Source organism: Chenopodium quinoa, unplaced genomic scaffold (genome assembly GCF_001683475.1).
Source record: "Chenopodium quinoa cultivar QQ74 unplaced genomic scaffold, ASM168347v1, whole genome shotgun sequence".
In the NCBI taxonomy this organism is placed as follows: domain Eukaryota; kingdom Viridiplantae; phylum Streptophyta; class Magnoliopsida; order Caryophyllales; family Amaranthaceae; genus Chenopodium; species Chenopodium quinoa.
In genome coordinates this window covers 859,703-930,188 of record NW_018744151.1, presented here as the reverse complement: position 1 = coordinate 930,188, position 70,486 = coordinate 859,703, and the positions used below count along the sequence as shown (strand labels likewise).

General features: G+C 33.7%; 9 protein-coding genes across 11 annotated transcripts in view; 8 read left to right on the top strand and 1 right to left on the bottom strand.

The window, feature by feature from the left end:
* The window catches only part of LOC110693367, an 8,713-nt gene extending 2,783 nt beyond the window's left edge, over positions 1–5,930 (top strand). Inside the window, exons 3-14 of the mRNA XM_021870500.1 lie at positions 117–271; positions 356–566; positions 655–886; positions 983–1,133; positions 1,216–1,506; positions 2,574–3,912; positions 4,006–4,113; positions 4,218–4,396; positions 4,486–4,696; positions 4,811–5,048; positions 5,157–5,307; positions 5,412–5,930. Of these exons, the coding sequence (XP_021726192.1) occupies positions 117–271; positions 356–566; positions 655–886; positions 983–1,133; positions 1,216–1,506; positions 2,574–3,912; positions 4,006–4,113; positions 4,218–4,396; positions 4,486–4,696; positions 4,811–5,048; positions 5,157–5,307; positions 5,412–5,723 (3,578 nt within the window). The 3' untranslated portion in view covers positions 5,724–5,930. The remainder of the gene's footprint in view (positions 1–116; positions 272–355; positions 567–654; positions 887–982; positions 1,134–1,215; positions 1,507–2,573; positions 3,913–4,005; positions 4,114–4,217; positions 4,397–4,485; positions 4,697–4,810; positions 5,049–5,156; positions 5,308–5,411) is intronic.
* Positions 406–19,770, bottom strand: LOC110693497. Of its 3 annotated transcripts, XR_002505609.1 has the most exons (9): positions 19,499–19,770; positions 18,374–18,622; positions 18,227–18,277; positions 18,061–18,112; positions 17,862–17,920; positions 14,817–14,862; positions 14,362–14,583; positions 12,951–13,012; positions 406–494 (listed from the first exon to the last, which is right to left on the bottom strand). XR_002505609.1 is itself a non-coding variant. In XM_021870611.1 (7 exons), the coding sequence occupies exons 2-7, from the start codon at positions 18,452–18,454 to the stop codon at positions 14,462–14,464; spliced, it is 411 nt and encodes a 136-aa protein (XP_021726303.1). In that variant the 5' UTR covers positions 18,455–18,622; positions 19,499–19,770; the 3' UTR covers positions 13,923–14,461. The 3 variants fall into 3 exon arrangements, 2 of the variants coding, with proteins under 2 accessions (XP_021726303.1, XP_021726304.1); XM_021870611.1 differs by lacking the exons at positions 406–494; positions 12,951–13,012 and having other exon boundaries at positions 13,923–14,583; XM_021870612.1 differs by lacking the exons at positions 406–494; positions 12,951–13,012 and having other exon boundaries at positions 13,923–14,583; positions 18,374–18,549.
* LOC110693492 (G-type lectin S-receptor-like serine/threonine-protein kinase At1g11330) lies at positions 6,023–12,943 on the top strand. Its single transcript, XM_021870604.1, has 7 exons — positions 6,023–8,181; positions 8,258–8,371; positions 8,642–8,808; positions 8,933–9,143; positions 9,239–9,476; positions 9,561–9,711; positions 9,808–12,943. The coding sequence occupies exons 1-7, from the start codon at positions 6,927–6,929 to the stop codon at positions 10,108–10,110; spliced, it is 2,439 nt and encodes an 812-aa protein (XP_021726296.1). The 5' UTR covers positions 6,023–6,926; the 3' UTR covers positions 10,111–12,943.
* Positions 19,771–22,107: 2,337 nt separating the features above from the next.
* Positions 22,108–26,421, top strand: LOC110693487 (G-type lectin S-receptor-like serine/threonine-protein kinase B120). Its single transcript, XM_021870602.1, has 6 exons — positions 22,108–23,472; positions 23,893–24,003; positions 24,098–24,309; positions 24,638–24,848; positions 24,985–25,370; positions 25,524–26,421. Exons 1-6 carry the CDS (start codon positions 22,155–22,157, stop codon positions 25,836–25,838), a joined length of 2,553 nt encoding a protein of 850 aa, XP_021726294.1. The 5' UTR covers positions 22,108–22,154; the 3' UTR covers positions 25,839–26,421.
* A 5,754-nt stretch (positions 26,422–32,175) lies between these two features.
* Positions 32,176–41,108, top strand: LOC110693484 (receptor-like serine/threonine-protein kinase SD1-8). The gene is made up of 7 exons (XM_021870598.1): positions 32,176–33,747; positions 38,728–38,892; positions 39,017–39,222; positions 39,671–39,881; positions 39,970–40,207; positions 40,314–40,464; positions 40,562–41,108. The coding sequence occupies exons 1-7, from the start codon at positions 32,478–32,480 to the stop codon at positions 40,871–40,873; spliced, it is 2,553 nt and encodes an 850-aa protein (XP_021726290.1). The 5' UTR covers positions 32,176–32,477; the 3' UTR covers positions 40,874–41,108.
* Positions 41,109–42,192: 1,084 nt separating this feature from the next.
* Positions 42,193–43,248, top strand: LOC110693486 (non-specific lipid-transfer protein-like 1). Its single transcript, XM_021870601.1, has 3 exons — positions 42,193–42,512; positions 42,647–42,707; positions 42,820–43,248. Exons 1-3 carry the CDS (start codon positions 42,381–42,383, stop codon positions 43,002–43,004), a joined length of 378 nt encoding a protein of 125 aa, XP_021726293.1. The 5' UTR covers positions 42,193–42,380; the 3' UTR covers positions 43,005–43,248.
* A 3,560-nt stretch (positions 43,249–46,808) lies between these two features.
* On the top strand, positions 46,809–52,268 carry LOC110693485 (G-type lectin S-receptor-like serine/threonine-protein kinase At1g11410). Its single transcript, XM_021870600.1, has 8 exons — positions 46,809–48,192; positions 48,392–48,729; positions 49,495–49,626; positions 50,246–50,409; positions 50,522–50,732; positions 50,881–51,118; positions 51,230–51,380; positions 51,477–52,268. The coding sequence occupies exons 1-8, from the start codon at positions 47,261–47,263 to the stop codon at positions 51,780–51,782; spliced, it is 2,472 nt and encodes an 823-aa protein (XP_021726292.1). The 5' UTR covers positions 46,809–47,260; the 3' UTR covers positions 51,783–52,268.
* A 2,935-nt stretch (positions 52,269–55,203) lies between these two features.
* Positions 55,204–57,094, top strand: LOC110693483 (U-box domain-containing protein 8-like). Its single transcript, XM_021870597.1, has one exon. It carries the CDS (start codon positions 55,650–55,652, stop codon positions 56,850–56,852), a length of 1,203 nt encoding a protein of 400 aa, XP_021726289.1. The 5' UTR covers positions 55,204–55,649; the 3' UTR covers positions 56,853–57,094.
* A 6,756-nt stretch (positions 57,095–63,850) lies between these two features.
* LOC110693746 (agamous-like MADS-box protein AGL17) lies at positions 63,851–65,144 on the top strand. Its single transcript, XM_021870917.1, has one exon. The coding sequence runs from the start codon at positions 63,873–63,875 to the stop codon at positions 64,833–64,835; it is 963 nt and encodes a 320-aa protein (XP_021726609.1). The 5' UTR covers positions 63,851–63,872; the 3' UTR covers positions 64,836–65,144.
* The last annotated feature ends 5,342 nt before the right edge of the window (positions 65,145–70,486 follow it).

Genomic DNA, 70,486 nt, shown 5'->3' with positions numbered 1-70,486 from the left:
ACCCATATAAGAAGGTTAAAGAATTGAAAACAAATTTCTAGCGTCGAAATTGTACTTATCTCAGTCCCTAAATTCTTGGTTACTATTGAAGAATTAGCATCTATTATGGTATACAGATGCTAAGAAGAAAATGAAGGTAGACAATTACAAGAAGAACAATATGAACTTCGAAGAGATTCCCCTGTTCAAATTTGAAACGCTTGCAGCAGCTACAAACAATTTCAATGAAAGCAACAAGCTAGGACAAGGTGGTTTTGGTTCAGTCTACAAGGTCATATATTCTACAAAACTAAGATAAGTAATTATTTAGTTAGAGAATAATGCAAAACTCATAATGTGAACAATTACTTACCAGGGAAAGCTACAAGATGGACAAGAAATCGCCGTGAAACGTCTTTCAGGGTTCTCTACACAAGGCCTAGAAGAGTTCATGAATGAGGTCAAGCTTATTTCTAAACTGCAGCATCGTAACCTGGTCAAACTTCTTGGCTGTTCTGTTGAAGGAAAAGAGAAAATGTTGGTTTATGAATACATGCCAAACAAAAGCTTGGATGCGTTTCTATTTGGTAAGTTCTGTTAACTCACAAATCACCATTTAGTTCTCATTTCCATATAGCATTGTTTTGCATAAGTACCATCAGTCACCAAATGCAGGAAATCAAAAGGATTTAGACTGGGACACTAGATTCAACATTATTGAAGGGATATGCAGAGGCCTCCAGTACCTCCACAAAGATTCTAGATTAAGGATCATTCATAGAGATCTGAAGGCGAGTAATATTTTGTTGGACGAAGGACTCAATCCAAAAATTTCAGACTTTGGAATGGCAAGAATTTTTGGGGGTGACCAAGATGAAGCTGACACTCGACGAGTTGTTGGGACATAGTAAGTTTTTCATACTTTAGACTTCAGTCATCTAAACTCAGAATGAATTATGTAATCAGTTCATTCATTACTGAAATACAAGTTCTGAAACTACAGCGGCTACATGTCTCCAGAATATGCAATGGAAGGGCTATTCTCAGAAAAATCTGATGTATTTAGCTTTGGAGTATTATTGCTGGAGATTCTGAGTGGAAAAAGAAACAGTGGCTTCTCGGATGATGAGGATTCCCTCAGCCTTATAGAAAACGTAAGTTCTCATACAACTACAAGTTTACTGCTTCATATAATCTATCTCCAACATAAAGTTTGATTCTGTTGTTACATCTCAGGCATGGAAGTTATGGGAAGAAAAGAACATCATGTCATTGACTGATCCAACGATTTCGGAACCTCCACATGAACAGGTTATTATTAGGTGCGTACAAATTGGACTATTGTGCGTGCAAGAATTTGCAAAGGACAGACCAGATGTACCTACTGTCATCTCTATGCTAGACGGGGAGATTTTAGATCTTCCAAATCCAAAGAGACCAGGATACGTCCATATCAATCGGAACATCTCCTACTCTCAACAGAAATCTTCCATAAATCATATATCTATTACAGAGATTAGAGGACGGTAAGTGAGAATTGTGTAAGACAATGAAGGCAGTGCCAGAAAGTGAACTGTCAAGCTTGCGGTCGCTGAGTTTCACATCTTAGCTCAATAAAAGAACATGTATTATAGTTTTAAAGAAAATAAGAAAATTCAAATAAAAATTAATAATAATAACAGTATTTTATTGATCTCAAGTTTTTATGATAGATCAGGTTTATAAGATTCAGACAACTCACACTCGGCTTTGAATGAATAATATCTCTGTACTTGTATTTAAGACAGAAAGAAGTGTCAAATGTCCACACCTATGTAGGAATGGTGAGGTGATATTAAGAGTCTATGTAACAAGTATAGAGAAAAATGAAAATATAGAACGAACATTACTTCTATCTGTTCGAAGATGATACTGTGGTTGATGAATGTCGCACTCTAAAGAGCAATATAATCATTAAACAACACAGTTTCCAATCTACATAATCCTTAATGGTTGTACTCTAAGATACTATAACTAACTTAATCTTGCAAAAAAAAAAACCAAATTCGACATAATGCTTAGCTTAATTACGTCGTAAAAACACACACAAAATTTGACATAATAATCCTTAGTACAATCTACATCTATATTATTCAGTATAATAGAACATAACAACATATTGAATGTCACTTAATACTTTGTCCTTTTGTAATGTTTTTGTTTCCTACTGTCGACACTTTCAATTTTAAAACCTTCTCTTTTCTACTGTATTACATAAACGAAAGAGTGAAAGACCAAACATTAAAATTAAGACATAGTAACAGAGTATCAGATTTTTTTACTAGTACTGTCTAGAAGCTAATACATCAAAATTAAAGTTCCAAGAAAAATTATTTCAACTTAATTTTTGAATTATACCCATAAACAGCTGACTTGGTCACTTCAGGTAAACATCAAAGCATACAGCCAAGTTTTTTTATGCAAAAATTTTCAGCCCACATTCTTTGTTCTGGGCCCATGTGTAATCTTTTCTTCCAAAGTTTCCATGGAATTTAAAGCAAAATATCTACAACAGCTGAAGTCACAAAAAAAACTACTGCTATTAAGTTCAATAAAATGGCTACCTAAATACGAAGATTGTAATTAGTTCCACTCACCAATATCAAATGAAACCGAATCCCATGTACTGTATCTATTCAACACTGTTGTTTTCTTTCCTTCTACTGCAACAAAGCACAGCCCTTGATAAAATCACAGAGACCGAGTTTCTTAATTATCCAGAAACTATTGTTTCCAGTAATGGGGCTTTTAAACTGGGGTTCTTTAGCACCCCTAACTCAACACACCGTTATGTAGGGATCTGGTACAACAAACTCCCTATGAATAACGTTGTGTGGGTGGCCAATCGGAACAACCCTCTGAAAGATTCTTCTGGTGGAACAATCAGAATTTCCGAGGATGGTAATCTTCAAGTCCTAAATGCTCAAAATCAGACACTTTGGTCCTCAAATGTCACCATTTCCAGCCAAACTAATAGAAATATAGTCGCCGAAGCACATCTCTTAGACACCGGCAACCTAGTTCTGGTGGGACTTGAGGGCAAGAACTTATGGCAGAGTTTTAACCACCCGACTGATACAGCTTTGCCAAATATGAAAATTACTGTCACCAAGAGTTCTGACGGAAGGAAGATGTTACAGGCATGGAATGGCCCTTCAGACCCCTCTTATGGGAGGTTCTCTGTTGGCATTGATTCTTTTGCCTTCCCTCAACTTGTCATATTTGATGGTGATCAACCCTATTGGAGAAGTGGTCCGTGGAATGGACACATCTTTACTGGTATAACAAATAACGAGACTGACGATTTCAATGATGCTGGATTCAACCTAGAGAATGACAGGCAAGGTACCATTTCTTTGACATATTCTTATACTAATCAGTCAGTGCTATCTAACTATGGGTTGAGCTACCAAGGGACTTTGACTCAACGATGGTGGGATGAAAATGAGAAAAGATGGAAGGTTGCGTGGGAAGCTCCACAAACAGAGTGTGATCTTTATGGCAAGTGTGGAGCATTTGGAAGTTGTAATTTGCAGAATTCACCAATTTGCCGGTGTTTGAAAGGATTCAAACCAAAGAATAAGTTTGAATGGAATAAAGGTAAGTGGTCAAGTGGGTGCACAAGAAGAAAACCATTGCAATGTGTGAGAGGAAGTGGAAAAGAGGATGGTTTTTTCCGGGTTAAGGCAGTTAAGGTGCCAGACAACTCTGACTGGTTAATTGGATTAGATGAAGATGAATGCAGAAACCAGTGCTTGAAGAATTGTTCATGTCTAGCTTATGTATATGATTCAGGTGCTGGGTGTATGTCATGGAACAGAGATTTGATTGACACGGAAGAGTTGTCTGCAGGTGGGGTGGATCTTTACCTAAGGCTGGCGCATTCTGAGCTAGGTACTAGGCTTTTGATTGACATGTTGTCAGTGTTTTCTATACTTATCTTTTAGCAGGAACCATACTGAAGCTCCGATGCATTATGGTTTGCAGGGAACAACAGGAAAACGGTAGCAGCTATTGCAGCAACAGGGAGCTTAGCAACAATTGTAGTTGTTTCCCTTATTTTAATTCTGAGGAAGCGCCAGACCCTAAAACAAGGTAATTTTTTCGTTGTAAATAGTAATAATGCTTCAAAGATTCAATGATTCAGCAGAAGAGCATAACCTAATTTTTTGTATTTACTGAAAATTTAACATCTTAAGGAAAGAAACTTCAGAAAAAACAAAGAGTGTCAGATGCTCTCAGAATAGACAATATTCACAATAACCATGATCAGATCGAAGAGGTTCCGCTATTTGATTTTAAAAGGGTGGTAATGGCTACAAACAACTTCCAGGACACTAACAAGCTAGGAAAAGGTGGATTTGGTCCAGTTTACAAGGTAATCAATGTTCAAATGGCTGTCCTCTTAGCCGAGAAAAGTAGGAACGTAAAAGTGTAAGGAAATCACTTTAAGATTTGGTTTTGTAGGGAAAATTAGAAGATGGACAAGAAATTGCTGTCAAGAAACTTTCAAAAGCCTCAGGACAAGGAGTAGAAGAGTTTATGAATGAAGTGTTGGTAATCTCTAAACTTCAGCATCGAAATCTTGTCAGACTTCTTGGTTGCTGTGTGGAAGGAAAAGAGAAGATGTTAATATACGAGTATATGCCAAACAAAAGCTTGGATTACCTGCTTTTTGGTAAGTATTATATTTTATGTGACGTCACTTTGCATTCATTAACTAATCATATACTACTATACAAGTTTTATTAATCCACAATAAATCCTTAAATACCAAATGATTTATCTCCAGATCCGATGAAGCAAGACCTACTACCCTGGAAGAAACGCTACAACATCATTCAAGGAATATGTCAAGGACTCTTATACCTACACAGAGACTCTAGATTAAAGATCATTCATAGAGACCTCAAAGCAAGCAACATTTTGTTGGACAAAAACCTAAATCCAAAAATTTCAGACTTTGGCATGGCCAGGATTTTTGGAGGAAAACAAGAACAAGATGACACAAGAAGGATTGTTGGAACATAGTAAGTACTTACCTCCCACCCCCACCCACTACCACCTCCAAATAGGAAGCAGAAAAATGCATGCTCATCTAGTTCTGAACACTAAAAGCCATGTCTTGACTGATGTAGCGGATATATGTCTCCCGAGTATGCAATGGAAGGGCGATTCTCTGAAAAGTCAGATGTATTCAGCTTTGGAGTCTTATTATTGGAAATTGTGAGTGGCAAAAGGAACAGTCTCTTCTGGTACGAGGAGTCGTCCCTGAGCCTGCTAGGATATGTAAGTTTTTATGACATTGTATGGTCTATATCCACTTCCATCATATATACAATCTATTGAATGACCTCATGTCTAACTCCTCAATTTTTGTTCTCGTCTATCAGGCATATAAATTATGGAAGGAGAACCATGTTTTATCATTCATTGATCCAAAGATTGCAGAAACATGCTTCTTGGGAGAAGTTCAAAAGTGCATACAGGTGGGCTTATTGTGTGTGCAAGAATCTGCTAAAGATAGGCCGAACATGTCTACCGTAATCTCATTGCTACACAAGGAAGATGCAAATCTACCCCAACCTAATCAACCTGGCTTCACTCACAGTCAAAAATCTAAAAATGTTGGTTCCTCCTCCGAACAGAGCCAACAGACTTCATCTACAAACTATGTCTCTGTAACAGCTTTGAGTGCTCGATAACAAATGCATTCTGTAGACCACATTCAATGGATAGACATGTAATTAGTTAACATACTCTTATTCATTAGGGTTTTGTTTTACAAGAAGACTGCCCTAATCTGTGTATTTTTCCATACCAAAATAAGAAAAAGGTAGGCCTGTATCTGGTAGCAAAATGTGCTTTTACAGTTTTACTTTGCAATGAGCCAGAACTAGATTTACATAGATAATCCTTTCCTTGTAAGCTGCAACATAAAATTACCCATCAAGGGTTTGCTCCCATATCTTAATTATTAATTATATAAGCCGTCTAATTATAAAACCAGATAAGACAATGATAATGAACTCTGAATCCTAGAAGTTCAGAAAGAACTCCCAAAAAATTTACCCCTTAACTAGTTGATCTCCAATAATTCAATATAGACTAATTGGGTTCTGCCGACCAGAAATTCACATTCACAATTGTGCAGTCACCATCCACTCGTCCAGTATCAATTTTTTCTCCATCAACGTATCATTTACATATAGGACTATAAGGCAAGCTCAAAGTGAAAACCACACATTCCATAAACCAACATTATCTCCACACCTCTTCCTGACCCACAAGTCGACATTGTTTCAGGGACAAATTTCTGTTCACATTAGAAAGTCTTTTATCACTTGAGCCTCATTTCTAAAGGAAAATTTCTCGAGCAATCATCACAAAAAACAAAAATAAAAATATTTCACAAAAACTTCATGTCAAAGTAATGGACCAGCCCAATCAGAAATAGAAGGAAAACAAAAAAAAATGTTAAATCAATTGGATTTTGTCTACTTGTGTCTGCAGCTTCCTGTAATTTTCTAATTCTATACTCGTCGACTACACACAGACAATTAGTTCAATTAAGACATACAAATTTCCTTAGCATGATAAACAGATTTTAACTTCCATTTTGGTGTGTAGTTCAAAGTCAAGAGCTCAAGATCATCCAAGCAAGTCTTCCAACACACCAGAAATATCAAGGACAGCGACTTAATCTGTGTAGTGCACCACAAAAGAAGCATCTGGAAATACTTAACATGTTTTCTACCCATCGTAAACTTGGGGTTATGTAAATACCTTAACTTTATAAAGTTGATATAAATGTGTTATGAACGATTCAAAATTCATTGAAAGAAATTAAAACCCCAATTCCACTTTTTTACCAAGAATTAAAATATACCTAAACTAAAAAAGAGCAAATGACTGCTCTCTGTGCACTAATACTCCTTTCTTGCTTTATGCTAAAATCTTCTTGCACAACAGATACCATCAATAACACAATATTTCTCAAAGATCCTGAAACTATAATCTCAAAAAACAACAATTTTGCACTTGGATTTTTCAGTCCCGAAAATTCCACTAAGCGTTATCTGGGAATCTGGTACCATAAGCCCTCTGTAAGAGATGTCATCTGGGTAGCAAACAAGAACAAACCACTCAATGATTCTCCTGGAATTTTGAGGATATCTAAGGATGGAAATCTCGAAGTGCAGGATAATAGAAACAAAATCCTTTGGTCCTCAAATGTCTCAGGTTTAGAAGGTTTTGACTCCCCAACTGCCCAGATTCAAGATTCTGGCAACCTTGTTCTGCAAAGTGGAGGAGAGATCCTATGGCAGAGTTTTGATCACCCAACAGACTCTTTCTTACCAAACATGAAACTCTCCGTCACCAAAAGCAAGAATCAAAAGAAAGCATTACAGTCCTGGAAAAGCCCATCAGATCCATCAGATGGAAGATTCACGGCTGGCATTGACACTTTTAGCCTACCCCAGCTCGTGATCTGGGATGGGGATTATCCACGCTGGCGAAGTGGTCCATGGAATGGAAACATCCTTATTGGAGTACAATTTAATTTCGCGGACTTCATCAATGCTCAACTTGTGGTTTCTAATGATAAAGAGGGAACAATCACTGCAACATACTTTTATCCAAACAAATCTCTACTATCAACTTATATGTTGAATGCAGAAGGGATATTTACACAAATATGGTGGGATGACAAAACGCAGAAATGGGAGGTAGAGTGGCAGGTTCCTGCAACAGAGTGTGATATATACGGGAAGTGTGGAGCATTCGGGACCTGCAACTCACAACAGCCAACAATTTGCCAGTGTTTGAAGGGGTTTCAGCCGAAGAATATATCAGAATGGAGCAATGGAAATTGGAGCAATGGATGCTTAAGGACAACTAATTTGCAGTGTGAGAAAAGAAAAGGTACAGACGATGGATTTTTAAGGCTGAAGATGATGAAAGTGCCAGATAATGCTGAGTGGAGGTTAGGGTTGAATCAAGATGCATGCAGAAGCCAGTGCTTGAACAACTGTTCCTGTTTAGCATACGCATATGATAATGGTGTTGGTTGTATGACATGGAGTACAAGCTTGATTGATGTACAAGAGTTTTCAGTGGGTGGAGTGGATCTCTACCTTCGTCTAGCACATTCAGAGCTAGGTACATTTTATTTATGTGGATTCTCGTTAGTGATTGATCTAGTATTTATGATTGTGGCAATGGTTTTAAATTACAGGTATTAATAATAAGAAGAAGAAAGTACTTGCAGCAGTGATGGGAAGCATTATAGGAACGATGTTAATTGCTGTTTTATTATTCTTTCTGTGGAGACAAAGGGCGCATCAAGAAGGTAAAATGTCTTGCTTTTAATACCAATCATTTTTAGTAGGGTGTATGCCTCCTACCAGGTTACCACCCTTCTGTTTAATGATAAAACTTGATCAAAGTAGTTCATTAATGATGTCTTTTATAAAAAGATTTTCTCCTTCAGAGCACATATAAAAACATTGGTGAATTTATTATTTTTAAATAAATAAAATTAAGATATTGGCCAATTATTCCAAAGCTAATGTGTACTATGAACCATCTTTCAAAAAAAAATGTTTACTATGAACCACAGATGACAAGAAAAGGAAGGAAGACAATTTCATGACTAGTGATGATAAGAAAAGCAATGTGAAATTTGAAGAGATTCCACTGTTTAAGTTCGAAACACTCGCAGCTGCTACAAACAATTTCCATGAAAGCAACAAGCTGGGACGAGGTGGTTTTGGTTCAGTATACAAGGTAATATTTGCATGCAAATAACAAAGATACTTTTTTTTTTTTAGTGAACAATAACATAGATACTATATAGTCAATAGCTTATGATGAAGAAGCATAAAGCTCGATGTTAATGTTATAAAACTAGGGAAAGCTGGAAGATGGGCAAGAAATAGCTGTGAAACGACTTTCAAGGGCCTCTACACAAGGTCAAGAAGAGTTTATGAATGAGGTGAAGGTTATTTCTAAGCTGCAGCATCGTAATCTGGTCAGACTTCTGGGATGTTTTGTTGATGAGCAAGAGAAAATGTTGGTTTATGAATACATGCCAAACAAAAGTTTGGATGCTATTCTATTTGGTAAGTATCATCACTAACTCATCGCTGTTTTGTTCAGTTTCCCAAGTAATAGATAAGCAATTGTAGCATTTCACGTAACTATGATCAATCATCAGTGGCAAAAAAGCAAAAGAATTTGGACTGGAAAACAAGATTCAACATTATAGAAGGGATATGCAGAGGCCTCAAATATCTCCATAGAGATTCTAGATTAAGAATCATCCATCGAGATCTGAAGGCAAGTAACATTCTGCTGGATGAAGAGCTTAGTCCAAAAATATCAGACTTTGGAATGGCAAGAATTTTTGGGGGTGACCAAGACGAAGCCAACACTCGACGAGTAGTTGGGACATAGTAAGCTTCCCAAGTTTCAGATTTTGGTCATCCTTTAATCAGATTGGTTTTTTGTTCATTGAAATAGAAGTTTTGAAACTGCAGTGGTTACATGTCCCCCGAGTATGCAATGGAAGGGCTATTTTCAGAGAAATCTGATGTATTTAGCTTTGGAGTTTTATTGCTGGAGATTCTAAGTGGAAAAAGAAACAGTATCTTCTCAGATGAAGAGCATTCCTGGAGCCTTATAGGATATGTGAGTTCCTGAATATCTTTTAAAAATGTACATCTTTCCTCTACCTCAAGCAATCTCCTCATTAAACCACGACATTGTTTTAATGCTTCATCTCAGGCATGGAAGTTATGGAACGAGAAGAACATCATGTCATTGATTGATCCAGAGCTTTCTGAAGAATCTGAACCTGGCCAGGAAGAGAATATTATGAGGTGTGCACATGTTGGACTGTTGTGCGTGCAAGAATTTGCAACAGACAGACCAAACGTACCTACTGTCATATCTATGCTGAATGGAGAAATTTCAGATCTTCCATACCCAAAGAAACCAGGATTTGCTCATATCACTCAGGACATCACCTCCTCTCAACATAATTTTTCCACAAATTATGTATCTATTACAGATATAAGTGGCCGATAAGTGAGAAATGAGTAAGATGATTAAGACATTCCAAAAGAAGGGTAGCACATTTGCTCTGGCTAAGTTAATATACATTTTCACAAAAAAAAAAAAAATATATATATATATATATATATAAAATAAAAACTATACTCCGTATCATAATTTATAAATGCTGGTTTGCATCTTAAACTTGTGAATCTTTAAATAACATGGCTTTCCAGACCGAGTTTCAAGACTTACAACCTAGTTCCATAATATCTCTATATCACAAGTAAAGTTCCAACCGAATTCTACACTATTTGTGCTTTCTAGGCCTCATTTCACATTAAACCTCATTCTTGAAAATCATACGACAAAGAAAATAAAAATAAAAAAGTTTGTGTTGGTTATCGCCCAAATTTTGTAAGCCCATTATTCTGGTGGAGTATTGTGCATATTTTAGGGCTTCCAAAATAATCAAGCAAGGTCATTACTTGCCCTTGATTTCTGTAGAATAATGAGCATTATTGACATTGGAAGCTATTAGAATATTATAGCTGATTCGTGAATTTTCTAGAACATTATGGATACAAGAATAATGGAGAAATTTCTAGAATATTCCAGCCCTAGGTCATGGGCAATACAACACAACACAAGAAGCCATACCCAAAAAGCCTTCCCACATACTACACCTTGTACTATTTACCTTCTTTACGAATCCACTATTCCTACTTTGTAATACTCCATTGTGAGTTTCTTATAGTGAGATATAGTGAGAGTTCTCTTGTAATACTCACCCTTTTAAGGGTTCCTATACTCTCCTATTTTGAAATAGTGGAATAAAAGTGCATGTCATTACATATAAAATCATATGTTCATTTATATTAATTTATCTTGCCAATTATCAATTCAATTTATACTTCTCAATCAAACACATCACCCACCAACCCTAACACTTTGCTAATGAAAACTTGTAATTCAATCATGTGGAGATTTTTTTTTTTTTTTGAAGACATATAGAGAATTAAGATTACTTCATTTAATTGTCTCTTTAAAGAGGAAAAAAAAAAAGCAGTAAATATTTTATTTGTGTTCTTTCACCCACTAGCAAGAGTAGCAAGCTCAAAGCAAAACAAAACATATGGCTCAATAATGTCTACTCCAAAACAAAACAAAAATAGACCACTCAATTTGAACTTACCTTGATTTACCATATGCAATAATGTATACTCCAAAACAAAACAAAAAAATAGACCACTCAATTTGGCTCTTTCAATTGAAAAAGAAAAGTTGTATCACTAAATACTAGATTTGGAGCAAATCCATATCTTAAAGCAAGTCTATTGTACAAGATAAGTATTTCTAAAAGACAATGATCTGCTCTACCTATAATAAGATTAATCACGGATGCATGCTCACTTTAAGCAATATAAATGAACACAGTCCAGACCTCAATCACCTCATTGAACCAATGCGAGCAATATAAATTAACACAGTTCAGACCTCAATCACCTCATTTAACCAACACGTATCGTCTAGCTACTGCAAAGCATATCTTAAACTCATCACTTAATTCTTGTTTATCTATTGGCTACTATAAAGCATAATCATTTCTTTAAATATAACACATAGACCTCTTTCACATTTTCCATGTCCACAAAAAATCCATAAGGTTGCAGATGACTCATGACTGCTCTATTATGATCTAGGTATCCTCCTCCGTAACATGAGTTTTCCCCAATACCATCACAACTCACAATCATCATGACTCTGCCACCATAATCTCCAGTAAACAGCTAACACTTCTACACTTCTCTGCCAATATAATCCAATATTGACTAGTAGCATTCTGCACTTACACACTAAATTATTCAGTCACTGGATCCACCCACCAAAATTTTACCAATCACTTCATCAGGACCTGGTATAGTAAATTAGTAAGCCTTCCTGACCAATGGGAGAGACTCGGAAGGGACTGAAAAGATATCCGAAAATCTTATACACTACAATGGTTCTGAACAAATAGGGTAGCAAATAAATGTCAAAAACAATCATAATTCCTCACTAAACCAAACTTGATTCTGGGAACTCTTTAAGTCGGATAATAGGGATATCTTATGAGTTAGGCTATTGGTGTAACAGTTAGCCTTTCTAACAAACGGTGAAATGAGAATACCAACCTTAGTTACTATTTGGCTATATAAGAATATCCAAGTGATAGCCCATACCTGAGTTATGTCCGTATATGAAAAGGCAATGGTAAAGTGAATATTTCACCGACCTTTAAATGGCCAACTGTTGATCTAAGAGTTTTTCATATCATGTAGCAGTTTGGTCACCCTACTAATTCTGGATTTCTGCAGATTCTTTACAGCGAAATCCAAAACCTATAGTCTAAGACACTAAGCAAAGCGGCAGTGGCCAGAAAATTGTTTCAGATGGAAGCAAGAGTGATTTCTAGCTAGCCTGGACGCTTTCATACAACCCAGTATGTTACTCCGTATATGAAATGGCGATGCCAACACCAGCATACACACCATAAAATGTTAAACATCTACAATACAGGACAAATAAACCAGACAAGTCCCTACTACTCCATTAGACTGCACGACAATGAGCTCAGAAGGGAAGAAATACCTACAAGTGTGACTTAGACGGACTACAGCAGAAAGTAAGGGCCATTTGGAAATAGGAGCTAATATTCAGAGAGACATAATCTAGATTAAAGCGCAAGTCAAAAGCCACAAATTAAAAATGCCACTGTATGCTAAGTTAAGATTTGAATAAAATAAAGATGGCACTAGTTAACTGTTCATATTAAAAATATGCAAATGATATTGCTATTGGCTGTAAATGGAGTCCAAGCTTGATTGACATACATTCTCAATTAGCAGGAGGATCTCTGTCTTCATCAAGCAGCTTCAAAGCTAAGTAAGTATTTCTACACCAAGAAAAATTAGAACATTTAAAAAAAATTATAAAGGGGAGAAAATTGTCAAAATGTTATCAAATTTGAATTGTATGGTTGCATACCCGAGTACAAAGACTTTAAGATAAGGTCAACATAATGTTCAAATCACATTTAGTTTCAAGTTTCAACAATCGAATTGTGTGGTAGCAAACCCAAGTACTAAGAATTTAAGATGAAGTTGAACATAATGTTCAGATCACATTTAGTTTCAAGTTTCAACAATCTCAGAATGTCATTTCTCTTTTTAATATTCACAACTCAAGTCATTTGGTAATGCATTAGAAAAAATGGTAAGACTAAAATATAAGTAATGCAATAAACAGCTGGAGAATATACATTAGGGACATAACAAACCACAGCTACAATTGAAGCCTTAATACAAAAGCTGGGTTAAACTACATGAGCCAAGAATAATCAAAAATATAAATAAAGGAATAGTACACAGGTAGGAGACAGATCAGAGATCTGAAAATCATGGAGCATTCCACCATTTTAACTTAAGAGGAAACAATAGTCATTGACTACACCTAAAGCATCCAGCAGTCATTTCAACACTGTTCAGGCAAGAGAAAGGAAGTATAATTCATGCATTTCTATGGTCATGACAAATGAGGGATTTGTTCTATGTCTAAACCTAAGTTTGCTTCTGTGTCTGAGATAACCAGCGCCACATCAGCATTTTTCAACAAATAAATGTCTTAGTCAAAGAGGTAAGTGTCAGATAACAGAACAGCCAATATAAGTATGTATGATGAAGTGTATTTGATGTCGAGCAAGCAAGTGACCAACTTGTCAGCTTTTCAGCCATGTGGAAAAAAAAAATACTTAGTGAATGTAGATAGCATAGGCTATCAAAGACAAGCCAATATACTTATGTGAATTATAGTGAAGTCAAGCTTTCTGTTACTATGAAGAATAAAAGAAAGTACTGAGATTGAGCTAATTGCTAAATTCACTAAGTATAAATGTAAAATACCTATGAAAATTAAAATCCAAAACATGTATATACAAGATTTTACTTGGTATCACCCCTAAAAAAAAAGGGGTCAGAAAAAAAAGGGCAATTTATAATACCCTCTGTGATGACATGTATCGAACCCTCACAGATATTAGGTTTGGAATCCTATTATATAGCTATCAGAAATCCCCTGGTAGGTTTTGACAAGCAAACTACAAATAAAGAAATCCCCAATATGGATATACATGATGTAAGTAAGTAATAGAGGTGGCTCAAGAATACTGCAAAGAAACCGATAGAGGACACTGAAAGAAGCCCAAAACACAAAGAGAGGCTACACTCAATATAAAATGAGCATCACCTCAGAAATAAGCCCGAAGCAAGATGCAACATCCAGAATTTACTGAGCAGGTGACTGGCACAAGAAGTAATTTCATCCCTCTCCCACAATCAGCTGTATATTACAAAGTTGAGGAACCCCTAGATTTGTTAGTCTTGTCATCCTGAGAAGAATGTGATGAAGATAACATCGCAGCATGATATGATGAAGACGCAAGCTGAGCCAAGGCTGGAACTGCACCACCTGTAACGTAAAAAAATGATCATGCAAAAAGTTGACTTGTAAACAGAAAGTAAGCTAGGTAACCCTGTCCCCCATCACCACACACCTAAAATGTATTACTAATTGATAATAATCTAAGAAAAACTTCCGACAAGATTTCTTATTTACTACGTAGGTGGTATTATGTGCCTCAATTTTGAAATGGATTGATAGCTAAAAGTGGAAGGCTTCCTAGAAAGAGGAAAAGAGCATACCTGCCAGCCCAGCACAGGCCGAAGAAAAAACTATCACTGGTGGTGCCTGATAAAGTCAGAGTATTAATACTAACGTGAGGATAAATACATAAACAGAAAACAACAAATACCATAGTTACAAAGCAAGAAATAACCTAAAAACACCAGAAACAATAACACTATCAATGGGCAATTGGGCTGGACAAATTATATTGTCAACATTTAATAAAATTCAGAATAATGCAATCACAAGCATAACATGACCAACTTCTAATGGATAATGTTTTCTCAGCTTAAAAAAGAACTAGTTGATCGACTAGTAAAGGTTGGAACTAAAGGAATAACAGTTAAATAATGTTCAACATAACCTCAAACATCTAGGAAGTTTGGGTTTAAAAGGGGGGGGCAGGAGATGCACTGGGACCAATTATCATATACTTTACATACGGTGGCCTCATTGTGTAACCAATTTCTAGAGTGGAGTACTAATCTCCAGAAGAATCAAAAGATGAAAAAATGGAACTGACGGAGACCATTAACAAATATTTTTTTAAAAAAAATTAAAAGATAAATTTGATTAACAAAAGGTAGCATGGGAGTCTTGGGAAACCATTGGCTTGAATTCAAGTAGAAAATCAAATGATGGACAATTATACACATATATTAAATCATTTGACACATTCTAGTCACAATAATGTTTTTGTTTGTACACACAAGTTACCAAGCATATATTAGACATTTATTGCACATGTTTCCCTTTAGATCAAAATTGGCAACTCTTTGGTACAAAAAGAGGTAGGGGCATTACAATTCAGATGCTAAAGCTTATATACCAAAAGCTCTAAGTCTATACCAAAAAACACATTTTTAAGTCCATATACATGCAAGGGTTCCCAGCAGAAATTGGCACATTTGGCTTCTCCAGGCCACGAAAAGTAAAGACCAATAGTCTCACTCTAATTAGGGAGTACTATCTCATAATGAATAAGTTTATTGTTCATATAACTTACATTCTAAATTTTCTAGCCTAAAAATTGGCCCTGCAAGATACCTAGAAATAGAAAGATATTGTCAAACATGATACACAGAATTAAAAAACAGCAGATAGAGTGGGCCAAGAAGCAAGAAGGTAGTGAATTGGGTCCTTATTACACTATATCCCACTCTGTTCTTATCCATGGAGTGTCTACTCAGCATTGGCTAGCTAAGAAAGGTTTATGCATGGGGATCAAGTTATTACACTATATCCCACTCTCTTCTTATCCATGTAGTATAGAATCAATTGACAGAAATCTAAATAGCAATGCAAAAAGACTCTAAACTACACAATGCCACATCTGCATGGTAAAGACACAATACAGACTTTAATAATATATATATATATAAATAAAAAAAAAAATATATATATATATATATAGGGTTGAAATCCAATGAGAAGGATCTTAAAATGAGAAGGAACAGATGTGCATAAATTTTATACTAAATGTGCATTTTTTTTATATTGAATGTGCATAATTTTGTTTCAAACTGATAAAATTTTTTAATTTTCTGGAAAAAACGAAAATTATGCACATTTGTTCAAAAAATATGCACATCAAATTTGAGTCAAATTTTTTTTTTTGCACATTTAGTTCAAAAAATATGCACATTTAGTACAAATTATGCACAAAAAAATCCTTCTCATTCTTCTTATTTTAAGGAACTTCTCATTTGACCCTAAATCTAAATCTAATATATATATATATATATATATATATATATATATATATATATATATATATATATATATATATATATATATATATATATATATATATATTGAAAAAGAAAAAGAAATAAGTTCTGCATAAAAAATAAAAAAAAAAAAAAAAGTTAAGCAATCATGTCTGCTATGTACAGAGGCAGCATATCTGGGACATAGAGGTTCCTGGTCAAACCTATTAGTTGCTTAAAATGTGGATGCAGTGAGTAAAGTTGATGGTAGGTCCAAGCTTAATATGCAGGGCACTTTCTAGTTTCTTCATTCTAAAGCTATTTATCAGATGTTGAGAAGACCAATCACAAATCTTTTTTGCATGCCAAATGTGCAACTGACAAACATTTCTAGATGCAAATTTACCTTGTGCCTTAGTACCTTAACCAACAAATTATATTTAATCGACTACAAATAGGCTCAAGAACGTTAGTTCTGTTTGCAGCTTTGTGCCATCTATTCTTCAATGCAAGACACTATTTGCACCTCTTCTAAAAATGTGATTTCTCGCTGGAATCTAGGGTGTGATGTTGTACTGATTAGGGTTTTCAAGCAAAGATTATAGGAACAGCGAATGAAAATAGCAGTCAGAATAAAGCAAAAACACTACTTTGTCTTCCAGCTTGAATTTTATCTATTCCATATGGAGCGAATCATAAAGCTTAACACTAGAAGATTTCAGACCACTGGTAAGCATCTAAATTAGCGGTACTGCTCTACTGTGTTTACAATTGCAATTAGATGTGAGGCAAAGAGCTTATGAGAGAGTTTTTTGCTTAAAACCCTTCCATTTGGTTAAGCTTGAGGAGGCTAAAAAATTATTATACCACTATTGGTGCCAGTACTTAAATACTATTGAGTATTTGGCGATAAAAAGTCATTTAATCTCCATTCTTTATTTATCAGCATCTCTAAAACACTAACTCTCACACTAACAATTTTAAGATCAAAATTCTAGTGTATGATGTCTGCCTTCTCTTGGTCCAGCATATCACCATGTCAAATTTGACGGACAAAAAATTACACAATCTCCATGACAAACAAATGAAATAAATATGAAGCATCTAGTGATCATTCTTGAATTCTTGTACATTCAAGTAAATACATTGTCTTTGTATAAACTTGAAAAGCATCCAGACACAACATTAAGCAGCATCTAGTAATTAAACTTGAATTCTTTTAAATTCAAGAAAAGACATTGTCTTGGTAAAACTTGAAAAGCATCCAGATAAAACATAATGCAGCATCTAGTGATTATTCTTTTATTCTTATAAAAATAAAAATAAAAAATAAAAAAAGTAAGGTAAACTTACTCCGATAAGGAAATGAAACCACATTGGCCCTTTGACCCACTTACGAACAGTCGGCATAACTGCACGAAACAACACTCGTAAACTAAAGATCTTGCAACAAACATTCTCCTTATAAAATCAAAAAAGTTTAAGGAACATTTCATGACATTTTGAATTCACCTCACTAAGTGAAATGCAGATAGTAAAATTAGGTATTTACCAAAATTGAATGCATAAAATGCACTAGTAGTACCACCAACAGCAGAACCAATCTGCAATTATTCAAATATTTTATGCACAATTTTGAAATTTTCAATGAAATACAAAAATCAAGCTGAATGTTAATCCTATTCATTCAAAATGAAACTCAAAATAGAAATATATACCATAGAAAAGCTGTCTCTAACAAGCGGCGCAACTGTCCAACGACTAGTTTCCTGCAGTAACAACAAAATTGAAATAATAAGAAATCAAATAATTCAATCGTAGTTTGAAAGAATCGAATTTTGATTTTGAATATTGGGGAAATTTACCATTTGTTTAGAGAGAGGACCAGCGCAGTGAGGACATGTAATTGGAGTCACAACTTTGGAATTTGAAGAATTCTTAGCCATCTTCAAGCTTTAATGGACTGATTATCTGGTGGACGTGGTGGTTATGTTTGATGGGGGTGGTAGAACACGGCGGCGATATGAGAGAGAAAGTTAACCTATAATATGATCCAATGATGAGTTGATGGAAGAAATTATGTCTCCAGATCCACACAGTACGTGAGAGTGTGACTACAATCATACAGAACCATAACTGAATTAGAAAACGATCAAATTAATACACACAATGTTCAAAATTTAGGAGCATAATAAGCAAATTAATTCAAATATCAGGAGAATTAATATAAATATATCACTAATTAAGAAAATAATCTCATAAGTTATGAGCATCATTCTAATAAAATCGCAAAAATTGATGGAAAATTCGCATGAACGCAAAAAAAATCGTCAAATTCAAACAACTAATGATACATCAATACGATAGGAAATTTAAGACTCAAACATATTATTGGTTTTCATCAAGCGAAATAATGTTTATTACTTCTTTCTCAGCTTATTAAGACCATAAATAAAGCAAATTAATCAATTAATTCACAATGTAGAAGAATTCGTCCCAAAAATCAGTTTAGAAGCATAATAACCACATTGATTAAAAACTTAGGACCATTAATCCAAATAAATAAGATGAGAAAATATACAAATAAATTCACTTGTTTGGAGCATTATTAGTCTAAATAAATCGCAGAGTAGGAGCATAATTAAGCAAATTACTACGGATCAGAAGCATAATTCTAAATTCGTAAGCTAAAGTCATAATTAAGCAGTTTAATTTGCAGATTACAAGTGTTATTCCAAAACTATCGCAGCAAATCAACTCAAGAAAAATCGCATGATATGCAACAAAATTCGTCAAATCCAGACTCCGATTGATATTTCAATACAGAGAACAAATTTATTTCATAAATTGCGAATCCAATACCAGGAATTCGTCAGCCCGTGAAATCATTAGATATAGTTGAATGATTTGAACTAAAATGCACCAAAATTGTGCTACCATAATAATTCAGAATAAAAGAAATAAAACAAAATTGAGGATACCACTCATACCTGTGAATTGCGGATTGACCAAATTTCTAGAGAATTCAAGCAAATTGCCAACAAAAAAGCTTCAAATTAACGAACTGAGCACAAATTACTGAAATTAGATTCGACTATTCAACATTGAGGTAATTTAGGGTTTATCAAATAGTCTTTGAAGGAGATTTAGGAGAGTGGGAAAATTGGAGCAAATACGAGTAGGGGAGAAATTGTGAGACTACGGCGGTTTAAAACCGAACCAAAATACCAAATCACAAACCGAACCGAATTACAAATGTAGTACTTGTATTGAAGTGTAGTTTTTTTTTTTTTCTAATACTAGATTTGTGCATTTGCGATGCACGGTAGTAATAATTATTTTTCCGTAATTATTGTGATACAATAAAGAAAAAAATGAAGAACTCATGTGGAATAAAAAATGCAATGCATATTGAAAAATAATAATAATAATACCGTTACTCCATATTAAAACTACAATTGAAATAAAATATATATATTATTGTTGATTAGTTGTGTTGAAAATATTTAAAAATAGCATACATTATATTACATTAATAATGCATATTATTCCCAAATTGTTGTTGCGGGATCAAACACGATATTAGAAGAATTAGTAAGGGTTTGTTCTGATTGACTGAATTAAATTGAACTGAACTTATTGGAGCTTAACTAAACTAAATATTTTATGAGAGAAAAAAATTAAGATAAGAACTGAACTTATTAGAGCTGAACTGGACGGGAAATAAGCTAAAGAGAATAGACCCTAAGTGTGTGTAAATAATATATAATTCTAAATGTTAAAAAGAACGAAGAAAGTATACAAATTAAAATTTTAAATCATACATCGTGTGCATATAGATCTAATATCATATGAGTTATAAATGTACACACTTGATTTGACAACTTAACTTTAACAAAATGATGTCACTTAAAAAAATGAAATTAAAGAAAAATTAACTTATTTTGTTGAACTGAATTGAACTGAACTAAACTTATTCGAGCTGAATTGAACTGAATTGAATATTTTATGAGAAAAGGAAATTAAGAATTGAACTGAACTGAAGTGAAAATAAGCTAAAGAGAACAGGTCCTAAGAGTGTGTAATGCTTACTAAAGAATTGTAGACCATTAAAGTAAGAGATATCTTGTGTAGTCATGTGATTATTGCCTTCCTTCCAATTGTAGCAGATTTTGGAATTGATTCTAATCACCCGCCCTTTAGGGTTCTCTAACAAAAAAATAAATAAATCCACAAAAGATTCAGATTCCTCTGGTTTTGATTCAAATAATTGCATACCATACTTTGATGGCATACTACGAAGTAATTAACTTTTTTAGTATAGAGAACAAAGCCTAAAATTTTAAGGAAAATGCTATACATAGCCCTTAGGACTATATATAAGTATTAAATTTACACTTGAAAATCGTAAAAAGTTCAAAATTCATAAAAATATAAATACTAATTACACCACACCGATTTACTTGTGTTTTTGTCATGAATTTCTAATTTTATACAATTTTCAAGAATATTTTTAATGCTTATATATTAGCCCTTAAGGCTACATATAGCATTACCTAATATTTAAAAAGGTATGTGTATTATCCTATTGCATAGAAAAATTTATAAATATAAGTCCACCTCTTATTAGACGTATCACGTATGCTTTCATTATGTCAAAAAAACAGGTTAATTATAACTCCACCGACTATTACATGAAGATAATAAAAACTATTCTATTTTTTTAATATTAGACGTATGCACTACAAGAAAAATCACTTTTCGTAGCGATTGTACATTCGCTACAATATACAAGTATGTTTGTGAAATAACTAAGGATGTCGTATCATTTTTACAATCGCCATGGTTTTCCTATATAAAATCGATACGGAAAACATAATAATACATATCCACACTATTTTTACACATTTATATAATTTTAGAGAATTAAATGCTTTAGATTTTCTTCAACATGCATATAAAAGCAAAATTTAAGCATTACATAGAGAGAGTACTTACAATTATATACTCCGCATGTCACAACTATGATTACTAGGGATTTTTGAATTTTTTCAAAAGATTGTTTAATTGTATCGATTTTATATTACGAGTTGAAAATACAGGAAATTAAATAAATAATGTCTCAAATTTCAAACATAATATACATGGAATATATAATTAATACCTATACCTTGGGAGTAGTAGTCATACTTAATGTTTCAATGCTTAGAATTGAATTTTGTATTCCGTATACATTATGCACCAATAAAAAAAAAAAAAAAAAAAAAGCATTGTCAGCTAGATCCCAATCCACTGACGATTAATTTTATTCTAATGGTTCATACAATATTTTAGCCAATTAATTTTGTTAAGTGTATGACATGGAGATATATCAATCACTCAAAAACTTTCTATATAATGTTACTACGTACACGTTTAACTGTTTAAGCAGTCTTAGTTTACTTTTTTAAAAAGTAAAAGTCCAAACTCCAAATAAATGAAAAAAAATAAATCAAAAAAGGAATTAAAATGAATAAAATGTTAAGTACACTGTACACACTCAGGATTTAAGGCTCCACATATAAAAGAGGCGCATATTGTCATACATGTTGAAAAAAGGTAGATAATTTTTTCATAAATTTCAAGGTTACTGAATTGAATGAAGAGATGGAAAATCTTTGTCTCTGCAAAAAAATGGTACCCATTTCATATTTTTTCATAAAGATTATATCTTTAATCTTATTATTTGCATATTGTTCAAATGCTTCAAATACAATTGCGCAAGGTCAAGTCATAAAAGATGGAGAAACCCTTAAATCTGAAAATGGGTCATTTGAATTTGGGTTTTTTAGCCCTTCAAATTCATCATTAAGGTATGTTGGAATTTGGTATTCCAATATTTCAGTTGATTTTGTAGTTTGGGTTGCTAATAGAAACAATCCAATTAGCAATAAAAATGGTTCTGTAACACTTTCAAATGATGGGGTTTTGGCTGCTTTTGATGGGTTTGGGACTGTTGTTTGGTCTACTAATACTACAGCAATATCGAAAAATTATACTGGAATTTTGCATAATGATGGTAATTTTGAGATTAGGGGTAGTAATAATTATCCTGTGCCTAGTTTTTCTTGTTGGGAGAGTTTTGATCATCCTACTGATACATATTTGCCTGGTATGAGAGTACCTGTTAATCCGAATGTAGGCGAAAATCGGATTTTTACATCATGGAGGAGTGTGAATGATCCATCATCTGGGAATTTCTCAATGGGTGTGGATCCTAGAGCAGCACCACAGATTGTGATTTGGGAGGGATCGAATCGTCGTTGGAGAAGTGGTTATTGGAATGGACTGAGTTTTACTGGTGTGCCAAACATGGCTGCCTTTTATTACTATGGTTTTAAGCTTTCTAATGCTGATGCAGATGGGATAATGTATTTTACTTATTTACCTTTGGACCGCTCTAGTAAGTTCAAGTTTAGAGTATCATGGGATGGATATGAGAAGTCTATGACTTGGGCTGATGGTGGCAAAGAGTGGATTTTGATGCAGAAACAGCCTGGGAGTGAATGTGATGTGTTCAATAAGTGTGGGGTTAACGGTTATTGTAGGAACGCGACAGGTGATTTCATTTGTGGTTGCTTTCAAGGGTTTGCTCCTAAGTTTCCTGATCAATGGACCAATGGGAGTTGGTCTGGTGGGTGTGTTAGGGAGGCTCAATTGAAGTGTGAGATCAAGAATGGCAGTGTGATTGCTGAAGATGTATTTTTAGAGGTTGACAATGTGAAATTGCCTGATTTCGCGAATCTTTTGGAAGCAGATGATGAGGGGGATTGTGGAAAAGAATGCTTACAGAATTGTTCATGCAGGGCATATGCTTATGTAGGTGGAATTGGTTGTATGGTATGGAGTGGTAACTTGTCGGACATTCAGCAATTTAAAGGAGGAGGCAATAAACTGCACATTCGCGTAGCATCTTCTGCCTTGGGTAAGTTAATTTTTTTTTTTTTATGCAAGTCATTGAGAAGTTTTGGGCAAACCAGATTGGTAGTAAACAATATGCCTTCTTTGAGTGCTTGTTGTGCTTTAGTAGTGTATTACATTTTGATATGTACTATAGTTTGCATCATCTTTTGTATATTTGATTGTTTGATTCGATACTTGATTATTGTTGTTGTTAATTTCTTGTGTGTGGGGGAACATCTTGTATGTTAACAAGGACAAGTACCGTAGGATTGCTATCAATAGCCTGCTTCATTAGATACCATATTTCATATAACTACCACCCTCTGATCAATTTTGCATTGCTAATACTTATAACAGTCGCCTTCTGTTCTTTTGCAGTCCTACACTTGATATTATAACTTGCTTTAGCTTTTGGTAATCTTATCTGTCTTCTGAAATACAGGTAGCAAAGGCAAACTCTCTGGTCCTAAGATAGCAGCTATAGTAGTAAGCGGAGTGATATTGTTTGGCTTAGTACTTTTATGTTTGTGCAAATACCGGAAACAATTAAACGGTAAGACTTGTGGCTCTAGTAGTATTCTATTTGAGGTTTACGGTGATTTACAATTCCACATCTTATGATATGTTCTGTCTGCTATATATTGCAGCTAAAAGAGGGAATGATGCACTGACTATTGGATTGAGGAAAGGCCAAGTATCTTCCACAGATATCTCAGGATCACAGGAAATTATTGGAGAGGAAAATCTGGCAAATGCAAAAGATCTTCCACTGATCAATTACAATCTTGTTGCATCTGCTACAAATTTCTTCTGTGCAGAAAACAAGCTTGGAGAAGGTGGATTTGGTCCTGTTTACAAGGTAACTAATGCAAGATCAGACTTGTCATTTGTTTAGACTTAGGATATATCAATTCACATGAAATTAATCCCAGGGAGCCTCAATTTTCCTGTGAAGTGGCTATTGTTTGGTTGAGCACGGTAGAAATTCCTGTGAGAAGATTCACCTACCAGGAGGGAACTTGGTAAAAAACTTAAATGTCAGGAAATTCTACATAAGAGATTTCCGCCTCCCATGAACTTTGACTTTCCGTGTAAAATATGTTAATCAAACAACCACAAAAGAAGCATTTTTAGAACATACAGGGGTTTTTCTGTATTTGCACTCACACAAATATACTTGGATTCAGGGAACGTTACCTAGTGGACAAGAGATAGCAGTCAAGAAACTTTCAAGAAAGTCAGGGCAAGGCATGGCCGAATTTATGAATGAGATTATGCTGATTGCCAAATTACAGCACAGAAATCTTGTCAGAATATTAGGTTGCTGTGTACATGGGGATGAGAAAATGTTGATCTACGAATATATGCCTAATAAGAGCTTGGATGGATTGATTTTTGGTAGGGTGTTCTATCTTCTGTCTATTGTTGAATATATTTTATGTTGCAGTCTTCAGAAGAACATGCATTATTTGTATTCCCATGTTTTCTGAAGTGAAGCTCTATTTTTTCTTTTTTGTTTGTGTTACGATCACAGACCCCATGAATAAACAGCAATTAGACTGGAAGAAGCGTTTTACAATCATTGAAGGGATAGCAAGAGGATTGCTTTATCTTCATAGGGATGCAAGGTGTACAATTATTCACCGGGATTTAAAAGCCAGCAACATCCTTTTAGATCAGGAAATGAATCCAAAAATTTCAGACTTTGGTATGGCTAGAATTTTTGGAGGAAATCAAGATGAAGAAAATACAAATAGAATAGTTGGAACTTATGGCTATATGTCTCCAGAGTATGCAATGGAAGGTTTCTTCTCTGAGAGGTCTGATGTGTACAGTTTTGGGGTGTTGCTATTGGAGGTAGTTACAGGTCATCGCAGCACTAGATTTCGGTTCTCTGAACACACAAACCTCATTGAATATGTAAGTTTTCTTTTTCTAAACAAGTCTTGTATACAATATACACCTATTGAAAACAATATTTTGTGACTTCTAAACAACACCCCTCAATTCAAATTATTTTGGTCTGTATCTGTTGACAAGACCATAACAAGATTTTTTCATGTATTAATGCAGGCATGGAAATTATGGAGTGAAGGAAGAACAATGGAGCTCGTCGATTCTTCATTTGCAAGCTCATGTCCAAGTAATGAAGTTATAAGATGTGTACATATAGCGTTATTATGTGTGCAGGATTCTGCAGTTCACAGGCCAACTATGTCACAGGTGGTCGTATTGTTGGAAACTGACAGTCTTGCACTTTCTAATCCTAGGGAACCTACTCTTGCTTATTCTTCAAATCGCCGTTTTGTTGACATAGACATCCAAAAAGGTTATCAAGATATTGAGTCCTCAAATCATGTAACAGTCACCATGCTAGTTGGACGATAGGGATATTTGCAGCAAAGGTTCTCCCTTAAGCTCTCCCATTTGTCTAAACACAAGTTTTGTGTACATATTTTCACATATTTAGATTTTTTTGTTTTATTCTGAATAACAAGTATTCACTCAAATGTTCATTACTCTTTTTTTAACGAGGAACCTGGAAGTACTCTGTTGGAGAAGAACAAAGTCAGGCTTGTAGCATTCTTGGTTATCTTACTGATCATGATTGCCTTTCAGGAGTACAATTTGTTCTTTCCTCTAGTCTCTTACCGCTTATTAACATGTTTTTAGACGATTCAGTATGAATGAGTGGTAATCAAATATCTGAATGTGGACTGCAAATGAATTCTGAAGTCCTTTTTTGTTATAGATGGAGCCAGAGGTTTTTATATCCTTAGAGATACATCTCTTGTCTCATGTTCTGATTTTGACCATATCTGATTCCACTTGTTGGTTGATGAACTTTGAAAGTTCTCTTTCCATTTTGTATTACAGAAATTGTAGAAAGTTAAAATTGACGTTTGAGGCTTCTCTTATCTCTTGTGGTGAACCTTTTTGACCCGACAATGAAATATTATTGTATTGTATGAGTTGAAGACTTGATCATATACGTTTTATCCAAGCAACATCCTGTACATATCAATATATCATGTACCATTCTACCACCTTTCTTCTGTCAAAGTCATATTGTTGATTTATCAGTCCCTTCTGATTTCTCTAATTTTCGATGTTGGAAGTTTCATGTGATTTTAGTTGAACGGTATTAGATAACTCAGAAATCCTAATCGCAAACTACTTTTAATTAGAAACAAAAATTCATCAGGGTTTTCATAATTCTAGATTTTAGGCTCTTTATTTTCAAAGTTCAACTCTCCTTTTGTTACGTTATCTGTTATGCAATTTTTCAGCTTATTACTTTCTGTTCTTGTATATTTAGCCATGCTGAATGAATAGCAAAGCTTGCACTTTATCTGTCTTCATGATCTTCAGCTATATGACAGATTCTGAGGCTCCGAGCTGTCAAACCAAACAAACTGAGTAGTATTATGATCTTTTGGAGGTTTGCACAAAACCTTATTTGGTCACTTGCCAAGTTTTCTCAATCTGCAGCAACTTTTATGTGTTAAAATGTGGAGAAGTAACAGCGTGTCTATTCTTTTACTAATCATGATCATCTTGGTTTTTACTTACAGCCAATAGTAGAATGTATTAGTTTATTACCAAGATTTAGTCTACAACTAAATTCTAAATGTTTCAGTAACAAGTTTTCTTAGGCAACAATAAGTTTCAGTCAGGAAGTTATATACTTATATGTCGCCTTATCACAGATGGATGCGAGCTAAGAACAAATGTTGGTAAATAGCTAACAAATGTTGGCTTGTTGGGATCTCATGTTATGTGTGCCAAGGGCGCTAAATAAGCTATCTATTCGTTAAGACAAGAATGTCCAAACTCTCAACTTGATCATATAGTCATAGTTTTGCCTACTTCTAGTTTGGCTTCATTGAAGTTATTATGTAAAACACTATTGATCTTGGCCAAAAATGCAAGAAATTTATGTCATAATCTGACAATAGACTAGTCTCAAGTGTAAGAATAAACTGATAGTTCATAATAAAGACCTTGGAGTTTTCCATCAGTGAAAAGTTTTCTATGAATTATTTCAGCAGTGTGAATGCTACAACTACAAGGATGATACCGCGTGCTACTTGTTACATGTCACGCAGATGAAATCATGTAAGCTATTTACGTATTTCTTAATTCGATTTACTATGTAAATCAGTTTAACTGTCCTGTTCTCTGGACCAAACTGGTGCAATCAAAATCAGATGTTAAAGGACTAACGCGTCTAACAATTGACTGAATATTCTATTTGGCTTGTGTTTGCTGATACTAAACATAATAGCTATTCAGTGATTTCAGCTTGAATGACTCATGCACATCTATTTGCATACGTAGTACTCATTTTTTTAGGTACTACGTATATCAAATAGAGAAAATGAAAGATAAATAAAAATCGAACCCTTAACCTTTTAATGGGACGATGCTATTGAATATTGATTGTCAAACCAAATAAACAAGAACAAAAACAAAAAAAAAAGGGTTGTTTAAGAGAGTTTGACATTGTCAAATTCTTAAACTTTTTTGGCAACTCTGAGAAAGCAGCCCAGAGAACTTAAGTTGTTCATAAAGTGGTTCAAAAGCAAGCCACTTTCTTATTTTAGAAGCTTTAAGATTTCTTTTTTGTTTGTTTATTCTGTTAGCTTCATGGAAATTACCAGTGACCAAACTTCTTTTGTGCTTCTTTACTAGTACCTCAAAAAGTTAGTGTCATAAAGTATGTGTTGTTGGTGCCTAAATTTTTTAGTGGCATACATGACTAATCCTCGTTAAATTTTAATATAAAACGAATGTATTGTATAAACTAGATTAAAGAAACACTTCCGTGATCAAGTTAAAAATCACTTACATAGAATCAAAAGCGATCACCTCTATGACTAAAATGTCACCCGTATATTGTATGAAAGACATAACAGTCTAACTCGTGCATTTACTTAAAATTTCTAATTTTTTGAATTAGTGATCACAAAGTTAGGCCTTTTTGAACTTTAGAAATGCTGTGAGACATATATTTAGAGGATCACGAAGCTAGAAATGATCTAAGTACTAGTCGGTCAAAAGCAAATCCAACTATTCACATTAATTTTCTTATGATTTATGAACACAGGTCACATGCCTAAGTTGACGACCATTGAATTTTCAGTTTTTCTGCCCCCTTCCAATAATATCAGTGGGATTTTATTAACTGTATTTATTTTTTATACACTGAAATTTTGTGGAAAATAGATAAAACTATTGACTTATTCTGTATATGTACAATAAAATGGTCAAACATAGAAAACGAGTCTTTGTAGAACGACGGGAGTAGGACACCAATGGTGTATTCTATTAAACTTAATTTGTTGTAATTTAGTATTTTTTTCCTTGAGTTCCAGACTTCCATCCAATAATCTAATGCCTAATAACATGTAGTTTTGACCATCAATTGATTACTACTCGTAACTCCGTTAATTTTAGTTACATTGAATTTTTTATGTCTCACAAATATTATCCTTTTGTTGCCACTAAAAATTAACGGAGATAGTATAAAAACATACGAAGTATTTTACAAAGGTATAACAGTATCCTAGTATATAAATCTTTGTACATTGAGAATTTTCAATCAAAATTAATAAATTAATTTTTAAAAATTGACCTTATTCGTGAAAGCAATTATGTACCTCGTTTTTTCATTGGAGTAACCCTAAATTTGTCCAAGTTTCCCCATTTCCATCTCATTCGAGTACCCCTATTACTCAATTTATTACATTATATGTTTAATTAGTGATCACCACACCATATGACTAGCCACATATAAAAATTTGTGATTTTCGTATGTAATATTCTTTTTTTTTTTTTGGCATTCTTCATGAACTTATTGTAACTTATTAATTATCTAAACATATTATCTTTGGAATTATATTATGTTAAGAATATAGGAAAAGATATCACACTAATATATTATCTTATTTCCTAACATATTATTAATGAATATATTATACAAAGAATGAACTTATTTTTTAGCTTGGCTTAGGTCATGTTTATAAACTATACTTAGATAAACAACTATAATCTACACACAGACTTGGCATCAACTCGCTTTTGTGATTAGCTTAATAGTTTAACTGGTAAGTGCTTTTGTGAAATGGAGCTTTAGGCCTAATCTCAATACAGTAGTGATTTACATCATTTGACACTTTGACATGTAACCTAACTTTTATAAATTAAGTTTGTTATAAAAAAAAATGTTCGATATATATGCTTTTTATCCAACGACTTAGGGCCTGTTCATATTTACTGAACTGAGCTGAACTGAATTGAATTGAACTGATTGGAGCTGAACTGAACTGAACTGAACTGGATTGATTGGAACTGAACTGAACTGAACTAAGCTGAAATGAATATTTTATGAGAGAGGGAAATTAAGAGCTGAACTGAACTGAACTGGACTGAACTGATTGGAGCTGAACTGAACTGAACTGAACTGAACTAAGCTGAAATGAATATTTTATGAGAGAGGGAAATTAAGAGCTGAACTGAACTGAACTGAAATGAAAATAAGTAAATATGAACAGACCCTTAGTAAAACATATTATATTAACTTGAGATAGCTGATCCCTTAGCTAATCAACAAATTAATTTCAAATGTATAACACCATATATGAAGTGGGAAAAAAAAAGAAAAAAGAAAAAAGAAAAAGAGAAAAAAAAAAAAAAAAAAAAAAAAAACCTAAGACACAAAATTCTCATCTAAAACCATTAAATATCATCATCAATAGGTCAAGGTAATCACACTTAAAATTCAATTAGTTGCAGCTACTTCTTCAATAAACTACCAAATTATTCAAATCTTGGTTATTATCAAAGGTGTTAGTGGTGGTAGCTTGTTGACCCAAAGAATATAATTTGAAAATGTTTCATTTAAAATTAGTCCACCAAAATACATACATGACCAAGTAATATAGAACTGTCGGACCAAAATACATCCACACCAAATTTCTGTGATACATCATACAAATAATTAATCAATCCTTTTCTTGTAAGATTTTGTTTAATAATTAGTGATTAAGATAGGTAGTGGTATGTTGTGCAACCACGATGTTTGTAAACAAGCTATACATTACCAAAATCACGGCACTTGTACAAGTGTACAACAATATAACTATAGATGTATACATTTACAATTCCAAATACTAGTATCAAGTTATTGTTGTTAGTCATCCTATTTTGAAGCTTGTTGTTATATATTTATGTTTGATTTTTGTGAATTATTATGATTAAAACAAGAAAAATTAATAGTTGCTTTATTCAAATTTAGTGAGCTCATTTTTGGACACATAGATTTAGAATGTGGTTACCTTATTAATAATAAAGGATATGTAGCAAAAGATATAAAGATAATTTTTTATTTAAAGTAAAGGAGATGAAAGATGGCCGAGCAAAAGGTAGAGGAGAGGCTAAACTCTTTAATAGACCTGGTTCACACTAATTTATTGTGGACCACTTATAATAGAGATACTATGATCACTTTATTAATTAAAAAAAAAAGGTCACTATGTTAAAATAATGATCATTATGTTAAAATAAAAATGATTGTTTTTATAAAGGTCATAAGCGATAAAAAATTTTAAATGAAAATTTTAAAATACGGGTCAATATAAATAATATAGGTCAGTAGGTTAAAATTAGGATCATAACATCATACTTCAGGTTTTGCAACAATACTAAAAATAACACATATTTTATTTAAGGTTACTATGTTAAAATTAAGGTTACTATATTTAATATTAGGGTCACTATGTTCAATACAAAACCAGTTACGCACATGTGTAACTTCGGGTCCACAATAATATTATTGTGAACCAGGTTCATATAAGTTTTTTTTGAGAGGAGAGAGGCAAAATAGTACGGAGTATAGAGTAATGGATTATTACCCAAAAAAAAAATATTGACCTACTAATTTGGGACATGAAAAATAGAAAAGAAAAGATTGTGCAATGTATATAAAAATTTCAAGATTGAATATAAAATTCCGTAAGTTCATAAAGGTGAAAAAAATTAGTATAAATGAATTTCGATAACATTATCATCCAATTGAAAAGCAATATACAAGTATATATATATATTTTTTGTTTTAAAAAATCATAATATCTTTAGGTTATCTTGTATTCAATAAATTGGTAGTAAGTATAAACAAAATACTTGTATTTGCCTTTGGGAAAAAAATTCTTGATTGGAGCTTGTTGCTTAAGTTTGAGCCAGAGTTTGAGTTGAGTCAATGGTTGAATTAAAAGTCTATTTAAGCTTTCTCCGCTTGTCCTGTTATTACATGTGAATATGTCTTGAAAATTACTGTTATCATCTTTGATTTATTTCTATCTATATTTTTGCTCCACTCATTATTATGATCCTATAAAATCTATACCCATTATGATATACCATGAATCATCTCAAGATTGAACAAAATAGAAATCGTCCCGATTCATTGATCAAATTTATGACCCCAAATCCTAACTAGTAATGTCCTTGTTAAGGAATCAAAATATCCTCCAATCCCTTTTTATGATTGCTAAATTGATTGAGAATTTTTTTTAAAAAATGGCCCACATTAGGCTAAATCCTTTCTTATTATTATTAGTTACAATCCTCATTAGTAGACATCAGATCCACTAGTAAAATTTTAAACCGACTTTATAACTTAAAATCGAATCACGTCTATAGCATTGTCTTTTAATTTTTTTTTAATTTTTGTAAATACGAGTCTATTATAAAATTTAAACAATCCACGTGAGAACGAATTACTGGTACACATAGAATCATAAATATAAACACAAAAAGTTGACTAAGACAGAAAAAAAGCAGAGCAGCCTCCAAATAATAATACTACCAGTAGAATTATTTGACACTCTGTATTTTCAGACAAAATCCAACCTCTCTTCTTCAAAAAAAAAAAAAAAAATACAACTTTCCAAATCATTAACCAACTCCTCCCAAAATTAATTAAAATACCCAAAACAAAGAAAATTGTGGGTGTTTCTTTGAAGAATGAAATTCACCATTTTAGCAATCTTGCTCCTCTGGTTTTCCCCTGTTTTTTCAGCACCAACTGATACTTTAACTTCAACACAATCTCTCTCCTCAAACCAAACACTAATTTCAGCAACTGGGAAATTTGAATTGGGGTTTTTCACACAACAAAATCCCAAAAAATATTATCTTGGAATTTGGTACAAAGATATTCCTTCAGATAATGTTTATGTTTGGGTTGGAAACAGAGATGCGCCTTCATTGAGTGATTCCTGCACCCTCAAATTTGATGATCAAGGAAATCTTGTGATTTCTGATGATCAATCTCACATTCGATGGCAGATTAATGGATCAACGGCTAAAAATCCGGTGTTACAGTTGTTGGATTCAGGAAATTTGGTGATCCGAGAAGCAGGGGATACGGGTTCGGGTGGATATCTATGGCAGAGCTTTGATCATCCGACTGATACTCTCATTCCGGGTCAAAAACTCGGGTGGAACCTAAAAACGGGTCTCGACCGGTTTTTAACCTCGTGGGCGGGGCCAGATGACCCGGGTACGGGTAATTATAGCTTTAAAATGGATTATCACGGTGACCCGGAAATTTATATGAGGTATGGGGATAGAATAATTTATCGGAGCGGACCATGGGTGGGGCAACGTTTTAGTGGGGTGCCTGAAATGGCAACGGGTAATAATGGTTTTAACTTTACTTTTTACCGCGGGCCGGATGAAGTTTACTATACGTTTGAGTTACCCCCGGGTGGTGAGGTAAAATCAAGGTTATTAGTAACTTTTGACGGGTACCTTAGCAGATTTACGTGGGTGCCAAATACTAGACAATGGACTAGGTATTGGTACGCTAGGGCGGACGATTGTGACACATATAGGGTATGTGGTCCGTATACGGTGTGCAACACGAGTGGCTTTTTCGATTGCCAATGTCCACAAGGGTTCGAGCCAAAGAACCCTCAAGATTGGGATTTGAGAGACGGGTCAAGTGGGTGCGTCCGAAAGACCGAGTTGGATTGTGGGAAGGATGGTTTTTTGAAGTTGGTAAATATGAAATTACCCGAGAGTACAACTGCTTTTGTAGATGAAGGGTTAAACCTTAATCAATGTAGAGATATGTGCAAGAGGAATTGTAGTTGTACTGCTTATGCTAATTTGAATGTGGTTCAAGGGGTTGGCAATGGGTGTGTTTATTGGACCGATAATTTAACTGATATGAGAGATTATGTTCAAGGTGGACAAGATTTGTACATTCGGCTAGCCGCTTCGGATCTAGGTACGTATATTAACCATTCTAATTTTGCTTTTTATGTGTTTATTTTGTCGAATTAGCTAATTTAGTTAGTCTTGTTTAACGAGTTACATGGCGGTATTAATTACTGTACAATACTGTATCATGTAGATAAAATCATATCATATTGGCCATTATAAGCAATGAAATCCTATACACTTTAGGTAACATCTTTTTTTATAAAATATATCTTTGTTTCATATTATTTGTAACAATTAAACATTTTTTACTCACTTTTTAATGTCAAATCGTTGCAAATAACATGAGACGAAGGTATAACAAGATTATGTAATGTTCATAATCTATATATTGTGTAGCACAAACTTTAAGCTACAAGTATTATTTAGCATATTAAGCAAATTTGATGATGAATATCTGGATTCTGGAAGTGCAGAATATAGCTTTGTAGAATGTAGATGGCTAGATTGCGGAGTAGATGCTACGGAGTAATCAAATTCAGGATTACAATATTATTAAAATAATAAACCTTTGATCATTTTTTTATTTGATGATTTTCCTAAATGAAGGAGAATTAATTTGGTTAACAACTTTAAAATACAATATCAAGACAAAAGTTAAAGAGTCGAGAATGTAGATAAGGTCTTTTAGGGGTGGTAATTCGGGTCAGCAAGTCGGGTTTAGGTTAGATTTCGGGTTATCCTTTGAAACTATCAAAAATAGTGTAAAACTTAATATTATTACGAAACACGAAACTTAAGTCCAATCGGGTCGAATTCGGACTGTTTGGGTTCGGATCGGGTCGGATCAAAGATTGTCAGCCCTAGGGTTTTTATTATTAATTATTAGAGTATTATTATTCTTCTTTTGGGGCCAAGGTTTTGGAAAGTATTGACGTAAAGGAAATGGGAGGTGAAAAAAACATGTTATGCATGATATTTGTAGATAGGCGTATTATAAGCTTTAATTACCATTGTTAATATCAATGGTGGAACCCATGTAATGTAATGTAGGTAGAGGATCACCAATTTTGACAGATGGGATTTGTGTGTATTCACATAGCAATCAATGACGTATTAATTAACTTCTTGATTAAATTATTGTGCTCGTAGTAATAAGCTCGTTTGTTTATTAAACGTAAGTGATACATGTAAATTTTAAAAGTAGATGAGATTAAAAAAAAATGATTTAGGGAAAAGTTAGAGGGGCTTGCTAATACATCTCACTATCTCAGTAGGTTGAATAAGGTGAATATATTTATGGTTGGAAAAAAAGGGTAAAAATTGCAATTGTATAAGAAAAGAGTTACGGAGTAGATTATATCACAAGTAATTTTTCAAGAAAAAGTGTTTTTTAAGACTCAACCTTAGCTACATGGCGAATTTAAGTGGCCAAATTCAATATCATATATTGACAAAGATGATTAGTAATAATGCTAAAATGTGTGTGTCTACAACAATTCATAATCTATTATTTCGCAGCAACCTTTTTAAAAACTTAAGAATTAAGGTATACTTTCTCCGTTCCATCACTAATCTGTCGTCCTTATGGCTTGTCAGTCTTAGACATGACCTATTGTGGTCCATAATGATAATATTAATTGAAATATAAAATTTTATGTTAAAGATATTATTAATTCATATGAATAAGGTGAAGGTAATACGAGGGGACCAATGTCTTAAACGAAAATCCAAAAAACTCAGTTGCAGCATATACTTTTGAACTTACTTGAACCAATGATCCAACATAAGCCGACCAAAATTTAACCCTACTTACGAAAAAGAAATAAATAGAAAATTGAAGATAAAAAGGGTGGCTTTTAATGCCCTTAATCAGTGGCAAAAAATTGACACAAATTTTTCTAGAGACTTGATGATAAAAGTGTCCTAAAAATTCAAAAGACCTTGGTCCCAAGTCCTACTTTGTTTGGACCATTTTCTTTGGGGTCACTATATTTTCAAATTGTTAATTGAGTTGTCTGACCAATTAGCCGTTCTTTTATGACCTGTTTAGGTTTAGTTGGGCCAACTGTTCTCTTCCCCTTTTATATTAACTTTAGAATCTTCATTCTCAAGTTACCATCATTTTACTTTACACTAAAAAGATTACCTTTTTCTAAGTTAAAAGTAGTCTCACGTTATTAGCACAACAAAGATATGTTCAGACTCCATTGTTTGAATAATTTGATTTGCAGAGTGGTATGAGTTTGAAATTAGGAATAAGTTTATTGTGGCATGAAATTAAATTTATTACTGTACTTAATAATACCATGTGTTTGATTTTGTTCAAAAAAGAATAATTTTCTTTTATTTGATACTTAAGGGTATAGTATGAGCTATTGAGTCATACTCACGGACTCACCTCCATTTTGAGATTCTGAACCCCATATCTACCTGGTTTAACGTTTGGATTTGGAAATTAATATTTTGTTAAATAGACACAAGATATAGGTTTTACCTATTTGAAACCTGTAGGTTAACCAAACATCTCCTTACACTAAAATTACAAAAAAGTTATCATGAAAAAAGTGTATTAATTTAAAGGTAGAACTATGTAGTTCTTATTCATACTTTGTTTGGAGAGTAAAATTTGGTTTCGAATAAGCTTTTTAAAACCGGAAGATTAGGCTTTAAAGGTGGATTAATTCATTAATCTATATCATATGGACGTCAGCACTAGTATTACTCCCCCTTTATGGTGTCTATTAGGGGCATCCTATGTCTAAGTGTTTGATTAGTGGATTAACACATTAAAAGTTAGATTAGATCCAAAATAATATTGTCAAAAAGCTTCCTAGAACCTCCTTTAGATGATACCAAGTATATATCTTGTTAAGGAAAACTCCACATATATGAGTTGAGACTAATTATCCGAAATTCAGCTGTACAAAGACATAGGATGATCAAAATATTCAATCAATCAGTTTTTATATATCTAATCGTTCAATGTACATTAAAATAAAGTTACGCGTCCTCTCACAAATGAAATACACTAGCGGTAACTTTTATGATAACCTATTATTATGAAATTGTCTCATGCAAGCAGAATCTTAACTTCAGAAGTATAAACAAATACTCCATAGTAGTGTTACTAACTTTCTACCGGAATAATCTCATTAAAAATATAATTGATCCACTCCATGCTATATATAGTTGGGAATATTTTAATTTTGTTGGGTATATTTTATCCATGTTCTTATCTTATCCTGAAACATTGTACGGAAAATAGGAAGCATATTTGTGTAATTAAATCTAACATTAATGTCATATTGTCAGCTAAACTAGGTTTAGCTTAGCTAGTTAATTAGATTAAATAATGGTCTAGTTGCTCTATTATATAGCATCTTCTCATACTAATGTGAATTTCAATTCTTTATTTGCTATAAGATTTTTAAAGTAAGATTAGTGGTTGGGTAGGTTTTATTATGAGAAGATTAGACTATTACTAAACCATGTTTTTAATATAACTAATTAGATTAAAATGTTGAAACAACTAGCAAAGTGGAATGTAGGAAGAAGACCACTAAGTATAAGTTGTTGAACTGTCATTTTCCTATGAAATTGGGCATGGCTCTTGCAAGCCGTGGAAAGTTTGGCCACCTTATTAAAGTAAATTACTCATACTAGTCTTCTAGTTTCGTCGGGATCCTAAGCAGATGTTATATAGTTTAGTTGGTTATAATTTAAGGGTATGATGTATTTAAGAATCAGAAGATTAGTTCGGTATATATTATTTGTCATCGATCCGTACCTTTTTCTATATAAAAATAGTAGTAAAATAATTTAAAACTAATGTTATGCTTTCATTGCTTTGAAAATATAGTCCATCATAATTTAAAAACGTGTAGTAAATATAAAAACTTGTATAACAAGTCATTTTTGACAAATGAAAGCCGTTGAAACTTGAAAGTGTTTAATTTGAACTCAAAAATTACATTAGAAATTTGTTAAGGATAAAAAGTTGTGTTTATCACATGGATTCATACAATGGTGGTCAAACCAATATCGTCTTAATGTAAATCACCATTCATTGTCAAATGAAATTTGTACAATAGAAAATAAAATGCAAGAAAGTTGTAAATTTTAAGTTAGCTATTATTTTTCTTGTTATATGTATAATCTATAAAGAGGTTTACAAAATAAATAAATATAAATAAATAAAGCCTAAAAAAAAGTTACTTAAGACAAATTTTAAATTCAGAGCGATATCTTTGTCAACTAAACTAGTTTACACGTGTTAATATAAACTAGCTAATTGATTAATGTTAGTTAAGAAAACACGTTATAGAAAAGATGTTTTAATTTGAAAGTCTTAAATTTAAATTATGTGCATCACATTTTTGCTTCTCTGTAGAGAATTAACGATTCTTGATATGTCTTTGGCAATGTACCCACATAAAATTATTTAATACACCTTTTAATTATGCGTGATCTTTATTTTAATTTATTTTTAGACACCAAGGCCAAAGATTTAGATAGGAACTGATTTATTTGTCCAGCTAATCATCTTTGAGTTATAATTAAAAAAAAAATAAAAAAAAAAATAAAAAATGAAGTGATGTGTACTGTTCAACAAATTGGTGACCAAACTGTTAAACAAATTGTGCATACATTGATACAGTATATGTTTGAATTGGACAGCTATTATTACTAGTATAATTTCTTATAACATCGATCATATCTTTCCTTTTCATATCACATAATTTAAATAGTAGGATATTGAGAAATCTAATCGTAAACCATTATGTCCTAAGCAGAGTATGTAAGACTGGGTGACGATTTTTCTTGAACAACATATAGAGTATGCGAAAATATATTTTGGATTTATGGATTGATGAGGCTAGGAAAGACTATGCAATACCTTTTTTTATACTTGGTATATATTGTTATTGTGAGATTGAGATCATGCTCCTTTCTATGTTGATTAAATTGATATTTAGTTGATCAGATCATAAGATTCAATACTTATAATAGTTTTATCTAATTATGTACTGTTTATACTGAATAGGGTCTCAAGGCTCTGGAATTGGTTCGGATAGTGCAAAGAAAATTGTAATGGGTATTGGCATTGCTATTGCCTCAATCGTACTTTTGGCTGGCATAATTGCATTGATCATATTGAGACGGAAAAAAGCACAAACTTTGTTTAGAAGAAGACTTGGGGAGACAAGAGGTAAACTCACAAATCATGTCGATAACTTACTCTGTATATACCATCGTCCAAATTTAGTTGTCACGTAGTTAGCTTAGCCAATTGAATTACTAACGTGGTAACTAACCTTTGTTATGTTTTTCAGCCTCTAGGGCAGGTACAACTGAAAGGAGCCAAGAAATTCTCATAAGTGGGCAAATCATCTCTAGCAAAAGAGACTACTCAGGGGAAACTAATAATTTAGAAGATGTTGAATTGCCCATATTTGACCTATATACCATGGCCGTTGCCACCAACAACTTCGACGATGCTACCAAACTTGGACAAGGTGGTTTTGGACGCGTATATAAGGTACACGTACATTTTTTTTAGCCTTGCATCTATTTGATGGATGTAACCTTGAAAATGGTATCACAAAGATTTAAGCAGCAAATAATTAAAGCCATGTTGAGACTGGGATCGATTCTCACCCCTGCCCTTTGTGGCTCTCTAAACAACAACAACAACAACAACAAAAAAAAAAAAAAAAAAAAAAAAAAAAAAAAAAAAAAAAAAAAGTAGTTAAAGCCATGTTTTCTTGAACTGATTTTTACTAAATTTAATTTGAGTCTCTTATGAAAGTGTATTTCTATGTATCAAAATTGATATTTCCTGATTACAAATTTCCATGATTAAGTTGATGAAGAAGTGCTTAAATTGAGCTCAATAATCTGTACATTTATATATGCTTAAATGTGTATTTTGTCTGCCAAAAAAATAGTACCTAAAAGTCTAAAATAACCTGCATTGTAAAAATCAGGGTGTGCTACCAGATGGACAAGAAATTGCAGTTAAGAGACTGTCTAAGGAATCAGGACAAGGGGTAGAAGAGTTCAAGAACGAGGTTAGATTGATCGCTAAGCTTCAGCATCGAAACCTTGTTCGATTACTTGGTTGTTGTGTAGAGATGGATGAGAAGATGCTCATTTACGAGTACCTCAAAAATAGAAGTCTAGATGCATTTTTGTTCCGTAAGTCCCTCAATCTTAAGTCACTAATAATGTGACATCCCTTTTCATTTAGCTCGATTTCTTATTTTTATTGCTTAATGATATGTAGATGATGAAAGAAAATCATTGCTTAATTGGCAAACGCGATTCAACATAATATGTGGGATTGCGAGGGGGCTATTGTATCTTCATCAAGATTCGAGGTATAGAATTGTCCATAGAGATATGAAAGCAAGCAACATTTTGCTCGATGGAGAAATGAACCCGAAAATATCAGATTTTGGCATGGCAAGGATTTTTGGAGGTGATCAAACTGAAGGAAACACTAGGAGAGTAGTTGGAACATAGTAAGTTACCCAAAACAATAAACTTATTAGTACCATATTCTTCAATACTTTTGCATAATTTCCTTCATCTTGCAAGCTTATTTCAACTATATATTTCATTATGCAGTGGTTATATGGCTCCTGAATACGCGATGGATGGGCTTTTCTCAGTAAAATCAGACGTGTTTAGCTTTGGTGTACTAGTCCTAGAGATAATTAGTGGGACTAAAAACAGAGGATTTTATAATTCTGATCATGAACTACACCTTCTTGGATATGTAAGTAAAAGCACTTTATATTTTTCCCTTACTATGTCACATTAATGGCTTTATTTATATTACTAACCTTGAGAAAACAAATGCTTAAAATTGACAGTCATGGAAGCTGTGGAAAGAAGGAAAAGGGACCGAGATTCTAGACAAGGTCATGGGAGATTCATACTCGGTACATGAAGTGTTAAGATGCCTACAAGTTGGTCTACTATGTGTGCAAGAGAGGGCAGAAGATAGGCCAACGATGGCATCCGTGGTGCTAATGTTGGGTAGTGAATCTGCATCTTTGCCTCAGCCTAGACTACCGGGTTTTTGTATGGGATGGAACCCTACTGAGACAGATTCTTCTTCTAGTAAACAAGATGAATCATTCACTGTGAATCAAGTTACTGTCACTATGCTAAATGCGCGATAGTAAAGTTGATAATCGTAGCAAGATTTAGCCCATTGTAGATGTTGAGATGCTTAAGCTACCACAATTTTTTGGTTCATTGGTATTTTAGTCACTTGCTCTGTGTTTTATTTGGGGTAGGGTCAAATTGTTGGAAGGTATGAAAAGAGGGAAACAATTTTGAGGGAGTACTATGTTAATTCTTACAATTAGTTGTATATAATTGCTAGGTATATATGGTTTAGTTGGAGATTTATTATGTCAAAGCATAAGAATGGTAAATGGTTGTTTACATATTCAGCTCAATTTATAATAAAGTTGAACACAAACCAAACTTAACAACTCATAAGAACCAAGTTTATAAAGAGCTGAATAATTTTTTTTTTTATTCAACCAAGAGCTCTATGTACCAAGTTAGGTGAGTTTGGGAATCTGGCTTGGCCCAACACAGCACCATGCATGTTTACCAAAAGTCCAATATTGTGCTCAAGGATCCTATTATCATTTCATATAGACTTGACTTTATTTAAAGAATTTAGGAAGATTTTATATAGTCTACATCCTTTGTTGAGTTTGTTCTTTTTTATTTAATCCGCTTTGACTTTTACACTATTCACCACCTTTTTTTTGATTATTTTTGTGAATTATATATAAGTAAAAACATATTCACGTGGGATGTTATTAGATTCGTGTTAACAAATACTATCATAATACAAGTATATAATTTCTATAATTTTTGTTATTGGTCGTTAAAGTTTTGTATTGGAAAGCGTCACATGTCAAGTAAAAATTAACCGAGAAAGTATTAAACACATTATTCTATACTTATTGTCTCATTATCGTATTACAAATTGTACTACTCCCTCCGTCCTCTTTTGCTTGCAATATTGAGGTTTTTTTTTTTTGGTTGAATAGAATAGCTAAGAGAGAAAGATGGTGGGGCTAAAATAAAAAAGAACAAACTATTATAATACAAGTATATAATCTCTATACTTATTGTCTCATTAGCCGCTAAATGGAATGGTTGTATGAGTAAAGTTGTGATCTCTTACAACCTAACATATACGTGATAAACTTAAAGAGACGACTAAATAGGTGATCATTAAATGGGGGTATCTATGTTATTTGAATAACTATTTAAGTATGACATAATTCTATTGCTAAAACATTGTTTATATACCTATTCATAACTCATACATGATGTTGAGATAATCCTTAAAAATATAAACACGATTTTTCTCAGCTTGGTTCGGCTCGGCTCGGTTCAGATCGTACCTGGTGAACTCGACTTGACTCGCCATGAATTAAAGCACGGACAACGGGACAAGAAGGAAGATACTAATCATACACCTAGGACAGTTAGGAATGCGTGCAATTATCGCCTTCCCCCTGGTAGTTCGTGCATTTATCCCTTCTTTTTTGGGGCAGTTAATGCTTACAACCACCGCTTTCCCCCTAATTTTAGCGCTCTTCCTTTCTCACGGTAATATCTTGCATTGCACTTCATTGAGGCATTTCGTCGAACACGAAGATGGCAGACTCTGATCAGCAGCTAAAGTCCGACGCTTTCTTGGAACAGATGAAAACCCACCTCACCACTGATGCTGGGAAAGAGATCACCAAGAAAATTGGCCTCGTTTATCAGCTCCACATCGCCCCCAAGGTAAATTAATTATTTTCATTTTTTTTGTTGTTCATTTTTGTGATTTTATGATAATTTCTTGTGATTTGCCTAAGTTTATTGAATTTGCAGTAATTTGATTAGTTTTATTGATGTGGGGTTTCCTTAATTGGCAGAAATTGGGTTTTAATGAGGTGATTTATACTGTTGATCTTAAGAAAGGAGAGGTTAAGAAAGGTTAGGGTTTCCTGATCAAACTTTGTTATTTATTTGGTTACTAAAATCTTTGAATTTTGATTGTTAATTTTATCAAATTATGTAAAAATTTGTTGGGTTTTTTGAAATTCAGGTGCTTTTGAAGGAGGAAAGCCAGATGCAACATTTTCATTCAAGGATGAAGATTTCATTAAGATTGCAACAGGGAAAATGAACCCTCAAATTGCTTTTATGAGGGGTGCAATGAAGATTAAGGGTAGTATTAGTGCTGCCCAGAAATTCACTCCTGATATATTCCCTAAGCCTTCTAAGATGTGATCCATTCCGTCTTTTCGAATGCAAGAGTATGGTTCTGGATTGCCATTGAAAAAACAAAAAAAAAAAAAAAGAAAAAAATGAACAGCATAAGAAAAGTGCCAATACTTATATAGTTTAGGGAATATCTCTGTTAAGAATCAGGGAATTCATTGTTGTTTATTAGATTCCTGATTCTTTTTAAAATTTGTGGTATTTTCTGTACTTGCTACTTTGCTAGCGAATAAAAATTGTCTTAATTATCACATCTGTGATTTAGCTTCAATTCCTTTTAGTAATTGTGTACATTGTTCATTTTGTGACGTTTGTTAGTTGAGCTTCTATGGGCATTTTATTGCAGCAGTTGTGTGTAAACTTATGGATTGTGTTCCTATAACTGAGTGGTAGATGAAATGCAAACTGAGTGCACTACTGCACTGGCACTTCCATCTGGTTCTTGTGTATGTCATGGACCTATGAATCTATGAGACTATGATATGATATATGCCATTCAAGTTCCGTTTCCCAGTAGTCATTTATGGAGTAGTACATAGACATTGTTTATACCAGATTGTGATCAGGCTGATGTTGCTGGTGGGGACTCAAGCAGTCTAGCTGGCCTGAGTCTGAAAAATTGGTGCAATTCTTGAGCATTGTTGAATGAAAAAACAGGATCGGAGATAGGAGAGACGTTTTGTCAAATGCTGTGGTGTAGGCCTTGGATTTGCAGGAGACAAGAATCTGCTGCGACAGTAGTTGAGATTTAGGCATTTAGCACGACACTTGTTCAGTAAATTGCCAGGCAGAAACAGGTAACATTTTTCATTAGTGATTCATAATTACTTTTGTTTTCAGTTCTTCCTATCGTCTGCCTTGGTAAGAATTAAGTTTGCTCAATTGTCTTCAGAATTTTCCCTTACAATAAGCTGTTTGTCAGTGCTATTAGTTTAGGCTAGTCCTGCTTTTAGAATTAGATCCATCCATCTATCTTTAATGTGTTTGGATTTTAATTTTAGGGAGAATGGGAAGAAGACAGAAACATGGGAGAGAAGGGAAGGGAAGGAAAGATAAGATTTTTCCTTGAATTCTGCAACTTTGGAAAGAAATATAGTTCATTTTAGAGAGAAGGAAAATCAACTCCTCACACCTTCCCTTGGCTTCCCCATCATCTTATTGATGGAAAATAAACCCTTACTTCCCTCTTCACCTCTTCTTTCTAACCCACATCTGAACAAATTGTTAGTTTGTGAGTTTATGTACTTTTCCCATATAGCTCATAGTGTCGCATTTGTATTTCTTCCTTTTGCAATTATATGTAATTTGTCAGTTGCAGTATTTTTGTTATAGAACAACTGGGTATACTGACATCACAGGAAGGAATCTGAACCCTGAATCTTTCCGGCGTGAAGGAAATAAGGAATAGACTCTGTTTTATTATTGGATGTCATAAGAAATGCTTTAAAGTGTGCCAAGGGTGACCCTTGCAGTCTACTACAGCGTATGTGATACTGATTTTGGGCTCGTTGGTTGGTGGATCCTCTAAATAATCAGGGTGAAAAAAAGATGTCAAATACTGGATGTTTTCTTTCAGATGAAACTGACAAAACTGATCTAGTCATTTCATATCTTCCTGTAATAGCCACACTTGAAGTGTCATATAATCATGGAAGAGGTTTCTGGAAATTATCAGACCTCCCTAAAGATCTGGAATCTTTTCTGAAGATCTTAGTGTGATTAACTTCGTATTGGAATTTGAAGTGTGTTTGATATCTATTCTTGGTTGGTTATCTTGGACAAAAAGAGTTCCAGAGCCCACTAGCAAAACTCTGGGGCATCAGAAGGCATAGAAACATGAATTCAACTAGACAAAAGTCATGTGTACATCAAGCCTACTTGCTAGCTTAGCTTGCAGCTAGTAGTAGAAGTTTCAGTCCAGTCAGAATGCTGATTTATGACAGGTAATCGTAATTTTGTATATTTTTCTAAATGCTATTCAGCGATGTTTATAAGGATTCCCCCCCCCCCCCCTCTCTCCTTTCACTATATTGATTCTTGCTTGTGGGTTGCAAAATATGTATTCTTTGGTTAGATTTGGAAGTATGGATGGCTAATTGATACCCCTAGGTTAGGGGAATTAATTGATACCCCTTAAATTAGGGGTACAATTTAAACTGAGAGAGCAATAAAACCAAATTATAAGAGGATGAATATAAGTGCATCATCTTTTTTCAAACATGACCTGACACCTAGGATTGATCCTAGTCATTGCCTTTGTTCTGAATACGTAGTACATATATATACAAATTACATAGATACATAATACTAGAAGCTTAAAGGTAACTTAGTTTAAAGCAACCTTACAGTAGTAGGGTTTGCCAGGGATCAACTCTTATCTGGGTCAGGGAGGTGAGAAGCTTTTGTGGGATCAAATCGGTGGTGTTTGTGTATTTGGGATAGGAAGGGCTCAGCTCAAACCTCAGCGTACCTGATAAAAACTGAAACCTATGGGCTATTGAAGGTATCATCAATCCGTCCCTGCGGTAATTCATCATAGTCCTTCGAGTTTCTGAAGGCAAAAGTAGAAAACGAGGAGTTAAAGAGCGATTCTACTGTGCTGTTAATCTTCTTCATTCTTTTATGGTGACGGATTCGCCTTAAAATCACCTCCCTGTCCATCTTCTCTGAAGGATGCATCGCCTTTAGACGTATTTGACTAGTGATGTGAGATGGATATGCTAAAGCATCTTCTTCCAAGTATCCAACTTCTTCATCTTCATCTTCTTCAATCTCAACTTGGAGATTTACAATCTCAAGTTTGGATTCCTCTACCCTAGACATCATTTCAGAAGATTTCCAATTCATAGCAGCTAAAATTTTATTGGGGATAGAAATAGAAAGTGTTGGGAGCTTAGTTTGTGAGTCAAGGTTGGGAGGCATAAAATATTGCAACATGAATAGGCCGGTGGAATTGGATTCTGCTTGTTTCACTTTTATGGGACCAATTGGCGATTTGGCTCTATTATTAACACTTACAGAATCAGTCACTAAGTGCTTTTACTATTGCCAAGTTTCATCCTAAGCTGCTTTCTTGTATCTCAGATTCTCGGTGATAGGAGGTCTCGGGTTCGAGCCTTCTTAGGAAGTGTGGTATTCATTTGATGAGTTGCTAGAGTTACAACTTAAGACTTGATCACCGAAGCTGTTACAAACTGGCACTTCACGGATCTTTCATCTATATTTTCATGTTTTACCGTGATTGGTTAGTTAGCCTTATTGGGTTCTAAAAGTCAATCATTCATGAATCCCATCAAAATTAAATCTTCTACATCACTCAACTCTAGAGTGGGGTCAAGTGTAATAATGAATGCAAAGGTCATCAAAAACTAGTGTATCCACCAATTCTATCGGTCTGTGATTTTTAATGACATACCCGTTCTGTTTTTCTGAAAGTTTGACTCGTTTGACCTTCAATGCGGATATTTGACCGTTAATAATTACAACTAATTGTTGTTTATATTTCAGGTTTTCTTCTGATCTTAATATTTGGATTATTTATAACTTCTAATCTTAAGCATGCAATTGCTTTCATTCTGCCGTCACTCCAGCATGCAAGTGACCTGAAAGCTTTGTTATATATTTTCAAAACTTCAGTCATTATTGGATTGGGTCATTTGGTGTTGGATAAATATTGAGAAGTGAAATATCGGACTAGTTAGTTGGTTTTAACAGGGATATACAATTGGTAGGTGTATAAGTGTATTATTTTGTTAGGTTCAAGTCAAGGTAGAATGGAGATCGAAGAAGTGCTTCCTTGGTCCCACATATGGGGCAATCTTAGTGGGATGGAGGAAAATACTAGATAAGATATGGAGTAACATCTTTAATTTCCGAAGGACTTGAATAGTATTGGATTGTATCAAGTTAACATCATGTTCTATTCTACATGCTTGTGTAGCCGTTTTGCGTCACAGTTTTATTGCTTTGCTTTGACTTAGTCTATTTGAAATTAATTTAGAGTCCTAAGCTTGTAGATTACCTAGTAGATGTCTATTCAAATGCAGTTGAGCTTGCCTCAAAAGAAATTTAATGTTAGAAGCCATATATAAATGCCAACACATACTGTACCAATAGATCTTCATCACAGGCATCAAGTTGACACACCAACTAAAAATCATTGAGCATATAAATGCTGCAACCAGAAGAATTATTGGTTTTTATCTGAAACACATTCGCATCTGCTCAACAAGGTTGACAGTGCACCTTCTTTGTTACAATTCAACATGCTTTTGAGAGTGCTTCTTGTGGCTCTTTCGCTGCAGTTATGTGCTTCTACTGACACTATAACTCCTAGCAGTCCCCTCAGAGCAGGTGATGTACTGACATCTAAAGCCGGGAAGTTTACCTTGGGTTTTTTCAGCCCCGGAAATACCACTCGAAGGTACGTCGGAATCTGGTTCACAAAGGTTTCTGTGCTTACTGCTGTTTGGGTTGCAAATAGAGATAGACCCATCTATGGTTCCAATGGAACCCTTTCGATCATCGAAGGCGGGCATCTTACACTTACCTCCGGGAAAACTGTTGCATGGTCCACAAATATTTCGGTTCCCGTCTCCCTAAACAAAACTAACAGCACCTCATGTCAACTTCTAGATTCTGGAAATTTAGTCTTGACTGCTGATAATGGCAAAACTCTGCTGTGGCAAAGTTTTGATCACTTAACAGACACTTTTCTGCCAGGAATGACGCTTGGGTTAGATAAAAGAACTGGGTTAAACCGTTATTTAACCTCTTGGAGATCAAAAGATGATCCAAGGTCTGGAAAATACACCTTTCAAGTTGACCCAAAAGGATCTCCTCAATTCTTCTTGTACCATGGCTCAGACTTAATATGGCGAACAGGTCCATGGGTAGGACAGAAATGGAGTGGAGTACCAGATATGACTCATGCTTATATCTTTAACTATAGTTTTGTCAGCAATGCAAATGAGGTTTCCGTAACCTACAACCTTCTTAGCGATTCCATCATCACAATCTTCTCGGTGGATGGTCTTACAGGAACAGTCCAGAGACAGACATGGCATGAAAATACGAAACATTGGACTAAGTTCTGGTCTGCACCAAAGGAGCTTTGTGATCAGTATGGGGAGTGTGGTCCTTTTGGTAACTGCAACCCCAATGGTGGCAATCAATTTCAGTGCACCTGTTATCCTGGGTACTTCTTTCCTGTCTTGCTAATGAATTCATATATTATTTATGTTTATCTACCGAGTATTTCATTACACACACTATTATTTGTTCTTTTGAATGTTACTAGCACCTCTGAAAAACTTGTGGATAACCTTAATTCTTTGACGTTATGTGCTGATTCTTTAGCTGATCACAAGCATCCATAAATACTTGTCTACCAACAGGTATAAGCCTAAATCACCGCGAGATTGGTATCTGAGAGACGGTTCAGCAGGTTGTGTAAGAAAAGAAAACAGGTCAATGTGCAGAAATGGAGAAGGATTCTTGAAGTTAGCAAGCGTTAAGTTGCCAGATACATCGAAAGCTGTAGTGAACAAGAGCTCGACATTGAAACAGTGTGAACAAGAGTGCTTGAAGAACTGCTCTTGCGTTGGATATACCAGTGCAGACGACAGTGGTGGAGGCAGTGGCTGCATTTCATTGTACGGCCAGTTGATGGATACCAGAATGTATCCTAGTGGGGGCCAAGATGTGTACTTCCGGGCCGATGCAGTTGAGCTAGGTATGACTTCATTTAATTTGTGTGTATCTATAATTTGATATTCATGTCAATGATTTCTGGTTGTACTAGGACCAAGTTTCTAGTACTATGACCAAGGAATAATTTGCTTGAAAACACATCCGTGTGACCTTTGTAACTTTAATTAAATACACCTACTTGGCTAAATAATTATGGAGTACTTTATTTCACTCCAAAGGCAAAGAATTAGTTTGCATATTAACTCAACTTTTGCTGATAACTCAACCATAGACCTTGTAAAACTAACTCATACTTGATTATCCTATTTGAATCATTTGGCCAAGATTAGAATTGATCCAGTCGAATATTATTAGCTGATTATAGTCTATAGGACTGAATATCATGAACTGCCCTGAAATCAAACCCAATATTATACAATCAAAAATCTGGAAAATAACTCAAACTATACTGATCCTGAAAAAAAAAAAAAAAAAAAAAAAAGAAGGCAATCCAAATGACCTGTTTGGCACCTCTGCTCAAACTCCCACTTTCCTTGCCCCAGTTGGCCAGATGCTAGTCAGTTCCAATCTCTTTGCCAAATGATAAGATAAATTTCTGTACTTTGCTATTGAATACCATTTAGAAAACAGAAAGTTTATGATTTACTTTCGTAGTAAAGTTTTAGTCATGAATACCACTACAAATTTGTTCTTCTTAAAGTTCTTAGTGCCGACGGTAAGAAAGGTATTATCTTCCTAGTTGCAATGCTTAAGCAGTATTTCTAAACAACATGTTTGTGCTTTGCAGAAAGATATCGGAGGTCAAAAGGCCTTTTTGCAAATAAGAAACTGGAAGCACTTCTCATAGGGCTTGTGGTGCTAATATTTTTATTATTGATCCTTTTCGTGGGCTATTGGGTACATCAGAAGATTAAAAAAGGTACTCCTGATTATCTCATTTTGTGCTTTACTTTGCAGTAATAGATTTAACATGGACTTTTTGTAACTATAAAATCTATGATAGTAATCTTAAGATATACGGAGTACTTTGTAATGAAGACAATGATATGACATTCAATTGGTAAAATCATCTATATGTGATGTACTGAAATTAGAAGGGTACAGAGTCAGAGTTTCACAAAGCTTAGTAGCTTACATGTATACTTCTATTTCCATCCAAACCAGCAGTACCTACATTTTCAATTTAGGATCAACAATTTGAAACAAACTCGATAAAAATAGAGAAAGGGTACAGTGTTTATAATCGATTGCTAACATGCCCTTATAACTGATAAGGAAGAAAAGTGATTTATTACATAACAATTACATAGGTTATATACTTGCATTGCAAAATCATGTCATACCTTTAAATACTCCGTATGAGATGGGGGCAATGTGACAAAATGACAAAAAATTTCAAGCAGAAGGATTAAATTATCTATATGCTTTAGATACATGTTCCTCTTTAAATAGGTTCTGCCAAAATTTTTGAATACCTTTCAATAACAAACTATCAAAGAGGTCATTGCTTGAAAATATATCTAATTGATGATATATAGAACGGCAAGAGGAAGCTGAAAGGTCCCTTTGGACGAAAGATGCTGAAGAAAGTGATGCCAGTTCAGAATTACCCTTCTTTACTCGTAGCGAAATAGCTGCAGCTACAGACAATTTCAGTATGGCTAATAAGCTTGGAGAAGGTGGTTTCGGATCAGTGTACAAGGTGTTATTTTTTCCTGTTACAGGATTGCTCCAAAGTTGATTTTTTTTTTTTTACACAGCTTACATTAGGATTCGTCTATATGATTGCTGAGATATCTGTACTCTGCTAATAGGGTCGAATGGAAAATGGGCAAGAAATTGCTGTAAAAAAACTGGCTCCAAATTCAGGGCAAGGTATACAAGAATTTAAGAATGAAGTTAGGCTAATTGCTAAACTTCAGCACAGGAACCTTGTGAAGATGTTAGGGTGTTGCATTAGAGGAGACGAGAAGATGTTGATCTACGAATTCATGCCAAACAAAAGCTTGGACTATTTCATTTTCAGTAAGTCGGTTCCTAAAAACTACTTCCACCCTGTATTAGTTTTACCTGTCCCATATAATATTCAGTACAAAAGATTTAAGTTCATGTTAATGTTCCTAAAGATTTTAAATTCTTAACACAATCTGTTTATAAATCAATTTCATTGAAGATGAGGAGAATAAGTTGTCTTTGGATTGGAATAAACGCTTTGACATCATAATGGGGATCGCTAGAGGGATGTTATATCTTCACCAAGACTCGCGACTAAGGATCATCCACAGGGACATGAAAGCAAGCAATGTCTTGCTGGATAAAGATATGGTTCCCAAAATCTCAGATTTTGGAATGGCTAGAATTTTCGGAAATGAGCAAGTGCAAGTAAACACTACCAGGGTGGTCGGAACCTAGTAAGTACATTACATGAATGCAAACATAATATTGCTCATAAATCTTAAAGACATAATATTGTAAAGCAGGGCATCTGACTAGTCTTGGTTATGGCTTTTCTACTTTCGCAGTGGATATATGGCACCAGAGTATGCACTGGAGGGACTGATGTCTGTAAAGTCTGATGTCTTTAGCTTTGGAGTCTTGTTACTGGAAATTATTACTGGTAGAAAAAACTCGGGTTTTTATCATGACAATCCTTCTATAAACTTAGTTGGTCATGTAAGTAACTTTAATCATTTTCTAAAGACAAATTTTAGATGCTAAAGTGCATATGATGCTCTATTTCAAAGATTGGATTAATGCAAATTTGTACAGGTTTGGGAGCTTTGGAAAGAAGGAAAATCTTCGGAAATTGTTGATCCATCATTGAAAGATGCAGATATTGAGGAACTTTTAATATGCATACAAACTGGACTATTATGTGTGCAAGAATGTGCAGATGATAGACCAACAATGTCAGCAGTAGTTTTTATGTTGAACAACAAAGTCGAACTTCCTTCTCCGAATCAACCTGCATTTATCCACAAAGGGCGTCAACAAGATGCAGATCCATCATCATCTAGTGCTGGTGCATATTCAGTAAATGAACTCTCAATCACTTCCATGATTGACGGTCGCTGAGGCTGAGGCTGAGGCTGAGGCTGAGGCCGAGGCCAGGGTCGGGTTAATGTTAATCTGAGCTTATATGTGATTTCTGTTTGAACATTTCATTCTAGTATCATAGGATGTCTATTAAGAAAAATTGCTCTAATATTTATTTATAGTTTTTGCTGTAAGAATAAATAAATAGTTATAAAGTTATTCACATGTAAAAAAGGGTTGGGAAATGCTAAATTGTTTACGGAATTTCAAATTATAGTTAATAATTTATTTGACTAGCTCACAACTTTTGACGTTATTTTTAGATAGTTGACTTTAATATAATGCATTGACTTTTTTGTACCAGCTTATTTATGACTGAGGAAATACCAGAGGGGCATTAAAGTCAAAATATTCTTATCCCACCAACGTCTTCAATTTATCCACACATTCACGCGCTAAACAGAGGGTATACTTCAGCATAATTAATACTCTGTACTCTTTTGTTCCGCTAAAGTGTTGAAAAATTTGTTAATTGTAGTCAATTAAAGTTTGTATTTTGTAAATTATAGTCATTTTAAAAAAATTACAATTTGCAGTCAAAAAGCACTACGGAGTAATAACTTATTAATTGCCATCCAAATCAATTTTTAAGCCTCAATTTGTGTGTTGAAAAAATGTCCTGCAAAGGTTTTAGGGGTCATTTAAGCTTTTACAAATTTGAACTGAGCTCGAAATTGGGAAAAAATAACGTAAGTGTCTCGTTTTGCGTATCAAAAAATGTATTGATTTGTATGCAATTATTTTGCCGTGAATACGAGGCACTTACGTTAATTTTTGTCAATTCCAAGCTTAATTTAAACCTTTAAGAGATAAAATGGACCCTAAGACGTACTCCCTCCGTCCCTTAATACAATGCCTCTTTCTCTTTATTATGTGAGGAATAAATGTTCAAAATGATGTATTGTATTAAGGGACGGAGGGAATAACATTTTTCGGCACGTAAGTCGATGAAAAAAATGATAGGGTGGCAATTTACAATTTATTAGTGCTTTTTGGCTGTAGTTGCAATTTACGTAGTTGCAATTGTAAATTTTTCCTAAAGTATTATTGGTAGAAAGTTAATGGAAGGTTAAGGCATAAATTGACAAACTCTAGGGCTCCCTATTTATTAGTTCAATTTATTTCCAATTATTGTAGGATAAATAATTGGGTAATGTTACATGAAGCCCTTAGGGATAAGAAAAAACATGAAATAATTTTCCTTATTTGCTGGCCTGTGCAATGCACGGATTATTTATATAAAATTGTATTGAGAGAGAAGTGAGGAAATATCAGTAAGTCATTATAGGGTATAATATGTAATCGAAAAAATTGTATTGAGAGATGAGTGAAGAAATATCAGTAAGTCATCATAGGGTATAATATGTAATCGGAAACATGATTAAAGAAATTAAAATTTTGGAACTTTAATCGAAAAAAAAAGGCTTAAATAGAAGGTGGAAGGGCTAAAATTATAGAGAGAATAGGAAAAGGTTGAATTAAAGGGGGGAGATGAAGTGTGTATGAAAGATGAAATATAAGTTTAATGAAAGAATTAAAAAAAACGGTGTAATAAAAAATTAATAGTGTAAGATGACATGTGGCACTATGGTTAGAGAAGTGTAATAGAATGGATGGGGACATGTGTCTTTCTTTGTGTAATAGAATAGATTTAGCAATGCATGAGACAAAATCACACACAATGACACAAATAAGTGTAATTTATGTTATATATTTATTTGCTTTTATTTTTTCAATTTTAGCTCCTTATATGTAATTCTAAGGGTTATGTAAAGTATTTTCCTTCAAAATAACTTAGGAAAATACTTTATGTAGGAAAATAATTTATTTCCTTATATGTAATTATAAGGGTTATGCAAATCTTAATGTTATGTGAGGGTTGATAAATTAAATTCAAATTTGTAAGAATCATAAATTCTAATAACTAGTAAGGACTACTTGAGTCCAATATACAACTAACTATATGTTAATAAGATCTAATAAGCTTAGGGCATGTTCCGATTGACTGAACTGAGCTGAACTGAACTGAACTGAACTGAACTGAGCTGAACTAAACTGAACTGAACTGAACTGAACTTATTAATTAGTGATTTTTAACTACTGATTAGTGATCTTTGTACGGATTAGTGATGTTGTTGTTGTTGTTGTTGTTGTTGTAAGAGCTTAAAAGAATGAAATTTGGCTTTCTATCATTAGCAATATCATTAGACGTAAATTAAGAGTTGAACTGAACTGAACTAAACTGAACTGAACTGAGCTGAATTGAACTGAACTGAACTGAACTGAACTGAACTGAATTTCAACGGAAGAGAACAGGCCCTTAGATTGGTTTTTAAAACTTAGGCAAAAAATTCATGCATACTTCGTTTACGATTAAAGTATGTGTAAAACGGGTAAATAATAAAATGAATCCTAAGTCCATATGATACTTACTATTCGAGCCTTCAAATGACTTTATGCACGCAACATAGGTATGTAATAGTAATTTGAAGTATTTAGGGTTATAAAAAACTCCATGTTAGCAATCTACTTTCGATTCTTTTGTAAATATTAAAATTTGCATCAATATGTTTATATAGTATTATATTCTTTTTATCGTAAACATGCATTATGTGGACATATATAGTTCTATAAATATATATACATCTAGGTTAAGAGATTTTATGTGTGAATTTGGAATTTAGTTTCACAAAATCATAAAAGTTAGTCAGTTCTCCTAAGCCATTAACAATATTCTGCACTGAAGGATAGTATTATGGGCGTTATGGTGAGTTTTTCTTTCGCTTTGAAGTCCTCTTATTAATATAACCAGTTTACCATGGTATTAGAGCAATTTACATTCATTTGTGTTATTATTTTCTTAATATGAGACTATGAATTCCACATTTTCTTTAATCGTTTAAACCATGAAATGCTTTGCAGTTGTTGGTTGGTACATCAATTTCAAGTTCATTATATTGTGAATTTTGTTATCCATATTAGCTGATAAACTCATTCGTTTAATATGTTTTGCTTCATAAATTCGTAAAAAATCTTAAATCAATCTTCTTTTATTTACATCTTTAAAAGTAACATAACCCGACGTACTCCATATCATAGTTTATTTTGTTTCTTCCTCTTACACTAAATCCTACATGTGTTTATTTTAACCACTTTTTTAGTTAGAGGCTTTACCAAGTATACATGCATGCATGATACATCCTTTAGAAAATCCTAACATATACAAAATCCCTTATGTTTTCAATGGAACTACTTTAGGTGATTGAGAAAAAAATATGTATAGAATTCATTATTTGCAAAGAACAAGCTTGAATTTCTTCTAAAACCTCAATAACATGACGGAATGATCTACTTCACAATAAAAGTAGTTTATCTTCTTAACACGAGTATTATTTAATTAACTCATAACATACATTAGGAAATAAATCTGCAATAACTAAGTCTTATCCAATAAAATCAATTTTTTTTTCAATCATTCAAATTTTTTTCTTTTTTTTACTAAATTAAATTACAGTCAAATCCAATAATTTACTAACCCTAATTAATCCTCCCATAAACAACCAACTAATAAACTTTTTTCACAAACAATACCACCACCGTCACCAAAACCCCAAAGTACCCCCTCACACCAAAACAAACAATCAAAACTCTCACCAAATTACAAGGGCATTTTAGTCATTTCACTTAAAAAATCCCAACAACTAGATCACGTGTCACCTTTCCATTTCATACAATTAAATTTATTTTCCACTGTATAAAAATGTAGTGGACTGTAATCTTCTTTCTTTCTTTCATTTTCTCTCTCTTTTATCAATTTCTCTCTCCTCCCAAAAAAAAAAAAAACAAATGTCAGAATCCAAAACCAAAACCCCAAAAAACCCCTTCACTTCATCATCATCTTCTTCTTCTTCATCTCTTCTCATTACCAAAGAGAAAATGGCAAATGAACTTCCAGAATATTTCAAATGCCCCATTTCTCTTGATATAATGTCCGACCCGGTTATCCTCTCTTCGGGTCATACCTTTGATCGGAGCTCCATTCAAAGATGGATTGACTCAGGCCACCGTACTTGTCCAATTACCAAACTACCCCTCCCTGACCCACCTTCCCTCATCCCTAACCACGCCCTTCGCAGCCTCATTTCCAACTACACGCCCACCCAACTCATCCCAACTCGGTCTGACTCGGATGGGTCTGGGTCTGACTCACCGAGTCAACTCGGGTGTCTAATCTCGAAGCTTAACTCGAGGGGTTCGATGGTTGAGGAGAAGGTTGAGTCGTTGGTGAGGTTGACGGGGTTGTCGAAGGCTAACCCGGGGTTCCGAGCGCGGCTCACTGAGTCGGGCGCAGTGTCTGCTGTGTTGCGGTGTGTTGACTCGGATAATGACCCGGGTTTGCAGGAGAAGGCGTTGTTGCTGTTGTTGAATTTGAGTTTGGAGTCGGATGATAATAAGGTGGGGTTGGTGGCGGAGGGGGCGGTGGCGAGGGTGGTTAGTGCTTTGGGGAGCACCGCTGCTGCGGTGGCAGCAACGGTGCTCACCAGCCTCGCTGTGGTGGAGGTGAACAAGGCGACCATCGGGGCTCACCCCGGTGCGGTAAGGTGCCTTGTTCACCTCCTCCACACGGGGAGAGGAAGAGAGAGGAAAGAAGCTGCGACCGCTCTCTTTACTCTCTCTTCCTTCCCCGAGAACCGTCGTAGGACGGTTGACTGCGGGGCAGTCCCGATTTTGATCAGAATGGCAAAATCGGGACTCGAGCGAGCAATCGAAGTGCTGGGATTGCTCGCTAAGTGTAAAGAAGGGAGGGAGGAGATAGTGAAATGTGATGGGGTTGTAGAGATTTTGGTACATTATGTGAAAAATGGGAGTTTAAGGGGAATTCAATATGGATTGATGACATTGAATTTGATTTGTTGTAGTAGTGATAGAGTGAAGAGACAAGTAAAAAATCAAGGAGTTTTGGAGATTTGTTTTGGGTTAATTCAAGATGATAATGAGAAGATTCATAGGGTTGCATCCAATTTGGCTAAAGTTTTGCAAGAGAATTAACAAGAACAAAGATAATTTGAGGTGAGATGATTTGGGATTTATTATTGGGTCAACAAGTTTTACCCTTTTGAGAATTGAGATACTTCAAATGTTAGTTTAATTTTTATACTAGTTCTTTTTGTTGTACAAAAGAGAAAAAGGAATAGAAGTTTTTTTTTTTTTTTTTTAATTTTGTTGCTGTATCAATTCTCAATGTACATTATTTTAATAAACAAAATATGGATAAAGAACTCTTCTTTGAATTTTTGCATTTTATTACATTATTAAAGTACAACCTTGTTGCAATCACTTCCTACAAAGCCGCAATTTTTATTACACTAGAGTGGAGCCAACGAGCTAGGTACAACCGGACATATAATAAAGTCTATGGAGTTATACGCTGGGTGGTTTTAGGTTAAGTAGTTATAAATGGAAATCAGTTTCGTCATCATTATAGGCTTACAGCACTACGGAGTAATATAATTGAGGTTATAATAGTGGAATTGTATCCAATTTCTTGCTTAAATGATCATAACATGGTGGGTGGAGCAATTAACTAAATTTGTTAAACTTAATGATAAAATTAGCTAACTTAAGCAAAGTGTATTCCAATGTTATCTTTCATGAGTATTTTTAAGGCATTTGGATTGTAGTTAAAAGGATAGATATTATTGTTTAATTTTGAGAGTTTCTTTGTTGGTTCTAGTGCGGTTTTTTCATTTGTTTTGGGTAATAAAGAAAAAAGAAAAGAAAAGAAAAAAAAAAAAAAAAAAGGGGGTAAGAATATGCTTTGGATAAGAAAATTGATGATTCACAAAAAGTGGGTTCATGACAATTGACAACTTATTGGGCTTATTCCTACTCGGCTACTCGTATTCACTATCAAAGTGGCTTGCCTATAATCTAGAAGACATAGGGTTCAAATCTTGCCTTGTTGCTTCTATGTTTGGGTACGGGAACGATTTAGTATGAAATTTGGTATATACGGAGTAATTTAATAAGATCATCCGCTGCCTATGGTCTAGAAGACATAAGATTCAAATCTTGCCTTGTTGCTTCTAGGTTTGGATACAGATACAATTTAGTATGAAATTGAGTATATACAGAGAAACTTAATAAGATCATCTGATATTGAATGTCTAGATTTAAACTAGTTTGAAGAAATTTATGAGAATGGATTTTTCTACAAATTGAACGTTGATTTCACATAATTAGATGTGTAAGACAATTTTCTTTTTCTCTTCTAATTTGCATGAGAGTTTTACATTTGCTTTTGTCGAAACATAACTAGAACATGTTTACTTTAATGCTACGTAATTGGTTATAAACACTATGAACCACAAAAAAGTATAGATTAATTGATTCGAATTTCACTTGATCAACCTATTTGACTTGACAATGGAGAAAAAACTAAAAAAAAAGACACCACTCAAGTAGCTAGTAGTTTTCATGTATTTGGATTATTATGAACCCAATAAATGCCATGATTAGCTAGGTCCAATAAATTTGGACAATTAATAGGATATTTTGGATCATACAAAATTGTTATGGATTACAATCTTAACCAACCAATTAATGGTCTCAAAAAGAATCAGTTTAATATCGATTTTTTAAATACTATTACAAACATTATCCCCTTCGTTTCTACTTGATAGTCATATTTGAAAAATACTCCTTATAAATTTGAAATAAAACCATAAATTAAATAAGAAAAACAAACACTTGAAATTTTTGTTTAACTCATCGTTATGTAATTATGTATAGTTTACAATACACGGTTTTAACTTTTGATACATAGTAATTAAAAAATACTCATAATTAAATACCAAGGATTACATAAAAATTGTACATCAAGTAAAATACGAGTATATTTTGTAATGGATGGAGAATTTAAGATCATTTAATTTGATCCTAAAGAAATATTTGAAGGGTGAGTGATTCTTTTGTAGTCATGCTAATGTACATCAGAAGTGGCAAAATCCAAGCCAAGTAAGCTACCCCATTTCACCTCAAAAAATAGTTTGAGATGTGACATCACAATCCAAAAATTTTAAAAAAAATAAAAATAAAAATAGAAAAAATAAAAAAAATAGAAATTTCGTGTACAAATTTGTCATTTGGTTTGACTCCATTTTGTGGGGTCACATAAAAATTGCTAAGTTAGGCCAGCTTGATGAAACTGCTAAGAAAGAGGCATCAATTTTAGGGTCCTACAAAATGAATTAAATTATTTATACACGTGATTTTCAACTAATTTTAGTATTAACCTATTCTTTCTTTTTTGGTATTATTCTCTTAAACACCATTACTCTATATTTTGCAAGCTTTTGACTTGTATAATCCACTTGATTAATTAGGTTGGTGGTTCATCTATTTTATCCTTACCTATGCTAAATAGTGTATATATATATCTCTTAATTATTTAAAATTATTAGCTTCATTATTTTCTTGATCCAACACAATTATTTTTCTATTATTAGTTATCTATGAACATTTTTGAATAAGGTCAATTAGGTACTTAGGTGTGCTTTATGATATGTCATATTGGTACTCGTAGTAGAGTTATACAAAGTACTTATATACGGAATAGGAAAGTTCTTTTTGCTACTTTTTCGTAATACCACAAATTCATGACAATTATAATACAAAACAAGTGCTATCTATGTAAGGACTTATATTTGAAGATGTTAGGTTTTGTAAAACTTCTTGATTTGAGTGAATTACGATATTTTTGTACAAAATAATCTAAGCAAATGAGGAGATAAATATTTTATAAATATATATTCTCTATAAGATGAAATTACCCTTTGGATCAATTCTGTAGGTAAAGGATGACTAAAATTTGTACTGTAGTAAATGGAAATATGTCTACAAAACATAGTAGAATTGGAATTACAAATACAACAAAAATACGACTACGAAAATATAGTTATAAAATCAGATTTAGTAAAACATGGTCTGATAAAACTAAAACTTTGAAATCAAGTCAATAAAAACTAACATAAAAAATGTTAAATGTTACTAAATTGGATCTCTTTAATAAGCTTATAATTATCTAACCCAAATCAAATCCAATTTGTAGAACTTGTCTGCGATCTAGGGGTTTATTCTCCTTTTAGGCTCGTAAGAGGAGAGTAAACCCGAAATGCTTCCCTTTTAAAGTGCGTGCCACCTCACTTGCCACATATTACCATTTATTGCGTTGCACATATTGTAATTTATCTATTAAGCAAGAAATATTTTTAGAAAATTTCAATTGAGAAAACAAAGATAATTTGAATATTGTTATCCTTTGCAAATTCATACATGCCGCACCTGGGTTCTAGTACTTAATTACGTAAGAATAGTGCTCCATAAGTTACATTGTATAAAAAAAATTAAAAATATATTTTGATTTTTGAGGGACTTAATAATAGTTAATAATATGTCCTTTAAATTTGTACCACTGTAGCTTCATTAATGGACAACATAATTATTAAGTAAAATAAAAAATAAAAAATAAATGGACAACATAATTATAAGCAACATAAACTGTGCGATGCTGACTTCCAAATATATTTGGGCCTGAAGACAACTGGTTGCCTAAGTACCACTAATTTAGTCGGGCTAATTAGCCCCTTGTAAACTGATTGGGCTAATTACAAGAATTGTTATCGTTGTTGAAACACATTACAATCATACTCTTAACTCTTCAAAGGGTCTATTTGGTCGAATTAAGACTTTACTTAATAAGGTTCTTATCTCAAATTCTAAAAGTTAGAGTTCCGAATCATGTAAAATAGGTGTTTGAAGATGCAGGTTCACTATTTTATTTTTTTCCCGTACCTTCAAGTGTCTTGCCCCTAATCACAAGACCAATAAGTCATGATAGAGAGTTGATTAGAAGTCATTATAATAGGGTCTCTCATTACCATTAAAAAGCTAAGATTCTCCAAATAAAATAGGTAATGGCATAAAGAAGGGTTGCCCTACCTCAAAAGTATAGAGCTATATTCATATAAAAAGGCACATAATATTAAGCATATAAATGTACATAAATCACAATCTATAAAACTGGTCCAACGATATATTATACATATTCAATGTCTCATTTTTTGTAACCATGAGTGACAATAGGATAGAAGGGGACCAAAGTTTACATTTATAAAGTATAAGCGAATGAAGAAAGTGTAACCGATAATAACAAAAAGAACTTATTCCTCATAGTCCCCCCCCCCCCCCTTTTTTTTGTTGCTGTTGATGCTTAATTATTAGTTAATTACGAGATAAGTAAGGTTTACAATCTTCGTTTTTAAAAGTTTTTCCTGGTTACTACGTTCTAGAGTTGTACAACGTAGTTACGAATTAACTCATCAAAATTTAGGGCCTGTTCTCATTGACTGAACTTAGCTGAACTGAACTGAACTGAATTGAGCTGAACTGAACTGAACTGAATTGAGCTGAACTGAACTGAACTGAACTGAATTGAGCTGAACTGAACTGAACTAAGCTGAGCTAAACTGAACTGAAATGAATATTTTATAAAAGAAGGAAATTAGGAGCTGAACTGAACTGAACTGAGCTGAGCTGAACTGAAATGAACTGAAATGAATATTTTTATAAAAGAAGGAAATTAGGAGCTGAGCTGAACTGAACTGAACTGAATTGAACCGAACTGAATTTCAACGTAAAAGAACAGGCCCTTAGTTTGATTAAGGAGGTTACCATGAAGCTATGATAGCGGAGGAAAATGAGGAATGGGGGAAGATGTGAAATACCATATCTTTAACACGAGGATCATTATATTAATATCTAACAAAAGTTGCTGACTTGTTTACACTTTTGTCAATTAAAAAAATAAATTTTGTACATCAAGAAGTTAAACTTGTTTTCTCGAAGCAAGAGCGGAGTTTTTATTAGTTTATAACCTTACTAGGCTTCTACCACCATTCGTGGCCTGTTCTAATTTACTGAACAGTTGAACTGAACTGAATTGATTAAAACTGAACTGAATTGAATTGAACTGAATTATACTGAACTGAAATGAACTGAAGTGAATTGTTTATGAGAGTAGGAAATTAGGAACTAAACTAAATTAAAATTAAGCTGAAGAGAACAAACCTCAATGTTATGATAAGCTTCTTTGTTTCCCTCCTTTCTTCTATTAACTAACGGGTATTTGAATCAATAATTGGGTTGTTCACTTCATCTACATGGATGTCATGTTTATTTGATTGAATTGGCCTTGTATTGATCTAACAGCTAATTAAGGCTTGTGCTAACTTTCTTCTTTGATTAAGCAAAGCCAAAAAATGTGCAACTGAAGATGAAACAACTAAAAGAAAAGGGAAAATACAAGTTAATCTGCCAGATAAACAAATTTTTGTTAATCTGATGTCCTTTTTGTAAATATATTGAAAAAGCAGGGTCATTTTTTTCAGTACTTTTGGTGAGTTGTTCAAAACTGTTTGCAACTTGCTTTTACTGTTTGGTGAGGAAATTACACATGTACCCCTCAACTAGTATATGAAAAGACGCATATACCCCTCCACTGATACTTGAAAAGACAATTATACTCCCAGATAAACAAATTTTGTTAATCTGGGGAAATAACTGGGTAACCCCTGAAAGAAAGGGAATGTTAATTATACTAATTAGTTGGCACTAGACCTAATATGCCAAATTTCCTATAACTTTTTTTTTCATGGTGATTATTATAGATAAAGTTCCTCCCAAACTATACAATAAAGTACGTAGTTCATGGTTTAATTTACATTTTATTTTTCTACAATCCATTGCATTATTAATTTTATTACTCAAGCAAATCAGGCCATATTTTTGAATAAAGAGACCATAAGCAATTGTGTACCTTTATTTTTTTAACAAAAACTCAAACACTATCATTATTTTTTTTTTTTTTGAAATAAAACACTATCATTATTATAATGTTTTCTATTTAATTAATATTCATACAATCACCAATTATTCTTAAATGTTTGTTAATTAAAATCAATTATACTCTTTATTATGAGATAATGAGAGTTAATTTTAAAGATTTAACAAATAATTTTTTATTATTTAATTGCAATTCATTACCAAGATACTAGAAAAATCATACTGATACGTACTCATTATATGCTTCTTGATTGTGACAATGCATGATTCATTCGTTATTGTATGACATGTACTTCTTCTTTTCAATTTAGTTGACAATTTTTTAATGACGTTTGTCAATATATTAATTCAACTTTGAATATCTCTAATTATTTAAAAATAAAAATAATAAACAATCAACATTTGAAAACACGCATTCTTCATCGGAGAAATATAACACATGCAAGTAATCCTACATACATAACTAAGGGTTTTTTTTTTTTTTTTTTCACATATCTATAAATCACAAAAGATAATCAAACCAGAATTCGTGTCAACTAATTTAGAATTGAGCAATTATAAGATACCACATCTTGTTGTCCCAAGTTCGATTCCTATTTATTTTTAAGTTTTTTTTTTTCAATGAAAAAAAAATATCACTTGAATGTATTTATTTTTCATATCTGAGCAAAGAAAGAAAACAATTTGACTAAATATTTTCCAAATCAAATTGATTAACTACATCATAATCATATATTACATGTGTTTCAATTTGAAATCTACACAACATTATTATCCTTGGCTAGAGACAATGGCTTTAAAAAATTTATACATAATCAATGCTAATAAATCAACAAATTAATTATATAAAAGGATCTCTTTCCTTTTTCTTATGATATCAAAATAATTTCCTAATTATAACTATTAAACTTATCCTAGTAGCAAACCATGCAGTTAACCAAAAAAATTATCTTTGATGATACATTTGAATATCTTCATCCAGCTATCATAATGCATTTTCTACTTTAATGACAAAAATAATGTGGTAAATAATTGTAATTATAATCATAATCTTGTCATAAATTAGATTCCCTTGTAAAAAATGTGTATATAATCCCCTTACTTCTTTAGGAGAAATCACACCCAAAAAAAAAACATTTCTTCTTGTTTTTCCTCCTCTCTTATACAATGACAAGGAAGAAGGTCAAGCTAGCCTTCATCGCCAATGACTCGGCTCGAAAGGCAACCTACAAGAAGAGAAAGCGAGGCCTATTGAAGAAGATGGACGAGTTGACCACCCTATGTGATGTCAAGGCTTGTGCCATTCTCTATAGCCCGTATGAGACCCGACCAGTGGTGTGGCCCGCACCATCCGGTGCCAAAGACGTGATCGCGAGCTTCAAGAGGCTGCCGGAGATGGAGAAGGTGAAGAAGATGGTTAGCCAAGAGGAGTTCCTTAGGCAAAGGGTGGCCAAGGCACATGAACAACTTAAGAAGCAACAAAAGGATAATAGAGAAAAAGACATGACTCATGTTATGTACCAATGTTTGGCTGGTAAGAGCATACAAAATATGAGTTTATTAGACCTAAGTGATCTTACTTGGGTGATTAATCAACATTTAGGTGATATTAACAAGAGGGTTGATGTTTTAAAAAAAGAAAATATCCGCCCTAATAAAAACAATAATAACAACATTATTATTCACAATAAGAGTAATGCTAATAATAATACTCACTTGGGGGTAGGCTTACCCCCATATCAGCATACAATGTACCCTAAAACAAAAACAAAATTGGAAGGCGAGTATTTGCAAGGACAAGGAGATGACCTTGATATGCAACAATGGTCATCATTCATGGATATGATGGGTCCGCCGATCACATTTGATCATCAACCTCCTCCTCCTCCTCCTCCTCCGCCTCTGCCTCTGCCTCCTCAACCACATCAACATAATCATCATGGTATGGCAATGGGTAATGGGTCAATTGGTGTTACAAATGGTGGTGCTAGTACTAGTAGTAATACTAGTAATAACAACATTAATAATGCAAATATGATGACAATGATGATGGGTCAATTTGGTGAATACAATGGTCATGCTATTAATAATCCATCTTTGTGGTCCAATAATAATGCTTTCCTCCCTTGATGGTGATGATGTTGATGATGGTCATAATGATGAAATGGCTATGATAGTATGGAAGTATGGACATGATATGTTGAAGGGGTTGAATGTTTATTTTTATGTTAAATTATCTTATTTTAGTATTGCAAATTTTATGTTTTATTAGATGAACACAGATTTTTCAGCTTTTAGTTTTGGTTAAGAAATGGAAGATTGTTTAAAGTGATATGTTATTGGAATAATTAATCTTAATTCGAGTATCCTTTTTACTACTAGTATGTATTCAAATTAAAGTATGCAATTTCTTGGTTCAAATTTATTGTGATGAAGTATTATTAGCCTTTGCCAACAATTGAACAAGGCCATTCCCTTAGCATGTACATTATAAACATGATGCTCCTAATTATATTTTTCATTCCAATAAAATACTTACTAAAATAAACCTCCTTGTCTAATGACTCCATCTTAGCTTTAATAGGTCAAGATTAATTAATAAATTTATTGGTTGCTCGTGATTTTCATTTAATTATTGATCGTTTGAGACTTTGTGTACTTTCAAATTTCGTGACAAACAATTTAACAAACCATCATTTCTTTTCAACATCATTTCCACTTTAATGTATGTAAAGTGTTTAACATATTATTATATATACCACAAGTACTATGGTACATGAACAAAGCCTTTTTAAAATTAGGTACTTGTATTCCATCTAAAATTTGAAACCATACAAGAAAATAGGTATCTAGTGCTTTTCATTGAAACCAAAAAATATGTTTAAGCAAGTATTGTAGTGCAATTGTGTGAGAAAGAAAAGCCAAAGCAATTGCTTTAATTTGTTCAAACTAACGCCTATAAAACTTCAATTTTTTGCACCAAGTATCCATGTATGCTCGATCTCATAATACATAACCTCAGCCCAAATCTATTCCAGTTTCACTTTGATGTGCATCTAAATTTCGCCCACAACTCTTTCTGTCGCAAATATTTGTATCTATCAATTTAATTTTCGAGATATCTCAAAGTATTTGTAGTAAAGCCTTTCTCTCTTTATATTTTTTCCTAAAAAGCTAGAGGAGATAGATCTTTTTTTATACTATGTGTACGTATATAATATTCAGTGGGTGGTGGAGGTAAATTGGAAAATCTAATCTAATTTTAAAAATTAGAATCAAATAATATGTGATCCTTGCTTATTAATTGTGGAAGGTAAGGATAAATATTTGTTCAAACATAAAGTTCAATTATATAAACACCATCATAAAGCAAGATAGACTAGGTTACCTTAAAAACTTACATACAAAAGCTTAACAACTTTTAAGCATGCTTTAGTTAAGAGGGTTACCCTTAAATTAAAGAAAAGAAGCTAAGAGTACGTATTCAAGGTTGGAAGAAATAAATCACAGCGAACTTTAATTTTGTATTTGTGTCATCATCTGATCTAGAACCCAAAAGAAGGGTCTCAAACTCTCAAGTTAAATCATCTACAATTCCTCCAATATAAGAGAACTTATATACTTCCTCCGTTCTTTTTTTATTGTACCATGAGGCATTTCATGCTTGTCAATGCATTACTTTAACTGTTAATATCTTCTATTATACTTTTGTAAAAATTATAAAAATTTGATATTTGAAAAGAAGATTTCGAGACGAATCTAAGTAGATCTCTCATGACTATATTTTTCCTAATGGATAAATCACAAATGATGGTCAAAGAACATTAAATGAATAGTGTCAAAGTCCAAATGGTGCAATAAAATAAAAACGGAGAAAGTATATATACGTTTGTTATATGAGTGACTTAATTAAAGATGAATCAAGAAGCTAGATGACTTTAATTTATAATACGGAGTAATATATACTATGTATACTAAGGATTATTTTGATGATTTTTTATGAAAGCTAAAAATGGACACCCTTGTACTGTTGGAAAAAAAAATACCTGTTGAAATCAAGAACAAAAACAAGCAATATGTTACAATCAATCAATCAAGATCCGACCTCCTTCTATTGTGCCGTGGTTTGGAACCCACTGCCTTAGAAGCGAAATACGCCACCACCGGTACAGATTTCCTAGTGACGCACGCCCCCCAAGTTTTACACAACGACCTCCGCAATTCGTGTACCCAAATTCGAAGGTTGGAATTGCTCAAGAACTGTTCAAATCTCAAAGGGTAGGTTTGTGTTTTGTGTTTAGGGTTTCAAGGAGTGAATAATCAATAATATATATATATATATATATATATATATATATATATATATATATATATATATATATATATATATATATATATATATATATATATACATACACACACACGTGAGGAGATTAAAAGAAAAAGGAAACAAAGCACTCAAAACCGCCTTTCTTCACTCGACAAAACCCGCGCCCGCAGCCCCGAACCCGCGCCCCCGTGGGTCTATCCCGCGGCCTCTTATGGCAGCTCAAACAAACTGCCCACCCGCGGGAAAACCCGCGCCCAAACCCCGCGGCCGCAGCCTGCGCCCAAGCAACCACAAGACAGAGCTCTATAACTCACATATAACCAAGATCGGTTTTTGACGCTTAACGATGAGGTAATGGAGGAAGGCATTAACAAGATTAAACATGGATAAAGAACAAAGGATCACAAACCAAAGTATTCGGATGCATTACTAGATTTCAACATGTACTGCATACCAACCAAGTAATTAACATAATAAGAACCTAATTGATGCTTGCAACTAGATCATCAATTTCCTACAAAACAACGAAGAAGATCCAATAATGAATCGTAGAGCAAACCCGAAATATAATGCAGAAAAAAGTCAAATTGATTAAAGTATAGGATGTTGAAATGATAATTAAACGAGTAAAAACACCACTAAAATGTCAATTTTTTTTATCATCTTTTTAATGCTAATTTATTCATAGCCACAAAAAAAAAAAAAAGCTTCAAACATGCAAAAAATGTACTTGCTGCATTTTTTTTTGTTTGTTTGAAAAAACCCATAAAAGGGGATACTTGCTGCATGTTGATTGTTGAGTAGTATGTTTCCTCTTTCTTTCTTGATTTTTTTGGTGGTTTTTTTATTTTCTTTTCTTTCATCAATCATGTTTGGTTACATTGTATACCCATTATCGTAGGGCCATATACAGGGTATGTGGAACACTTGAACATTAAAGATGTAAACTCCAGATTTAATTTTCATGTAATTATTACTCTGTATTAGGATTTTTTCACATTTACTTAATTTCGTACAGTTCAGTTAAGTTCCAATCAGTTCAGTTTAGTTTAGTTCAGTTCAGTTTAGCTCCAATCAGTTCAGTTCAGCTCCAATCAGTTCAGCTCTTAATTTTCATCTCTCATAAAATATTCATTTCAACTCAATTCAGTTTAGTTGTTCAGCTCTAATCAGTTCAGTTCAATTCAGTTCAGATCAATTCAACTCAGCTTAATAAATGTAAACATACCCTTAATTCAAAATTTTATTTTATCTCATTTTTTTGTTTTCCCATTTGTTGTTGGCTTGGGCCTTGGGGCTGCTACTACAAAAGCTTCATGGTGCTCGGTGCTCCCCACTATTATTATTATTAACTTTTATTTTTAAAACAAGCCAAGGAATGAAAACATAAAGTAATATGAGAGCAATATAAAACCCTTTGACATAATGGGTGGAATTATACCACAAAAACAACAGAAAGAAACATGAAAATGAAGGTTAACTTATACTCCATACGTGTGAACCTTCTTTGGGAGTTAGGACTTATTCACTTCATCTTAACTTCAGTTCAGTTCAGCTCCAATCAGTTCAGTTTAGTTCAGTTTAGTTCATTTAAGCTCTAATCAGTTTAGTTCAGTTCATCAACTCCTAATTTCCTTCTCTCATAAAATATTCATTTCAGTTCTATTCAATTCAATTCAGTTCAGCTCCAATCAGTTCAGTTCAGTCCAGTCCAGCCCAATTGAGTAAACGTGAACAAGCCCTTAGGGCATGTTATCTTCAACTTATTTTCAGTTCAGTTCCTAATTTCCTTCTCTCATAAAATACTCAGTTTAGTTCAGTTCAGTTCAACTCCAATCAGTTTAACTCCAATCAGTTCAGTAAAGTAACTCCGAACAGGCCCTTACTCAGCTCTCTAATTTTTTTAAAAAAAATTATGACATACATGATGGAATTATACTTTTGCCTTAGCAAAATTTGCACCCTAAATTATGATTTGAATTTAACTTTTCAATACAAACAACCCAATAGTCGATTAGGGTCGATCGTCTAGGGGCAGGGCAGCACACTCTAATTTTGTAGATCGACCTGGAACAATGCCTTTGAAACTGACAATATCTACCATATTGGGCGGCTACGATTTTCTTATTTAAACCTAGGGCCGAGTTGGGCTTATTCCGTTCTATTCATATAGTAGGGGTACTATATACAAATGACTTCCGCACACGAAAAAAAAAAAATACAAGTAATTTCCACAAGTTTCAACTAGTTTTAGGGTGTGTTCACATTTACTTAATTTTAGTTCAGTTCAATTCAATTCAGCTCCTAATTTCCCTCTTTCATAAAATATTCATTTCAGCTCAATTCAGTTAAGCTCTAATCAGCTCAGTTCAGTTCAATTCAGTTCAGTTGAGCTCCAATCAGTTCAGTTCAGTTCAGTAAATGTGAACAAACCCTTATTCTATAATTTGTACCCCGTAAGATCTATCAATTAAATTTCTTATCATATGCTTTGTATATGAGTCTGTTATTTTTCTATTTTTGATTAATCTAAATTTATTTTTATTGTTTATATTAACAAGATATATATATTTTGTTAATTGAAGATAATTAGTGGGATGACCCATGATCAACATACCTAAAAGCGCTTTCATAATTTCAGCTTCTAGAAATGCAAAAAATTGCAACAACCACTATATATATAATTCAAATTAAATGAATACTGATTAGGGGATTTTTATCCACCAAGCGCCGTTTGACAAGTGGACCAACCAGGTCCCGCCACGCGTCCTCCACGGACCACTTAAGACACGCCACGTGTCCACCCATGCCAAATGGGACAACCGGCCATCAAGGCCCATTTCAGTCTAGAAGCCCGATCGGCCCTAGGTTTACCTTAAACCTAGAGAGTTGCACGCTTCCCAAGGCTATAAATACTCGATTAATCCTCATTAATCAAGGGACCGAATAATTAACGGAACGGAGGAGAAACATTACGGAACACACTAATAACCGGCTGATCTCGCTTGCAAAGCAGATTACCTACATTAAATACTCTCACCTAGAGAGACCTTATTACTTTAATTTCTGTATTAATTACTCCTTAATCAGGTACTAACTTGACCGTTGGAGGCGGAGCTCTCAGGAGTCTCCGTTATTTTGCAGGTACAGGCGTCCGGTTCCAGTCTCGGAATTGTAGCTCTCCCGCAGGACATCAGAAAACCCCAAAACATTTGGCGCCGTCTGTGGGGAGAGTACTTCAGAGATGGCATCCAAGTCTGTACCGACCCCAGAAGAGAGGCGTCCCCTAGACGACCCTCAAGTTCAGTCGGACCATGATACCGAAAGTGAATTTGAAGTTGAAACTCATACAGCTCCAGACGGGACCCTAAGGGCCCGCCGTACCCGTCATACTGAAATAAGGGAACGGGAGTATCTTCAAACAGGAAGCGAGCCAGCAGGCGCACCGCTT

Excerpts from the sequence above, each read along its gene's own strand:
- LOC110693485 (XM_021870600.1), top strand. The coding sequence starts at position 47,261 with ATGCTTTTGAGAGTGCTTCTTGTGGCTCTTTCGCTGCAGTTATGTGCT. Across the intron at positions 48,193-48,391 it reads CAGTGCACCTGTTATCCTGG|GTATAAGCCTAAATCACCGC; the intron begins GTACTTCTTTCC and ends GTCTACCAACAG. Across the intron at positions 49,627-50,245 it reads ACATCAGAAGATTAAAAAAG|AACGGCAAGAGGAAGCTGAA; the intron begins GTACTCCTGATT and ends GATGATATATAG.
- LOC110693487 (XM_021870602.1), top strand. The coding sequence starts at position 22,155 with ATGGAAAATCTTTGTCTCTGCAAAAAAATGGTACCCATTTCATATTTT. Across the intron at positions 23,473-23,892 it reads CGTAGCATCTTCTGCCTTGG|GTAGCAAAGGCAAACTCTCT; the intron begins GTAAGTTAATTT and ends TCTGAAATACAG. Across the intron at positions 24,849-24,984 it reads CTTGGATGGATTGATTTTTG|ACCCCATGAATAAACAGCAA; the intron begins GTAGGGTGTTCT and ends TTACGATCACAG.
- LOC110693486 (XM_021870601.1), top strand. The coding sequence starts at position 42,381 with ATGGCAGACTCTGATCAGCAGCTAAAGTCCGACGCTTTCTTGGAACAG. Across the intron at positions 42,513-42,646 it reads AGCTCCACATCGCCCCCAAG|AAATTGGGTTTTAATGAGGT; the intron begins GTAAATTAATTA and ends CTTAATTGGCAG. Across the intron at positions 42,708-42,819 it reads GAAAGGAGAGGTTAAGAAAG|GTGCTTTTGAAGGAGGAAAG; the intron begins GTTAGGGTTTCC and ends TTTGAAATTCAG.
- LOC110693497 (XM_021870611.1), bottom strand. The coding sequence starts at position 18,454 with ATGGCTAAGAATTCTTCAAATTCCAAAGTTGTGACTCCAATTACATGT. Across the intron at positions 18,278-18,373 it reads GTCCTCTCTCTAAACAAATG|GAAACTAGTCGTTGGACAGT; the intron begins GTAAATTTCCCC and ends TTGTTACTGCAG. Across the intron at positions 14,863-17,861 it reads GGTTTCATTTCCTTATCGGA|GCACCACCAGTGATAGTTTT; the intron begins GTAAGTTTACCT and ends TGACTTTATCAG.
- LOC110693483 (XM_021870597.1), top strand. The coding sequence starts at position 55,650 with ATGTCAGAATCCAAAACCAAAACCCCAAAAAACCCCTTCACTTCATCA.
- LOC110693746 (XM_021870917.1), top strand. The coding sequence starts at position 63,873 with ATGACAAGGAAGAAGGTCAAGCTAGCCTTCATCGCCAATGACTCGGCT.
- LOC110693484 (XM_021870598.1), top strand. The coding sequence starts at position 32,478 with ATGAAATTCACCATTTTAGCAATCTTGCTCCTCTGGTTTTCCCCTGTT. Across the intron at positions 39,223-39,670 it reads GTTTTGGACGCGTATATAAG|GGTGTGCTACCAGATGGACA; the intron begins GTACACGTACAT and ends TGTAAAAATCAG. Across the intron at positions 40,208-40,313 it reads AGGAGAGTAGTTGGAACATA|TGGTTATATGGCTCCTGAAT; the intron begins GTAAGTTACCCA and ends TTCATTATGCAG.
- LOC110693492 (XM_021870604.1), top strand. The coding sequence starts at position 6,927 with ATGACTGCTCTCTGTGCACTAATACTCCTTTCTTGCTTTATGCTAAAA. Across the intron at positions 8,182-8,257 it reads TCTAGCACATTCAGAGCTAG|GTATTAATAATAAGAAGAAG; the intron begins GTACATTTTATT and ends TTTAAATTACAG. Across the intron at positions 9,144-9,238 it reads TTTGGATGCTATTCTATTTG|TGGCAAAAAAGCAAAAGAAT; the intron begins GTAAGTATCATC and ends ATCAATCATCAG.